The 72089-nt window shown below is 39.3% G+C and overlaps 1 protein-coding gene and 1 long non-coding RNA gene across 2 annotated transcripts; both read left to right on the top strand.

The window, feature by feature from the left end:
- The first annotated feature begins 30571 nt into the window (after window positions 1-30571).
- LOC149024342 (pentatricopeptide repeat-containing protein At2g13600-like) lies at window positions 30572-40336 on the top strand. Its single transcript, XM_089144635.1, has 2 exons — window positions 30572-35759; window positions 40166-40336. Exon 1 carries the CDS (start codon window positions 31467-31469, stop codon window positions 33882-33884), a length of 2418 nt encoding a protein of 805 aa, XP_089000761.1. The 5' UTR covers window positions 30572-31466; the 3' UTR covers window positions 33885-35759; window positions 40166-40336.
- A 6547-nt stretch (window positions 40337-46883) lies between these two features.
- Window positions 46884-48004, top strand: LOC149024341 (uncharacterized). The gene is made up of 3 exons (XR_016171431.1): window positions 46884-46960; window positions 47056-47164; window positions 47254-48004. It is a non-coding gene; the product is annotated as an uncharacterized LOC149024341 (long non-coding RNA).
- The last annotated feature ends 24085 nt before the right edge of the window (window positions 48005-72089 follow it).

Raw genomic sequence — 72089 nt, 5'->3', positions numbered from 1 at the left:
AATAATTCTCACAAAAATAACCCAAGATAGATAAAGGAACATCTCATTAGTATTTCAAAATAAAGAAAGGCATTAGGAAGGGTCTACCAATGAGAGAAGAATAAGGTTCTCAATTAAAGTGAAAGGAAAGAAATTCAAATCATACAATTAGGGATTTACTAACAAGGATCTGTGTATCCCACGGAAAGACTAGGGAGAATAAAGATTCACCCTTAGGGCAAAGAATTTACAATCAAGAAAGGTTTTGGGGAGGGTCCAATGAATTAACAGAAATAAAAGGGTTCCCAATTGGTTACCCTCTCATGAGGGTTACCCAAGAATTTCCCCTCAAAATCTCTCCCTTTTGGTTTCCAATGGTCCAAGGAATATTAGGGATCAACTCCTCAATCATGAGGACACAAGGGAAGGTCATGGTAAAAGTATGAGACCTTCCCCACAATCATAAAGATAGGTAGAAAATTCAGGGAAAGTGTCATCAAGATCATTGGTGGAGTCAAATTCAAGGATCATCGCCATATGGCTTCAAGAACATAGAGTGAATTTGGGGAATTCACTCTAGGGCTAATAGAATTAGAGAAGAGGTCATTACAGCAGTGTAATACCCCTCTCATCATCAGAAAATCAGAAGTAGAGAAGAAAGAATGAATTAAAGAAGAAACGAATTGAATACCAACCTCATAGAAGAGAAACCGATGAAGAAATTTGAACAGATGCTTGAGGATCTTCCTTGGCTTCGAATGAGAGGTTCTAGGGCTTTTCCCGCGTTCTCCCAAGGCTTAGAACAGATTGAGAGTGAAAAACATGGAGTTTCCCCTTTTAAATAGCACAAAGAGTTCATGAATTACTAGGATTTCACCAAACTGACCAAACTGACCCTGTTGGTTGATTGGTCGCCAAAGAGGAAGTTCAAAGGTCTTTCCCACGCCATCAAGAGGTTTAGAAACATGGTAGGATAGCTTACCACGAAATTAAAAGAAATAAAACTTTTAAAAACCTTCAAAACAGAAAATTACCAAAATGCCACTGCCTGAACAGCTTGTTCAAAAATAGGGATTTAATGGGCCTAACTTCAATATTTTTGGATGGGCTTCTTTCAACACATCATTCTACTTACCTAGTATGGAGGGATGTCTTCAAACCAGGTCCAACTAAGCTTTAGGCCCATCAACCAAGTTCTTCTTCGCAAATAAATAGTTCAACTCCAAATCAAATAAGGTTTCCATAAGGAAACACCATCATCAGTATCCATGGGTTTTGGGTCAAACACCATATCTTCTACTGAGATGGCCCACAAAGACATCTTCCTCATTTTGGGACATTGGATCAACTCTAAGGGAAAGGTCTGACATGGCTTCCTAAGATTTTCAAAGACAGTAAAACTGAAATCACGGTCCAACTTCAAAGTCAACATTAAACAAACCTTACTTCACCCAAAATAGATCGGGTTTTCGGGCTAGATTTGGGCTGGGTGTCACAAGGAAGGTTCACCAAACCTAGTAACAATGAATTTTTCTCTCAAAAAAGCACTTATGGAGTTACAAGCATTTAACTCTTATACTGCAATCTCATTTTCACTAGGATTGTTGCTATTTTCTTACTACTACCAAGCCCTACATCGAAAGAAGGGGAATAGTGTCACACCCCACCCAACCGGATCCGATCATATACTCGAATACCCATGGGGGTGATACACCGCAAGATCTAGGTTCAATGACAAATCCATACAAAACATGATATAGCATAATTAAATGGACAAGAATAAATCAAGTTCAAGTAATAAATAATCAAATCTAAAATAATGATTACAATCATCCATGACTTCAAATCAAAACTAAACATCAAAGTCATAGAAGAGAAAGAATATATGTAGCAGAAAAACTCAAGAGTCAATATAGAAAATACCCTCGCCTTCCCCAAAAGAAATCAACGTATATATGTAGAAAGAAACATGAAAGAAACTAAAGATTTCCTAAGGACAGTAAGGTCTCTATCTCTAAAAGTCAGCTTCATAAGAGCAGTCCTAGCATGAACATGAAGCGTCATGTGCTTCCACTTCTTCTCCGACTACGCCTTCCTGGTAAGCCATTCATCAAAGGATCCTCAACGTAGGAGGGGTTCTCATAACCTGTAGAGCATTCTAAAGAACAAACAAAAATAAAGGAATGAGTTTATAGAACTTAGTGAGGTTAACTAACATCCATGTCAATACATTCACCCAATTTCCATGTTATAATTCATAAGACAATCATGTAATTAATAATATAAACACATAGATGCATAGTGATGATATGAGGTTCTTAGCTCTATAATGTAATCTCTAAAGTACACACGTGTTAAGTCATACACCAATCTCCTCTGGGCGGTCTCTGTCACTCTTCCCTCACGGCACCAAAGCACGTTTGTTGGGTTCTTCGCGGTTGTTGGGTCAAGTCACATCAATCCGTGGCTGGGGTATAAATCACCACTCTCTTACATCACTCTTTGGCATGAGAATTGGCGCGTGTCAAGGATTACTCTAAGCCCAATGCAAAGTCATACGGTCTTGTACTACATATGGTCCGGATACTTCTCCTATGGCACCAACCAACTCGGTTTAGTATCTTTTCCCACCTAGAGTCAATGTATCCTATGGCACCAACCAACTCGGACTACGTTGACCCCTAACCCTATGGTCATCCACATATAATGGATAGGATGCTCTCCATGTCCTCTCACGGGTTGGTTACCGGTCTTGAGCGCCCATGAGCCCTTATCTATTATATGCAACCCTACCATCTCATGATAACAATAAGCTTGCTTGATGCTCATAGGTCCCAGCCACTGACATCAAGGGTTAACTGGTTTCAATACCCCTATCGGAAGGGTAGTAGTACTCATGAGGTCACCTAACCAAACATTTCTAGACATGCCCTAAGTAGTCAACCAATAATCTAGGAAAGCGTCAAGGGCACCATAGGAATGCGTCTCATACCGCCTCCTCTGATATCCTATGATAGAAATGCCAAAAGGGCACTCCCTATTCGCCAATCACAACCTAAGCAATCACATAAGGTCACTAGGGCAATGAGCGAACCCACAACCCTAGTATAAAATACAAGGTAAGGATAATAATATTGGTCTTCCTCTTTCATCTCATACATTGTCATATCATATTCATATCAATAATATAAGATTCAACGGCAAAGAGAAATACTCAAGCAATAAATCTTACATTCCATTCGTGCAAAGTCACACACATGCATATCATGGTAGATAGAAATTTATAGCAATTTATATCAACAATAGAAATTAAAATAGCAACAGTTAATTATGTATAACATAGTTAGTTATTCCTCACCTTTTACTTTGCTCCTTTCTCCAAAGTTTAGTAATTCATTCCCACAAGTTGGTGACTAAAGATATATAAACCTATTTATGCAAGAGAAATAATTATCACAAATTAGAGTCAATTTGGGTTTCAAAGGATATCCCAAAATCTTCACACGAAAACCCAAATCTAAAAACTAGGTTAAAAAGGGTAGTTCTCAACTTCACTAGTGAATGGTCTCTAATTCACCAGCGATTCGAAGTTGAAACAAAACAAAACTTTGGGGGAAGCTAATTGGCAGTAAAGGTGTTCTCAATTTGGTCCAATTTAATCTAGATTAAAAAGCCCCAAATTGGCTCTCCTAAATCACCCATGGATGACCCGGAGAGTCAAAATGAATCAACCTTAGCAAGGGATTGCACCAATAATTTTTATACTAGAAAGGGACATTAAAATAAGGATTAAGGAGTAAGCAATGAACCTCACATCCTTCCCTTTCAAGATCCCTCAAAAGGAAAGGAGAAAATACTCACAAAATTGTGACTAAGAGATGGATTAAAGAAAACTAACCTTTCTTAGTGATTGTGTGAAGATTCGGATACCAAAACACCTTCGGAAGGATGGGAACCACTCTTCCTCTTGGTTTATCCTCTTCCCGCAGCCTCAAACTTGTTCTTGCTTAAAGAAATGCTGTTACGGATGAGTTAAAACATAAAATAGGACTTAAAAACCCAAAATTCCATTTTTGCCCCTAAACAGAAAATGGGGTGGGGGTTGATTCACCCAACTGGCCCAACCGACCGGTCTATGTTTGGACCCCCATCTGAACTTAGATTTCGGTGACTTTTGGCTTGTTCAAAAGGTCCTTCGACGATCTTCGATTTGATACCTTATTCATGTCAATCGGATTCTCTATCACCAATCTACAGACGTTCCAAAATCACCCTTTTTACACCGTCGTGATTAATCTTCTCTCTTCACTTAAACTCTGGGAGAGTTGTTGAGTCACCACTAGGGTCATCCACAAACATTGGTTCCATTTCTAATCCTTCGAGCTCGACTTGAATGGCCTGCAGTTGTCGCCAACTCAAGGCCCGGGTTCTCGGTCTTGAAACCACGGGTTAAAGGGGTAGAAATCCGGGGGATTTCACAAATAGTATTTGGTATTTTAGAGTATACAAAAACTTAAAGGATGTATATATGAATGCAAAAGGAAAATAAATCTAATTGGGTTATATGCCAACATTTAGAAGAAATACCACTATACTTAGCCCAATAAAATCCATTCTCAATATTCTATTTCTCACTTAACTTATTTGGGTGTGCACTTTATATGTCTCAACCCATACTAGTTATTGTATGATCTAATGTCAAGACTACAACAAGGCAAGGATAGACATTTTTAATTAAAGATGGAGCCTACATTTACCAAATACCATCAAACCAAGTGGATCCCTTGGTGTGATGAGAACAATGCCCTTGACGTCATTGGACAAGGACATGCCAATGACTAGAAGGAAGACTCATAGAACTTGGTACAAAAAAATTTCTCCCACAACGCCACTTTGCAATCACAAATATTTAACTCTTTATCTCTTAATCTCATTTCCACTCGGATTGTTAAAACTTTTCTATTGCTACTAAATCTTACATAAAAAAAAAAGGGAATAGTAAATGGTATTTTAAAGAACATAAAAACCTAAATGGTGGAATTGAACCCAAAAGGAGAATAAACTAAGTTGGGTTATATGGCTACATCTGAGAAGAATACCACTATCCCTAACTCAATGGAATATGCTTTTCAAGATTGTTTTTCTTACTTAGCTTATTTAGATTAACATTCCATCTCGCACCCCACATTAATTGTTGTAGGAACTGGAGTATACCAAGGCAATGATGAGTATTCTATTTGATTGAAGATAAAGCCTGTGTTTACCATATACTATAATTCTAGAAAATAATCCAAGTAAAAAGACACCTAACACCACATTTCTAAAACCTAGTTCATTGTAAACATAACTTAAAGCCCCCAAGGCCCAACCTAGATACCATCAACACAAACACTTAGGGAGGTGTTTGTGAACCCAAAATCTAAAAGAAAAAAATTATTACATTTCGTTGTTTGTACTCCAAATAGTGTCTATTATATCAAGATCTCATATGTTTTAATTTAAATATAGTATGAATAAAGTACATCCAATCCTACAATGTTGTCCTAGTAAAATTGAAGGTTTTCAATCTCAAAGGTGAGACTCCAACATTCCTTTGTATGTGGACAAGTAAAAAGGGCATGACACATTGATTCAGGTTCAAATGCTTAGAGGAGACAAAGGGTTGTGAGAGAGACTTAATGCTCCAATCGTGCATGGTTCATGGGAGAAGTTGAGGCTCAAGGGGAGATACATGACAAGCTTGGGATTTCAATGTCAACTTCAAGGAGGGCTATATGAGAAATTGAGGCTCCATTTCCTTAATTTCAATTTTAAGGCACTTAAATTGGTTGAGAAACTGTTCTAGGGTAGTTCCTCGCCATTTATACAATCTAGGGTTGGTTTGAACAAAGGAAGTAGCTTGGAGAATTTCTACAATTGTATTGAAAGATGATAGATTAATGGGTGGAGTACTGGCTAAAGTGAGGATGTTCTTTTGTGATCGGGTTAGAGGGTACCGAGTTGGGGGTACTTCGTTAGAGTTGGACTCGGGGTTGTGTTCAATGGTGGAATGAAGATGTGGTTATTATCAATTTTTGGGCTTGGGTTTGAATTAGAATTGGTTATGGGCCATGGTAGAGTTAGGGATGAGTTGGATTGATTTTTTGGGGTTGATGATATTTAGGTTGGGGCTTGTGTTAAGGATGGAGTTATTTTATAATGAATTGAGTTTTAAAGGTGTTGTGTCAGGTGCTTTTTTATTTGGATTATTTTATGGGTTGATGGTATCGGTAAATGTAGGCTCTATCTTCAATCAAGCAGAATGCCCAACCTTGCCTTAGATTACTCTTACTATGTATCTGGTAAATCTAGGCTAAGTAAGAAACATATCCAAATTAGCTAAAGTAAGAAATATAATCTTGAGATGCAGATTCCATTGCGTTAGAGATAGTGGTATTTCTTCTCAAATGTAGGCACATAACCCAACTCAATTTATTCTCCTTTTGAGTTTAGATATACATCATTTAGGTTTTTACATTGTTTAAAATACCAGTAACTATTCCCCCTTTTTCAATGTAAGACCTAGTAGCAATAGTAAAATTTCAACAATCCGAGTAAGAATGAAATTGAAAGATAAAGAGTTAAATGTTTGTGACTGCGAAAGTGTCTTAAAGGGAGAAAAACTTTTTGTTACTAGATTCTATGAGTCTTCCCCAAGTCCTTGTCATGTTCTTGTCCGATGATGTCAAGCGCACTATCCTAATCACACCAAGGGATCGGGATCCGTTGTATTGTGGGTCTCATAGTAGATTTCAAGTTTTCTTCTTCTACACAATAGATTCCACTATTTTTTTTTTTTTATTTATTTTTTAGCTTTTGTGTTCACAATTGCCCCCTTAAGTTGTTGGGTTGATGTTAGTTAGTAAATGTAGGCTCTATCTTCAATCAAGAATGTTCATCCTTGCCTTGGTGTACTCTTAACATTTGATCATATGATAATTAATATGAATAATTATTGTTGCCTCTTGTACTTTGATTTTATTACTATTTTATCCTTTGCACTATTTAAAACTACTAATCCAACCTTTGACTTTCTCTACAATTACTAGTGCCCCCTACCATTAAGAATCACAAGTTTATTGAGGATGTGGCATCTTATATTTTCTTGAAAACCTCAAAATAACCTTGGAGTTTTTTCTTATTCACTTTTTTGTCAAGTTATAGTAATACCCTTAATAGCTATGTCAAAAAATTAACTATAAATCCATTTTTTTTCTGTCAAAAGATACGATTGAATAAAGGAAATAAATGATTGAATAAAACTCAAAATAGAAATTGAAGATGAGGGAAGCAAAATTATTTTCTTCTCTAAAAAGAAACGATCGAATAAAGGAAAGAAGTGATTGAATAAAACTCAAAACATAAATGAAAGATGAGGGAAATAAAATTGGTTACTTCTCATAGAGAAAGGTCGAACAAAACAATTAAGTGATTGAAGAAAACTCAAAATAAAAACCAAAGAGGAAATAAATCCGTTTTCTTATGTTGCTTATACAGATAATTGCACAATTTAATTTGGGTTTCAAAATCATAGACCATAGAATTACGAAAATTGACATTGAAGAAGTTCAAAGACTACTTTTGAAAAACATAATAGGTAAGGGGAACAAAGAACATGATCCAATTCTTTAAATAATGATGAACCTTAATATTTTTTTTGGGTAAAAGTACTTAATTATGTTAACTGATTTCTTTCTTCTATGAGAAAGTTCTATAGAGAAATTTACAGAATATGATGGCAAGGAAAGAAAATATTTTAAACATTGAAACTAGCTAACAGAACTGATACGGAAGATTTCCACCCGACCGGGTCTGACCCGGATGGGGCTCCACATGCTAGTTAATCGGGAAAGATGTCGATCATCCATGACCAAAAGCGTAACATACGCCACATATATAGCAATCATCCTTGATATAGAAGGTCAACTCAGCAGCTGATTGAATCGGACCAACGACAAGGAAGCATGATCCTAGGAGAAACAATAGCCCTTATCGGGATAACTTACCAAATACGTATAAGGTAAGTTAATCATTATAAGATAGGGGACGCATCTCCTTGGTAAGCAAACCAATACACTTTGAGCATAATCTTGTGTAGCTTCTGCACGAGACCTCATTCGGTTCATCATCTAACTTTGCCATCGGAGGTGGCTGCCCGGCACACAAGCCGGCCCGCATCTAACCTTTCTTACAGGACTCATCGTCCCGGATACGAGAGGAGGCTCAGTCAGATCCAGAAGCATAATTGATCCGCACCAGTTTAAGATACTAATTTGAATCGGGTCAATCCCATTCATCTTGCGCCTTCCATAAGGACTTGCACCTTTTTTAAGGTACTAATTTGAATCGGGTCAATCCCATTCAACTTGCGCCTTCCATAAGGACTTACACCTTTTTTAAGGTAACACCTTCTTTAAGGTAATAATTTGAATCGGGTCAATCCCATTCATCTTGCGCCTTCCATAAGGATTTACACCTTTTTTAAGGTAATTATTTGAATCGGGTCAATCCCATTCATCTTGCACCTTCCATAAAGACTTGCATCTTTTTTAATCTTCCTTGCTATCCCGCACGATGTAAACAACGTCCGAAATAGGGGGCTTAAAACTGATGTGGATCAATTATGCTTCTGGATCCGACTGAGCCTCCTCTCGTATCCGGGACGATGAGTCCTGCAAGAAAGGTTAGATGCGGGCCGGCTTGTGTGCCGGGCAGCCACCTCCGATGGAAAAGTTAGATGATGAACCGAATGAGGTCTCGTGCAGAAGCTACACAAGATTATGCTCAAAGTGTATTGGTTTGCTTACCAAGGAGATGTGTCCCCTATCTTATAATGATTAACTTACCTTATACGTATTTGGTAAGTTAGCCCGATAAGGGCTATTGTTTCTTCTAGGATCATGCTTCCTTGTCGTTGGTCCGATTCAATCAGCCGCTGAGTTGACCTTCTATATCAAGGATGATTGCTATATATGTGGCGTATGTTACGCTTTTGGTCATGGATGATCAGCATCTTTCCCGATTAACTAGCATGTGGAGCCCCATCCGGGTCAGACCCGGTCGGGTGGAAATCTTCCGTATCATAAGCCCCCTATTTCGGACGTTGTTTACATCGTGCGGGATAGCAAGGAAGATTAAAAAAGATGTAAGTCTTTATGGAAGGTGCAAGATGAATGGGATTGACCCGATTCAAATAATTACCTTAAAAAAGGTGTAAATCCTTATGGAAGGCGCAAGATGAATGGGATTGACCCGATTCAAATTATTACCTTAAAGAAGGTGTTACCTTAAAAAAGGTGTAAGTCTTTATGGAAGGCACAAGATGAATGGGATTGACCCGATTCAAACAATTACCTTAAAAAAGGTGCAAGTCCTTATGGAAGGCGCAAGATGAATGGGATTGGCCCGATTCAAATAATTACCTTAAAAAAGGTGTAAGTCCTTATGGAAGGCGCAAGTTGAATGGGATTGACCCGATTCAAATTAGTACCTTAAAAAAGGTATCACCTTAAAAAAGGTGTAAGTCCTTATGGAAGGCGCAAGATGAATGGGATTGACCCGATTCAAATTAGTACCTTAAAAAAGGTGTTACCTTAAAAAAGGTGTAAGTCCTTATGGAAGGCGCAAGATGAATGGGATTGACCCGATTCAAATTAGTACCTTAAAAAAGGTGTAAGTCCTTATGGAAGGCACAAGATGAATGGGATTGACCCGATTCAAATTAGTACCTTAAAAAAGGTGTTACCTTAAAAAAGGTGTAAGTCCTTATGGAAGGCGCAAGTTGAATGGGATTGACCCAATTCAAATTAGTACCTTAAAAAAGGTGCAAGTCCTTATGGAAGGCGCAAGATGAATGGGATTGACCCGATTCAAATTAGTACCTTAAAAAAGGTGTTACCTTAAAAAAGGTGTAAGTCCTTATGGAAGGCGTAAGTTGAATGGGATTGACCCAATTCAAATTAGTACCTTAAAAAAGGTGCAAGTCCTTATGGAAGGCGCAAGTTGAATGGGATTGACCCGATTCAAATTAGTACCTTAAAAAAGGTGTAAGATGACCGGGATTGTAGAAGGATCCACATGGGTTTCAAACCGATGTCTTTGATCATTGTAAATTCTCGATCCTCTCGATCATTGTAAATTCTCGATCATCTCCGTCATTGTAAATTCTCGATCATCTCGATCATTATCACGAGCAACACGATCGTTATCACGAGCAACACGATCGTTATCACGAGCAACACGATCGTTATCATGAGCAACACGATCATTATCACAAGCAACACGATCATTATCACGATCTTAGTCTTTTTTCCGCTTCCGATGATGATCTTGATCACGAACATCGCGATCTCTATTGTATTCTTTCTTAATTTTTTAAGTTGTACAAATTCGCCACGGGGGATGCATCACCATCATTGTAGAATATCTTCTGAAGCTTTGAGGTCTCTTAACCTCACTTGCTACTAGTTTGCTCGCGTTCGAACTTTCAAACTTGGCTTTGATTGCTCTGATTTTTCTTGTCCTCTTCTTATGTTTGAGAGAACATGATATAGACGGGCTCATCAGAGGCCATTAGATTCAATTCCAGCAAACTAGTTGCAGAAATATTGAATGCATTGTAATTGTAGAGAAGCTCTTGCAGCAGAAACTTCTTGTTTGAGGTGTTGAACATCCTCCAGAATTATCTCCTCAATCTAGGCAAGATTTTGCCGTTTGTGCTATGCACGCCCACCTGGTATTAGCGTGGCTCCCAGCAATGGTGAAGATGCATTGATCAATTTCGATCTTACCTATGATGCTGCTACCCACCTTGAATGTAATTAGTTGGTCGAGATGAACATGGACCAAACACTAGTTTAAGGCCAAGTGTTTAGATGCCATCTTGACCCTAGATCCTGTTCAACTCGGGTTGAGTGGACTCCATCGTCTTGATGTGTTTGATCTTCGGGAATCTGATTCCCGCCAACATTTTCTATTCGGGAACGTCCATTATTTCCTCCTCGTCTTGGCATGACTTGAAGATTTGTCGTTCCCACAGACGGCACCAAACTGATGCGGATCAATTATGCTTCTGGATCCGACTGAGCCTCCTCTCGTATCCGGGACGATGAGTCCCGCAAGAAAGGTTAGATGCGGGCCGGCTTGTGTGCCGGGCAGCCACCTCCGATGGCAAAGTTAGATGATGAACCGAATGAGGTCTCGTGCAGAAGCTACACAAGATTATGCTCAATGTGTATTGGTTTTCTTACCAAGGAGATGCGTCCCCTATCTTATAATGATTAACTTACCTTATACGTATTTGGTAAGTTAGCCCGATAAGGGCTATTGTTTCTTCTAGGATCATGCTTCCTTGTCGTTGGTCCGATTCAATCAGCTGCTGAGTTGACCTTCTATATCAAGGATGATTGCTATATATGTGGCGTATGTTACGCTTTTGGTCATGGATGATCGGCATCTTTCCCGATTAACTAGCATGTGGAGCCCCATCCGGGTCAGACCCGGTCGGGTGGAAATCTTCCGTATCAAGAACCGAATAATAGAAGTGTTATTAGGAAAAAAAAAAGTGAAAGAAGGCAGAAAGAAGGAAATAAACCCCTTGCTTCAAGGATTAGGTCATACTCTAGGTTTTTGTAGAACTAATCTTTGATATTACAAACCCTTTGTTTGTCTTCCTCTATGAAAAAAACACTCATTACTGCAAAAGTAGGCCATGCAAGTGTAATTAGGGACAAAGTTAGGGTTTAACATTAGAGGGTCATAATGACCTTCTACCTATTGTTTTTAACCTGAAAATTTTTCTTCAATGAGTGAGGAGGGGTGGGGGTCAGTATACGATATTTTACATTGAAAAGAAGACAAGTGATCTAAAAAAATTTTAAAAATGCCCCAAATGGGGGCTTTTCATAAAAAAATAAACTCAAAAAAATCAAGTGAGGTTATGGTCCCCCTACTATAAGAGAGCTCCCCCCATGAGTGTAATCCCAATGCAGACACTGAGACAGAAGCAGGGATGAGGAAGAACGACCATATTCTTGACAACTCTACTGCAAAGCTTCTCTAAGTCTGGATCACTTTCTTCTCAGGTGAGAGGCATGTGCGCACCTCCCCCCCCAACAAATTAGAGAGGCGACCCAAATGGTCTCACCTAAGGTACACTCTTATTTTAATGTAAAAAAATGTAAGAAGAATACAAATCTTTTAGAGCAAATTGCACTGGCACCCCAAAATGGAGGCCTTAAAGCACTAACACCCCACTTTATGTTTAAAAAGCACATAGACCCTAAAATTGAATTTTCATTTGATATATTTGTAAAATTTATCACTGAAAACCTTTCAGACACTATTTATCATAGGGATATATATATAGATTTAGGGGGGGGGTTCCAGAAAGTTTTTCATGCTTAAAGAAACAGAATATAGAGTATAGGTCATATTTGCATATAGTTTGGAAACAGAATGTCGTTAACGAATTCTTTAAAGAAACTCGTAATTGGACGGCAGAAGAGATGTACAGATATTTGGAAACCTTTTTAGGGGAATCCATGAAAGCTAATTGGGAAAGGTATAAAACAGAATACCCACAGTCATATACCGGACTTGTAAGTCTAGGAGTAAATCCCTATAATTTTACAAGTTTTATCCATATGTTATGTACTGGACAAGATCCCAATAGTGCACAAACAAAGGTTCAAGCTATGGCTTTAACTAATCTTGAACAGTTAAGCCTTCAGAGTTACAGATACATAAAACCATTCCTTAAGTTGTATTACTATTATACTAGTATAAGTGGTAATATTTTTACTAAGGAGATAATGGACAAGTTATTTAAGAAGTTACCAGGACCCCTTGGAACAAAGATTAAAGATAGCTGGATCCCAAGAGAAGGTGACCCTGCAAAAGATAATGTGTGTATACGAATCACACATATAATTACAAAATTAGTGGAAGAATGTACTTTTATACAGATAGCAAAAGAGCAATGGTGGTACAAAATACCAATGAATGCTTGATTGCAGTAGATCAGGAGATGTCAGATCAAGAATCAGTATATAGTGTTATATCAGTAGAAATACCAGATATCAGTATATAGTGTTATATCAGTAGAAATCCTAAGAATTATTCAGAAGTTCAGACGACTGTTTATAACCCCGTGAAATAGTCGGTGAGGTGCCTGACGGTTTGAAAGTCTATTTAAGTCTTAAAGAATGAGTAAAGTTAAAGGACCCTATCGATAAAGTCAAGAGGTAAAGGCTTTTTTGGTTTGGGGGGGGGGTGGGGGGTGGGGGGGGGGGGGGGGGGGGGGGGGGTGGGTGGGGGGGGGGGGGGGGGGGGGGGGGGGGGGGGGGGGTTTGGGTGGTGTTTTGGGGTGTGTGTTGGGGGTGGGGGTTGTGTTGTTTTTGTTTTGTTTTTTTTTTTTTTTTTTTTTTTTTTTTTTTTTTTTAGATAGATTAGCCATTTATGGTGAATTTGGCTTAGTAGACAACTTTTATGAAAGATTATTATAAGTCTTTTCTTAGATTTATAGTTTACAACAAAGAATCAGATTTACATCAACTTCCTGATGAAGTAAAAGATATCATTTTTGAGAAATGTCTAGATAATTATCAAAATATCCATTTTGATTTAGATCCTTATGTAAAAAGATATGATCTGCAGGATGGAAGTATAACTTACCAACTCTGAAAGATGTCTAGGACATTTATTTGGAAGAAATGATTGATTATATTTCTTTCATAATTATTGTTATGATTAAGCAATTCTTTTCTTAAGAATAGTTGAAGAAATTGTTAATGAGATATGCTTCAAGATACCGTAGATCATGAAGATTTCAGTTTTTCGAAGAAGGTTCGATTATTATCCCTTGGAATATGGAGAAGATAATGAGATTACAGATACCAAAATTGGTACAATGATGATTGATTTAAAAAGATTAGATTATCTTGGTCTCAAGTTTCGGATAAGATAGGACAGATCACCACTACTATAGATAGATATAAGATCAAATGTTATTTTCATCTGTTCACTTAGCATAGGCGCATGTGGAAGATTTAGATGATACCCATGAAATAATTAATTCCCTCATGGATTTAGTTATAAGCATGAGTATAAGTCTAGAAGATAATTGGAGTAAAATCCAAAACACTATAGATAGGATAGCCGATATCATAGGAGATAAAAATAAGATATTAAAGCAGATAAATCAAACTCTTGATTTAGGAAAAGATAACACCAGATTCTTAAAAATCTAGATTACATAAATCATAAGATTGAAGATTATAGAAAAATAATCCTCAACATTGATTTATCTAAGATTCCCCCAAAGATGAAATACGAGAGTTAATCCACCAATTAAGGTTAAGAGAACCTAAAGATATAGAAAGACAGACTCTAGCAAATCTAGAAAATTTAGAAGTTGAAGCCCAAAAGATGAGCCTCCAAAGGCAACAAGATTCGAAGAGTTTAGAAAGAGAATGTCCTTAATAGATACAAAGATAGATAACCTTGAAAGTTTAACCAAAAAATTATTTGGAATATGAGTTTATCTTGCAAGATAGACTATATGAGAACCAAAGAAAGATTGAAAGAATTATATTGGGGAGACCTACCGAAGAAAATGTAGGAATAACCAAATACAAAGCTCCAGGAGTTCCGGATCGTTATCATAGTTCAGAATAATATTGAACTAGAGATGCTCAAGACTATCATGGAAAAGCTTGATAGGATAGAATCCAAGATTAGCCAACCAAGTCTTGTTTCAAGTGCTGAAATTGACAACTTGAATTCGTCCTTGGATAGGTTAAAGGTTCCCGAGAATATTATAAAACCTAAAGGAGATTTTATTAAGTATTCTCAAGATAAGACCTTTAGATTTGGTCCATATTTCTCAAAATGAGTATTAGACCATTTATGGGAAGATCCAATTCTGTAAAAAGATCAGGATATGAGTCAAGTGGCTCAAACAGTTCTGAGACTACCATAGGAAGAATATTCAGAAGATTTAGATCTTCTAGCAGTCAAAGTCTTGCACTAGAAGAAGTCATAGATATTGACCAGAATATAGAAAGTTTTAGAAACAATAGATTGAGTTTATTAAAACCAGAAAAGTTGTATGCTCGGAATGGTTTTCTTAAAGATTCTGGCTTAGTAAGAGCTTACCAAGAACAACCCATGAATGTCACTGGTAGCCAAACTGGAGTAATCCAGGTTCTATCCGATGAAACATTGGGGAAGTTAAGATTGAACAAGAAGATGAACTTGTTACATCTTGGTGTCATAGTTATTGGCATCAAAGGACTAACAAGAAAGAATTTAGGTACCAAAGTTTTGGTAGCCCTGACAGATGACGGATGGCAAAATCCCGCAGAATCCATTATAGCTGTTATAGAAGTAGATATGAATAACAATATAGGATTATTCTATATTGCTCCAGATTTTATGAAAGATATTAAAGATGCTCGTCAGATACGATTAAAGATTATGACAAAAGGCTATGAGAGTTACGTTGGACATAACCTTTTGGCATGCGTAGGATTTATGGGGAAAACCTCCAATAATTCTACAATTAAGTTTAACGTGCAGATAGATGATGTTATCCAAGGAATAGCATCAAAACATATAGCTTTACAAAAACCAGCCATGATTGACCCGATAAGATTGGCAGGATTAGAATGGGATGTCACACAACTCATCCACCAAAAGGATAATAAGGTAATTACTCCAACAGAGAATACCTTATACCAAGATTCGCAAGGTAATACTTTGCTTAGATTCCATAATTATTTAGAAACTCAACAAAGAGTATCTACAGATAGGAGAGATGAAGATAGTAGTAGCATAAGATCAGAATTTGAGTAGACTTTGATGGACAGAGAAACCAGAAAACTCTGTGAAATTAGAGAAAGAGCTATAAAAAGAAGAGATGAAAGAATGAGGTTGATGGCAGAAGATGTTCTCAGAAGACGAGGAATCATATTTGAAGATAATACCTATATAGAAGCTGCTGAGATTGAATCCAAATTTTTGGCAAAAATAGATGATGAGCCTACCGAAAAAGATGAGATAAGGTCAATCCCTGAATCGACCAATGACAGCATAAGAATTAGAATGGATAAGCAGGATGAAGATTTGAATCAGATTCCTTCTGATTTGGAAGATGTTGGTGAAGAATTAGACAAAGAAAATTTTGTAGGAATGAATATGCAAGGAGCTCCATATGACCCTAGTAAGCCATATGGACCAAGTAATTCAGATATGAGGTTTGGAGACAGACCTAGATTAAAGATAGAAAAATTAGATTATGATGTTGAACAAATTGGACCAGGAGATATAATCGGGCCTCGAGGAAGAGAGATGCCTGTAGAGCCTCCGGTTAGATTAGGATTAGATACTATCACGGAGCAGGGAAGATTATTGAACCTAGGACACCATGATCCTCAAAGGTGGGACAGTGTCATAGATGTTTGGAAACGAGAATGTCGTTAACAAATTCTTTAAAGAAACTCGTAATTGGACGGCAGAAGAGATGGACAGATACTTGGAAACCTTTTTGGGGGAATCCATGAAAGCTAATTGGGAAAGGTATAAAACAGAATACCCACAGTCATATACCGGACTTGTAAGTCTAGGAGTAAATCCCTATAATTTTACAAGTTTTATCCATATGTTATGTACTGGACAAGATCCCAATAGTGCACAAACAAAGGTTCAAGCTATGGCTTTAACTAATCTTGAACAGTTAAGCCTTCGAGTTACGGATACATAAAACCATTCCTTAAGTTGTATTACTATTATACTAGTATAAGTGGTAATATTTTTACTAAGGAGATAATGGACAAGTTATTTAAGAAGTTACCAGGACCCCTTGGAACAAAGATTAAAGATAGCTGGATCCCGTAGAAGGTGACCTCGCAAAAGATAATGTGTGTATACGAATCACACATATAATTACAAAATTAGTTGAAGAATGTACTTTTATACAGATACAAAGACAGTTTCAAAGTACAGATTTTGGATTTTGTAAAGATATTTTCACCACACAAGCATTTGGTGAAAGAAATCAAGATCACAAACCAAGGAGAAAACCTAGATACATCCAAGCACCTAGGAAACCTCAGATAGGTTATTATGAAAGACCTAGAAAAAGATCCTACCAGGAAAGGAGAAATTGGTATTTAAGAAGATCCACTAGGAGAAAGCCCTTCTTAGATCCCCAGAAACATGCTAGGAGATATAACCCAAATAGGAATTATAAGACTAGATTGGCATGTTATAATTGTGGAGATACCAGTCATCTGGTAAAAGAATGTCCCAAATTAGTCAATACAGATAGCAAAAGAGCAATGGTGGTACAAAATACCAATGAATGCTTGATTGCGGTAGATCAGAGATGTCGGATCAAGAATCGGTATATAGTGTTATATCAGTAGAAATACCAGATATCCAAGAAGAAGATACTGAACCATACCCAGATTTGATTAACCAGTTGGTTAACCCTACAGATTTGTATATCAGGATGGTTAAGAACCAATGTGAAAAAGATAAACATCTGTGGAAACACAAAGGTGGAAGATACCATATTGCTTGTTCAGGCTGTAGAAAATACCCTGGATTAGATCTAAGATACCAATGCGAAAGCCTTGACGAAATATGTGTTTTTTGCCTAGATAATTCAGTAATACTTGTTGAAGAAAGGGAAAGTAAAATTACTATCCCGGAATTACAAGAAAAAAGAGATTCCACTAAGTTAGAACTTTTACAAGATGAGTTAGCAATTATCAATGCTAAAATAGATGAAGATCCAGACCCTGATATCAGATGGTTTTCTGAGGTAGCTTTGCATCCTCGAAAATCCACAAAATATAGCTTAGGATATGACATATTTATCCCATATGATTGTATCCTAGAACCCCAGAAGTTAACTATCATTGATACGTTAGTTACTTATACAATCAGTAATAAGTTCGAATGATAGTCAAAGATAGATCTTATTACGCATCACAAGGTTTGCAAATCCTTGGAGGTGTGTTAGATGCAGATTATCTGATTCCATAAAGATTTGTATGATGAACCACAATAACAAAGAGATAGTTATCTCCAAGGAGAAAAGATTGCAGATCATAATTTACCAAATTATGGTATTGGCCTGAAATTAAGAGGAAAGGAGGTTTTGGTTCTACCAATCAACCAAGTACCTCAGCTCAGATTTCCGAAGAAGTACAGATACCCCTTTGCCAAACAAAAGATGATTTGAAATCTATTGAGGTAGAATGTCAAGTCAAAGTTGGTACTAAGATAGTTTCTTTAACCGGAATAATAGATACGGGTTGTACCATTAGTACATTGAATCCTAAATGGTTCAATGATCCTAAGTTTTTAGTAGATATACCACCCACTATCAGTAGAGGAATAGATGGTATACCCCATACAATAGATAAGATGCTGAAAAATCCATTAATTAGTTTCAAAACTAATTGTGGCCAAAGTCGGTGGTTCCGGATGGGTAAAGTTTGTCCAAGACCAACTCCGTGGGATAACCTCCTAATAGGACTAAACTTTATTTTAAGCTTTAATGGTGCCTTACAAATTAACAAGCACTATGTTCGGATTAATAGACAGAGTATTATGATTCCCACTCTTCCCTACTCCACCCTCGAGTAGCGAGCGAAACGTGGTGGATAAGATAAGAAAAATTCATCCGATTGCAAATGCAAAATACCAGGTTCTTGTAAGATTGCCTTAGATATTGAAGAAGATGAAAATTTTGAGTTGAGAATAGAACAAGAATTATTAGAAGAAGAATATGAGTTTAATTCTTGTTATGAGGTTGAAACAGATTATTTAGATTTTAGAAGATTTGAATCTAATTTTCATGAACTGACAATTCAAAAGGTTCTAGAAAAACTAGAAACATCAAAGATTATACGGGATAAAAATCCCTTAGAATTCCGGCATATAGATAAGGGTGTCAATTTGTTAAAGGGGGAAAGAACCAAAGGCACGCAAGAGGAGAAGGAGAGGGGAGAAGGAAAAAGGAGGAAGAACAAAAGAAGACAAAAAAACACGGAGGGAGGGGGCAGGAAGAGAAAGATGAGAAGGGAGAAGAACCCGGAACGAAAAGGGAAAGATGCCTAGGGGAGATCAGAAAGAGGAAGAGCAAAGCAAGGGCCCCCACACAAGAGCAAAACCAACAAGGACAAAACGAAGAAGAGCAGACAAACCCGCGGGGCACCGCAATATAGATAAGCCAATGATTGAGCTAAAGATAAAAAATCAGGATATGAGGATTATTACAGGAGACCCTAAGTATAATCCCAAAGATGATGAAGAGTTCGATATGCACCTTAAAGAGCTCAAAGAACTTAGATTAGTACAAGATTCAAATAGCCCCATGGAGCTTCATTGTAATGAAAGAATCAAAAGAAAAGAGGTAAAGTAGAATGGTGATAAACTACAAAAGATTGAATGACAAAAAGATGATGCATACAATATCAAGTAGAGTTTCCTGTCTCACTAATAGACAAAGAAAGATATTAGCAAGTTTGATCTTAAACGGTTTCCACAGATAAAGGTCCAAAGATTCAATCCATGGCTGCTTTACAACAAGAGAGGACATTACGAATGGACGAATGCCTTTTGGACTAAAGAATGCCTGTGTTCAACGGAATGGATCAGATATTCTTAGATTACGAGAGAATTTATTGCAGTCTATATAGATGATATTTTAGTATTTAGCGAAATGAAAAGGAACATTTGAGATTTACTTTAGACTATTTCTAAACATGGTCTAGTCATTTCTAAGAAAAATTAGAGATAGCCAAAGAACAGTAACTCGGGCTTAGTCTTAGGAAAGGACCGATATCTTTACAAGATCATATTTAGAAAAATCTTGAATGATGTCCTTGAAGGAACAAGGATTAAATCTTTTGTTGGTTTAGTCAACCAAGCCAAAATTTTATAAAAATTTGGGAAAAATCTAGGCCCCCTATATGAAGACTTCCACAAGGTGAGAAAAGATTTAACCAACAAGACATTAAGTTGGTCCAAAGAATAAAACAACTGATTTCAAAAGTTAAACCCATGAGATATCCCAAAGATAATTTTTACCATATTGTTGAAACAGATGGTTCACAAGAAGGATGGGGAGCAATACTCAAAATTAGACCAAATGAGTATTCACCTAAATCCAGTGAAGAAATCTGAGATATGCCTCGGTTTGCACAGAACAAAAATTTGGCAAGCAATAGATTTTGAAGTTGAGTCTGTTATTAAAGGATTAGAAGCCTTTGAACTTTTTCTTCAAAATAAAAAGATTCTTGTTAGAACTGATTGCCAAGCCATAGTCAGATTTTATAAAAACTTAAATGAGAAAAAGATCTCACAAAGAAGATGGTTGATTTTTAGAGATACTATTATTAACAAAGGTTTTGATATAACCTTTGAACATATTAATGGAAAAGATAATTTTCTTGCAGATGGATTATCCGGATCCTTATTTGGAAAATAATTTGCGGGAACTAGATTTATGTTTCCCAGCCCAAAGATATGGGATTCTCAGCCAAAGATTTGAAGATACGATGGTTCCCGGTCAAAAGATACTTCTATTGAAGAGATTATAGCCGTGGTTAATACCGGAGCAGCAAAGATAAAGTTCCTCAGATGGGAAGTGCTATCTTGAAAAGGAAGCATGTACCAAAGAAGATTATGTATGGGCAGAGATATCTCTACACCATAGATGAAAGATTTCAATTCAAGGTTTTACTTGAAGTTGAAGAAGAAGATAGAACAATTTTAGATAATCTTTGGATTTCTCACCATCGAGTGTCCAAGAACCAGCAGATAAGAGCAAACGTGACTACTTGATTCAGTCATGAATTGCTTGAATTATCGGATGAACATGGCTTATTCCAAGTCAAAATCCAGTTATAGATATTACGTTGTGTTTAAAGGAAAGCTGCCTGGAATTTATACACAATGGTCAGATGTCTCTGTTTGCATCAGAAATTTTGACAAGCCTCTTTACAAAGGCTATGTTGATTTATCTGAAGCATTGAAGGATGCCAGGAAGACTCTTGGTATTAACTTCTACAAAGACCCGAAGATTGAAAAGGTTGATCAAAAAGATTTCAAAGGAGCACTTATGGCGTGCGATGAGTGTTCTATCACAAAGATGGAGATAAAAGATCTCACTGAGCAATGTGAGATAAACAGGGTGTCTGCACTGCGCCTTGTTGAAGAAGTAAACAGCTTAAGGCTTGCTAATCGTAAGCTTGAAAGCGAGAAAGTAGAGTTAACAGCACATCTACTTCGTGCCAAAGATCTCTTAGGCATGAATGAGTCAGAGATTATGGCATCATTTGTCAGAAAGCATAAGAAAAGATCAAATGAAGATTCCAAAGATAAACCTTCTACAGATAAACAGATTGTAGAAGCTTTAGAATCTCCTATCCAGCAATATGTAAAATCAATTGATGAAATGCTGGTACAGGTCAAGAAGCTATTATCAGCGGAAGATGGTGGACCCAGTTCATCCAGTCCTACAGGATCAGATGGCTCGTAGAAGGCCCTCCAGAAGAGATGAGTATAATAGAAGATCCAGAAGAATAGTCCTTGCCCAACTTGGAGACATTTCTATTCTAAGATGGGTAAACAGATATGGCCAGATACTTGGACGAAGGTTCAAGAAAAATAAGAAAGCAACCTGTTTCCTGAAAAGATATGAAAAGCAGCATGATGAGAAGGTGACCAAGAAAGCTAATAGAAGGAGCAGATCCCAAATCATGGAAATGATGGATGATCAGCCCTTGATATACAACGAGACTATTGCAGAAATCATTAGCCTCGCAGCTGAAGATTTTGAAGTGGGAACAGTAATTGCCTAAAAGATTCCACTCACAACAAAGATGCCGCTGACGTCATGCTGATGTCATAAAGATTCCACTCACAACAAAGATGCCGCTGATGTCATGCTGATGTCATGTAACCACTAAATAAGAGTCCTTTTTATCTTTTATTAAACTATTTTTTATAGTTTTTTTGGATTCCACTTTATCTTTTGTTAAATTATGTTGTATAAACTTTGAAGTCCATAGTCTATAAATAGGACTTCTTGTTTTATGAATGGAGAGAAGGAAGAGAGCTTGAGAGAGGAGTGAAGCTCTGTAATAGTAGCTCTGTAACTATTGTAAGGATTGTAATAGATGTTTATGAAGTATCACTTTCAAATATTGCATTTGTCTTGAGAAGATCAAAGCGAAGAAAGACTGCGTCTTCTTCCGTAAGTTTCTTTTTTCAATTTCTTTAAGATATGGGCTTGTAGTAGTGTGATAATTATGTATTTCATGTCATTTGCATGCATATTCGAGGTGGATAACCGTGGAACATGCCTACAGTAGTGCCTCTGTTCTTGGTGACGACCACCACCGCATTCATGTAGGATCATCTCGCATCAATAATCCCGGATGAGTAGTTTCGTGGATAACCGAAACTAGATGTATGCTCGATGAGTACGAGTTGAAAGAGACCCAACTCCAGTGCCTAGAATTGGTGAAAAAGAAAACGATGTTAAAAATAATCCTAAGAATTATTCGAAGTTGGCACGATGTTTATAACCCCGTGAAATAGTCGGTGAGGTGCCCGACGGTCGAAAGAAGTCTGTTTAAGTCTTAAAGAATGAGTAAAGTTAAAGGACCCTATCCGATAAAGTCAAGAGGTAAAGGCTATAACGATCAAGGATGGGTAAAGGCCTCGAGAGCCGTGAAGGGCGGTAAGTGTAAGTCCCGTTGTGCCGGCGAGGTTGCAGAGGTGCCAGATGAGTCAGTTTATGGAAGCCTCTCTTGACCTAAGGAGACAAGTACCAGTAATTTGGTTGGGTTACTCCACCCCTATATTAATGTTTTTCATGCTGATAGATAGATTAGCCATTTATGGTGAATTTGGCTTACAGACAACTTTTATGAAAGATTATTATAAGTCTTTTCTTAGATTTATAATTTACAACAAAGAATCGATTTACATCAACTTCGATGAAGTAAAAGATATCATTTTTGAGAAATGTCTAGATAATTATCAAAATATCCATTTTGATTTAGATCCTTATGTAAAAAGATATGTATCTGCAGGATGGAAGTATAACTTACCAACTCCTGAAAGATGTCTAGGACATTTATTTGGAAGAAATGATTGATTATATTTCTTTCATAATTATTGTTATGATTAAGCAATTTCTTTTCTTAAGAATAGTTGAAGAAATTGTTAATGAGATATGCTTCAGATCGTAGATCATGAAGATTTCAGTTTCGAAGAAGGTTGATTATTATCCCTTGGAATATGGAGAAGATAATGAGATTAAAACGAAAATTGGTACAATGATGACTGATTTAAAAATATTAGATTATCTTGGTTCAGATTTGGATAAGATAGGAAAGATCACCACTACTATAGATAGATATAAGATCAAATGTTATTTTTAGCGTACAGGCATAGGCTGCATGTGGAAGATTTAGATGATACCCATGAAATAATTAATTCTCTCATGGATTTAGTTATAAGCATGAGTATAAGTCTAGAAAAGATGATGGTAAAATCCAAAACACTATAGATAGGATACGTATATCATAAGAGATAAAAATAAGATATTAAAACAGATAAATCGACTCTTGATTTAGGAAAAGATAACACCAGATTCTTAAAAATCTAGATTACATAAATCATAAGATTGAAGATTATAGAAAAATAATCCTCAACATTGATTTATCTAAGATTCCCCCCAAAGATGAAATACGAGAGTTAATCCACCAATTAAGGTTAAGAGAACCTAAAGATATAGAAAGACAGACTCTAGCAAATCTAGAAAATTTAGAAGTTGAAGCCCAAAAGATGAGCCTCCAAAGGCAACAAGATTCAGAAGAGTTTAGAATCTTACTATGGCTTGGCAGTCAGTTCTAACAAGAATCTTTTTATTTTGAAGAAAAGTTTCAAAGGCTTCTAATCCTTTAATAAAGGACTCAACTTCAAAATCTATTGTTGCTAAATTTTTGTTTGGTGCAAACCAGAGGCATATCTGCAGACTTCTTCACTGGATTTAGGTGAATACTCATTTGGTCTAATTTTGAGTATTGCTCCCCATCCTTCTTGTGAACCATCTGTTTCAACAATATGGTAATAATTATCTTTGGGATATCTCATGGGTTTAACTTTTGAAATCAGCTGTTTTATTCTTTGGACCAACTTAATGTCTTGTTGGTTAAATCTTTTCTCAGCTTTTGTGGAAGTCTTGGCATATAGGGGGCCTAAGATTTTTCCCAAATCTTTTATAAAATTTCTGGCTTGGTTGACTAAACCAACAAAAGATTTAATCTGGGTTGTTCCTTCAAGGACATCTAGGAATTCCAAGATTTTTCTCGAAATATGATCTTGTAAAGATATCAGGTCCTTTCCTAAGACTAAGCCCAGAAAGTTAATCTGTTCTTTGGCTATCTCTAATTTTTTCTTAGAAATGACTAGACCATGTTTAGCAAATAGTCTAAAGGCAGTGAGCAAATGCTCAACATGTTCCTTTTCATTTCTGCTAAATACTAAAATATCATCTATATAGACTGCAATAAATTCTCTGTAATCTAAGAATATCTGATCCATTCGCGTTGGAACACTTAAGGGGCATTCTTTAGTCCAAAAGGCATTATGTTCCATTCGTAATGTCCTCTGCTTGTTGTAAAAGCAGTCCATGGAATTGAATCTTTGTGGACCTTTATCTGGTGGAAACCAGATTTAAGATCAAACTTGCTGAATATCTTTGCTTTGTCTATTAGTGAGACAAGGAAATCTCTACTTGGGATATTGTATGCATCATCTTCAGTATTGTCATTCAATCTTTTGTAGTTTATCACCATTCTACTTTTACCTCTTTTCTTTTCTGATTCTTTCATTACAATGAAAGCAGCTGACCTATGGGGGCTATTTGAATCTTGTACTAATCTTAGTTCTTTGAGCTCTTTAAGGTGCATATCGAACTCTTCATCATCTTTGGGATTATACTTAGGGTTTCCTGTAATAATCCTCATATCCTGATTTTTTATCTTTAGCTCAATCATTGGCTTATCTATATGCCAGAATTCTAAGGGATTTTTATCTTGTATAATCTTTGATGTTTCTAGTTTTTCTAGAACCTTTTGAATTGTCAGTTCATGAAAATTAGATTCAAATCTTCTAAAATCTAAATAATCTGTTTCAACCTCATAACAAGAATTAAACTCATATTCTTCTAATAATAATTCTTGTTCTATTCTGAACTCAAAATTTTCATCTTCTTCAATATCTAAGGCAATCTTACAAGAACCTGGTATTTTGCATTTGCAATCGGATAGAATTTTTCTTATCTTATCCACCACGTTTAGCTCGCTACTCTGAGGGGTGGAGTAGGGAAGAGTGGGAATCATAATACTCTGTCTATTAATCTGAACATAGTGCTTGTTAATTTGTAAGGCACCATTAAAGCTTAATATAAAGTTTAGTCCTATTAGGAGGTTATCCCACGGAGTTGGTCTTGGACAAACTTTACCCATCTGGAACCATCGACTTTGGCCACAATTAGTTTTGAAACTAATTAATGGATTTTTCAGCATCTTATCTATTGTATGGGGTATACCATCTATTCCTCTACTGATAGTGGGTGGTATATCTACTAAAAACTTAGGATCATTGAACCATTTAGGATTCAATGTACTAATGGTACAACCCGTATCTATTATTCCGGTTAAAGAAACTATCTTAGTACCAATTTTGACTTGACATTCTACCTCAATAGATTTCAAATCATCTTTTGTTTGGCAAAGGGGTATCTCGTACTTCTTCGAAAATCTGAGCTGAGGTACTTGGTTGATTGGTAGAACCAAAACCTCCTTTCCTCTTAATTTCAGGGCCAATACCATAATTTGGTATAATTATGATCTGGGCAATCTTTTCTCCTTCGGAGATAACTATCTCTTTGTTATTGTGGTTCATCATACAAATCTTTATGGAATCTGTATAATCTGCATCTAACACACCTCCAAGGATTTGCAAACCTTGTGATGCGTAATAAGATCTATCTTTGACTATCATTCCGAACTTATTACTGATTGTATAAGTAACGAACGTATCAATGATAGTTAACTTCTGGGGTTCTAGGATACAATCATATGGGATAAATATGTCATATCCTAAGCTATATTTTGTGGATTTTCGAGGATGCAAAGCTACCTCAGAAAACCATCTGATATCAGGGTCTGGATCTTCATCTATTTTAGCATTGATAATTGCTAACTCATCTTGTAAAAGTTCTAACTTAGTGGAATCTCTTTTTTCTTGTAATTCCGGGATAGTAATTTTACTTTCCCTTTCTTCAACAAGTATTACTGAATTATCTAGGCAAAAAACACATCTTTCGTCAAGGCAATTTCTGCATTGGTATCTTAGGTCTAATCCAGGGTATTTTCTACAGCCTGAACAAGCAATATGGTATCTTCCACCTTTGTGTTTCCACAGATGTTTATCTTTTTCACATTGGTTCTTAACCATCCTGATATACAAATCTGTAGGGTTAACCAACTGGTTAATCAAATTCGGGTATGGTTCAAAGTATCTTCTTCTTGGATATCGGTATTTCTACCGATATAACACTATATACCGATTCTTGATCCGACATCTCTGATCTACCGCAATCAAGCATTCATTGGTATTTTGTACCACCATTGCTCTTTTGCTATCTGTATTGACTAATTTGGGACATTCTTTTACCAGATGACTGGTATCTCCACAATTATAACATGCCAATCTAGTATTATAATTCCGATTTGGGTTATATCTCCTAGCATGTTTCTGGGGATCTAAGAAGGGCTTTCTCCTAGTGGATCTTCTTAAATACCAATTTCTCCTTTCCTGGTAGGATCTTTTTCTAGGTCTTTCATAATAACCTATCTGAGGTTTCCTAGGTGCTTGGATGTATCTAGGTTTTCTCCTTGGTTTGTGATCTTGATTTCTTTCACCGAATGCTTGTGTGGTGAAAATATCTTTACAAAATCCAAAATCAGACTTTGAAACTGTCTTTGTATCTGTATAAAAGTACATTCTTCAACTAATTTTGTAATTATATGTGTGATTCGTATACACACATTATCTTTTGCAGGGTCACCTTCTACTGGGATCCAGCTATCTTTAATCTTTGTTCCAAGGGGTCCTGGTAACTTCTTAAATAACTTGTCCATTATCTCCTTAGTAAAAATATTACCACTTATACTAGTATAATAGTAATACAACTTAAGGAATGGTTTTAATGTATCTGTAACTCTGAAGGCTTAACTGTTCAAGATTAGTTAAAGCCATAGCTTGAACCTTTGTTTGTGCACTATTGGGATCTTGTCCAGTACATAACATATGGATAAAACTTGTAAAATTATAGGGATTTACTCCTAGACTTACAAGTCCAGTATATGACTGTGGGTATTCTGTTTTATACCTTTCCCAATTAGCTTTCATGGATTCCCCCAAAAAGGTTTCCAAGTATCTGTCCATCTCTTCTGCCGTCCAATTACGAGTTTCTTTGAAGAATTCGTTAACGACATTCTGTTTCCAAACATCTATGACACTATCCCACCTTTGAGGATCATGGTGTCCTAGGTTCGTAATCTTCCCTGTTCTGTGATAGTATCTAATCCTAATCTAACTGGAGGCTCTACAGGCATCTCTCTTCCTCGAGGCCTGATTATATCTCCTGGTCCAATTTGTTCAACATCATAATCTAATTTTTCTATCTTTAATCTAGGTCTGTCTCCAAACCTCATATCTGAATTACCCGGTCCATATGGCTTACTAGGGTCATATGGAGCTCCTTGCATATTCATTCCTACAAAATTTTCTTTGTCTAATTCTTCACCAACATCTTCCAAATCGAAGGAATCGATTCAAATCTTCATCCTGCTTATCCATTCTAATTCTTATGCTGTCATTGGTCGATTCAGGGATTGACCTTATCTCATCTTTTTCGGTAGGCTCATCATCTATTTTTGCCAAAAATTTGGATTCAATCTCAGCAGCTTCTGTATAGGTATTATCTTCAAATATGATTCCTCGTCTTCGAGAACATCTTCTCGCCATCAACCTCATTCTTTCATCTCTTCTTTTTATAGCTCTTTCTCTAATTTCACAGAGTTTTCGGTTTCTCGTCCATCAAAGTCTACTCAAATTCTGATCTTATGCTACTACTATCTTCATCTCTCCTATCTGTAGATACTCTTTGTTGAGTTTCTAAATAATTATGGAATCTAAGCAAAGTATTACCTTGCGAATCTTGGTATAAGGTATTCTCTGTTGGAGTAATTACCTTATTATCCTTTTGGTGGATGAGTTGTGTGACATCCCATTCTAATCCTGCCAATCTTATCGGGTCAATCATGGCTGGTTTTTGTAAAGCTATATGTTTTGATGCTATTCCTTGGATAACATCATCTATCTGCACGTTAAACTTAATTGTAGAATTATTGGAGGTTTTCCCCATAAATCCTACGCATGCCAAAAGGTTATGTCCAACGTAACTCTCATAGCCTTTTGTCATAATCTTTAATCGTATCTGACGAGCATCTTTAATATCTTTCATAAAATCTGGAGCAATATAGAATAATCCTATATTGTTATTCATATCTACTTCTATAACAGCTATAATGGATTCTGCGGGATTTTGCCATCCGTCATCTGTCAGGGCTACCAAAACTTTGGTACCTAAATTTTTTCTTGTTAGTCCTTTGATGCCAATAACTATGAGACCAAGATGTAACAAGTTCATCTTCTTGTTCAATCTTAACTTCCCTAATGTTTCATCAGATAGAACCTGGATTACTCCAGTTTGGCTACCAGTGACATTCATGGGTTGTTCTTGGTAAGCTCTTACTAAGCCAGAATCTTTAAGAAAACCATTCCGAGCATACAACTCTTCTGGTTTTAATAAACTCAATCTATTGTTTCTAAAACTTTCTATATTCTAGTCAATATCTATGACTTCTTCTAGTGCAAGACTTTGACTGCTAGAAGATCTAAATCTTCTGAATATTCTTCCTATGGTAGTCTCAGAACTGTTTGAGCCACTTGACTCATATCCCGATCTTTTTACGAATTGGATCTTCCCATAAATGGTCTAATACTCATTTTGAGAAATATGGACCAAATCTAAAGGTCTTATCTTGAGAATACTTAATAAAATCTCCTTTAGGTTTTATAATATTCTCGGTAACCTTTAACCTATCCAAGGACGAATTCAAGTTTTCAATTTCAGCACTTGAAACAGTACTTGGTTGGCTAATCTTGGATTCTATCCTATCAAGCTTTTCTATGATAGTCTTGAGCATCTCTAGTTCAATATTATTCTGAACTATGATAACTGTATCTGGAACTCCTGGAGCTTTGTATTTGGTTATTCCTACATTTTCTTCTGGTAGGTCTCCCCAATATAATTCTTTCAATCTTTCTTTGGTTCTCATATAGTCTATACTGCAAGATAAACTCATATTCCAAATAATTTTTTGGTTAAACTTTCAAGGTTATCTATCTTTGTATCTATTAAGGACATTCTCTTTCTAAACTCTTCTGAATCTTGTTGCCTTTGGAGGCTCATCTTTTGGGCTTTAACTTCTAAATTTTCTAGATTTGCTAGAGTCTGTCTTTCTATATCTTTAGGTTCTCTTAACCTTAATTGGTGGATTAACTCTCGTATTTCATCTTTGGAGGGAATCTTAGATAAATCAATGTTGAGGATTATTTTTCTATAATCTTCAATCTTATGATTTATGTAATCTAGATTTTTAAGAATCTGGGTATTATCTTTTCCTAAATCAAAAGTCTGATTTATCTGTTTTAATATCTTATTTTTATCTCCTATGATATCGGCTATCCTATCTATAGTGTTTTGGATTTTACTCCAATTATCTTCTACACTTATACTCATGCTTATAACTAAATCCATGAGAGAATTAATTATTTCATAGGTATCATCTAAATCTTCCACATGCAGCCTATGCCTGAAGTGAACAGACTGAAAATAACATTTGATCTTATATCTATCTATAGTAGTGGTGATCTGTCCTATCTTATCCGAAACTTCGAGACCAAGATAATCTAATCTTTTTAAATCAGTCATCATTGTACCAATTTTCGGTATCTGTAATCTCATTATCTTCTCCATATTCCAAGGGATAATAATCTGAACCTTCTTCAAAAAAACTGAAATCTTCATGATATACGGTATGTTGGAAGCATATCTCATTAACAATTTCTTCAACTATTCTTAAGAAAAGAAATTGCTTAATCCTCTTATATATATATATATATATATATATATATATATATATATATATATATATATATATATATATATATATATATAAAATGGTGGGCCCCATAACTGAAAAATATTAAAAATAAACACTTCCATCACCACCGACGGTGACAAAAATAGTGGGCCCCATAACTGAAAAATAATAAAAATAAACACTTCCATCACCACCGACGGTCACTGATCCGGACTCCTTATGCAACGTCAGTCTCCGCAAATGGGGGCAATGCTAGCTTCAATACGTCAATTTTTGAGTTCCGTTCCCGCGTTCGTGTACATTTTCCAATCATCCCAATCTTGAAAGCTCGGACCAAAGGCTCCGAATACCCTCGAGACAGCTGCTGATAACTGATTAGAATGAGGACTTACGCCAGTGGTTCAGGAAGGAGGAGATATATTCGAGACAATCTCCACTCAACCATTGTGCTCTCGAATTCTCTTCAGGTATCCTTATTATTGAAAATACGAAGGGTAGTCGCCGTTATTGGCTGGTGGTCATTCATTGGAGACATAATATGAACTTGCTCAGTTACCTGAAGTTTACGGACAAGAGAACACGAGTTTAGTAGATTTGTGGAATTGAACAAATGCCAACCGTCTAGTAAGAGATGTTGGTTTCAGTTTTCTGATTGTTGGATACAGTTAAGTCTCGGGTAAGTTTTAAGCTAGATTTGTACTTGTTTCGGCAGAGATGAGGCTTCGTCCCCAATTGATCCTTGCACAACGACTGCAAATTTTCAAAGCAAATCAGGTCCTCAGCTTCTATAAATGCATGTGGGGTATTTGATCAGGCTGTAATGTCTGTTTATTTCTCTCTCTGCACGAATGATTCTTTCTTTGAATTTCTCACGTTACATGTTCTATGTATTTCCTCAAAGAGATCATATTTTAAATGGGCACTGAAGACAGATGTATTTTGTTACCATCCTTTTCTCGCATCTTCTTTGTTCCATTCAAACTAGTACCTGCAAAATTTTCACTTATATTTTTAACCCACGTTTTGCCTAAATATTTTGACTTTTGTTTGACCATTCCAATTTACCACTCTAATCATTGACTCGGCAATATTTCATTGTGGGTGATTTTTGGACCAATGTCAACGAGGCTGTACAGGAAAATGAGTGGGTGTCTAGCTTTATGTGGGAAAGCAAAGGATAAGTTTGAATTGCGTGTCAGCACTTCTCCCATGGTAGCTGGTTGCAGAGGATCAATTTCTGTATCAGAACCAGGTTCAATTCATTTTTCTACATTAAGGATATCCGAGAGGCGTGCTCTTCATTTGCATGCAGAAGGTGATAAATTTGGCTACAAAATTCTTGAGAATGATGTGGTATCTTGGACCTCAATGATATCGATGAAGGCACAGCAGGGGCTCACTGACGTGGCATTATCTTACTTCTCACGGATGAGGATGCTTGGGGTTGAGCCCAATCAGACAACGTATTCTACAACAATTGGGGTATGTCGCCAGTCGAAGAAGGTTGATATTGGAATGAGCCTGCACTGTTTGATCTTGAAGAAAGGATTTTTGATGCAGCTCTTTGTTGCCAGTGGCTTGGTCACTATGTATTCTAAATTTGGTTATGTTGAAGAAGCACGTCAGATCTTTGACAAGATGCTGTACAAAGATGCAGTCACATGGAACTCTATGATTGCGGCATATTCACAGAATTTCTTAAATTGGGAAGCCATTTGTTTGTTTTGCTCCATGCTGAAAGGTGGAAAGGATGGGAAACTATTGGTTAATAATTTCACAGTTGCTAGTGTTTTCAGAGCTTGTGCTGGTCTGGAATGCAATAGAATGAGCAATTTAGTGCATGGTTATGCAATTAAGTTGGGGTATAGCTCAGATGTTTTTGTTTCTTCATCCATAATTGATATGTATTCAAAGTGTGGTAGTTTAGATGTTAGTCAGTGTGTCTTTAATCAGATGGGTAAAAGAGATCTTGTGGCTTGGAACACCATGCTTACTGCGTTCTCTCAAAATTATAATGGGGAAAAGGCTATTGCATTATTTTATCAGTTGCAATTGGAAGGCTTTCTTGCTAATGAGACTACATTTTCTTGTGCTGTCAAAGCTTCATCTATGGTGTCAGACATTGCCATTGGCAGATACTTCCATGCTAAAACATTGAAGTGTGGTTATTCGTCAGATGTGTTTGTGGGGACTGCACTTGTTGATATGTATTCAAAATACCTTACCATGGAAGATGCTGAGAAAGTATTTGGTGACATGTTGAGGAGTGTTGTATCCTTTAATGCACTAATCACAGGTTACAGTCTGTCTGGGAGGTACAAGGAAGCCTTAAGAGCTTATCTGTACATGTTTACTGAAAACATGAAACCTGACTTGTTTACTTTCACAGGTCTATTTTCCTCATGTTCTGTGTTAGGTGCTTTGCACGAAGGAGCACAAGTTCATGCCCACTCAGTCAAGTACGGACTGGATTCAAATATCACGGTTGGGAATTCTATGATGAACTTTTATGCTAAATGTGGCCTTATGGACAGTGCAATAAAGGCTTTCAAATTTATAACTACACCAAATTCTATATCCTGGGCGGGAATGATCTCGGGCTTTGCACAAAATGGTGAGGGAGATAAGGCATTGGAGTATTTCTGCAAAATGCACAGGTTGTCAGAAGAGCCAGATGAATTTGCCTTCTCAAGTGTGCTTGCAACACTTGCCAATTGGGCTTCCATTGAACAAGGAAGGCACTTGCATGGCTACGTGATAAAGACAGGGCTTGAGTCGACTGTGTTAGTAGGAACTGCACTGGTTGACATGTACTCTAAATGTGGGATTGCCAAAGATTCATTTAAGGTCTTCTCTGAGATGCCTGAGAAGAATGTAGTTTCTTGGAATTCAATGATTATTGGATATGCTCAAAATGGGTTCAGTGACAAGGCTCTTCGTCTGTTCCAAGAAATGATGGATGCCAGAGCGATCCCAACAAGCATTACCTTTGTTGGGGTTCTCTCTGCTTGTAGTCATGCAGGTTTAGTTGAAGAAGGAAGAAACTATTACAACCTAATGGTATATGACTATGGAATCCTGCCGTCAGTAGAACACTGCACGTGTATAGTTGACCTACTTGGGCGTGCAGGATATCTCTCTGAGGCAGAAACATTTCTTCACAAATCTCCATTCCCTAAAGAACCTGGGATGTGGAGGACCCTCCTTGCAGCCTGTGGATTCCACAGAAACTCAGATATTGGTATTAGAGCTTTTGAGCAGTGCTTATGGTTAGAGCCTCAAGATTCTTATGCATATGTTATCTTATCTAATATTTATGCGTCCAAACAATTATGGTGTGAGGTCACTAGAATAAGAGATATCATGAAGGATATGGGTGTGGAGAAGGAGCAGGGCTGCAGCTGGATCGAGCTCAGGAACATAGTGCATGTATTTGTTGCAAATGATGTGTCATGCTTTCGGGATGAGGTTTTTGGGACACTAAAAAGTTTGTTCATGCAGTTGAAAATGGAGGGTTATGATCTTGGCCTCTGATGATACTATATTCTTTGTGAATCTTTCAGCCTTTCACATGATCAGTTATGTTCATTTGAATGCTTGAATCGATAAGTAAGAGGTAATAGTATGTATATTATGATCTTCCTTCAGCTTGAAAGTTGAAACTGAATTAAAAAATATTTTTCGGGATGAGAAACACATTCTTATCTAACCTAGCAGTAAACCACTGTGAGCCTCCAAATCCTATAAGTTAAGTATTCATTCTTCCAATAGATTTGGTTTAGTAATTCTGATGGGTCGACTTAATTTCATGTGTTTTATTTGTTATTTTGATTATAGTCTTCTTTTGTATGTAATAGGTAGTTAAGAGTCATTTCGACTAGACTACCATTTTCATAGGTGGTCATTAGTTGTTGGGGACAACTGCCTTGACGTGTAGTAAAATTATTTTAATTTGACATCCATGTTGATTGGTTTGACATAAAATGTTGTCCAAAATACCATATTTAGTGAGATTGGATAACATAACCACGATTCAAGTTAAATATTATATGCTTGTTATAATTTTTCTTTTGTAAGAGGGGCCTTGGTGCACTGTTAAGGTTGCTCCACTGAAACCTACTAGTCATGGGTTTGAGTCTGGAAACAGTGTCTCTGGAAAATAGAGGTAAGTCTAGTACATAATTACTGTTCTCAGACCCCACAGTGACTGGAGCTTCATGCACTGAGTATCCCTCCCCCCTTTTAATTTTATTTTTATAGTTCTTTTATGTATAACTAACTGCCCATCAATGCCGCTTACTTTTTTGCTACTACGGATCAATTTGGGCGATCTTCTAGGGTTGCTCCGTTATATATTTCTCGAATAGGTATTGAAAGGGAATAGAGATGTCTGTTTGTTGAACATTGATCTACAGAGATTCTCAAATGATTCACCGCCTGTGTATGACAGTGAGAATCTGCTGTAATTGTTTTTCTTTCTGTTAATTGAGACACTTATGTTTTTATTTTGCCTTTTTTGTGCCAGTAGTTGATGCCTACTGACAAGGTTGGTTAGATACTGGTCGCTTGATGTACAGGGTATGTATGTGAAGGAAGGTGATGCTTAATAAGATCTCCTTTTCTTTTCAAGGAGAAATATCTTGTTCTTGGTGAAGTCCGATTTCACCTAGTCCAGGAAGTTCAATGAGCTCTTTCTGAGTCCAAAACACATTTAAATGGCCAGAAAAGTGCATATGTCAGCACCAGCGTCTTGAATGGTTTGTGCTGCATTGAGATATCTGAGGTTTTGGGTTTTTCATTATCTAATATAGACAGTGAACATCTCTTTGGAGATGGAGAGAACAAAATTAGGGCTGTATTGTTCTTCTTCATGGTGGATCTGGGATGTTGCTTAGCCATAGACATAGTGTTCCTTCTTGAGGCTAAACCGTGTAAGCCTTGTAGTCTGTGTCCATTTCTCTTCCTCTTTACTTCTGGAAATCACATTTCTGCCGTGTCTTTTTTTAAACTGAACTGTGTTAGCCCCAGGTTTCTAATCCTTTCCCAAATGGGTCATGGTATCGTGGCAGTTATAGGGTCACCTGTTGCCTCAGAATTTACTTCCAGTGTTGGAGATAGATCTTTTGCTGAGTATCAGCTGTTGTTACTTCCAGAGGTTATGGAAGCTTTAATTTTCTCAAGGGAGTGAATACCATCATATATATCTGTTAAAGTATTTACGAAGGTGTCTTTTTTCTTTACTTTGTTTTTAAATATCTATAACATTTACAGTTCTTGCTTTTTATTTCATATATAATGTTCAGCTACCACCATGGATGCCTGACTGTCCAGTGCTTGTTATAGGTGTTACTCCAGGTGGCCTTCGATCTCCATCTCTCATTCTCTTGAATGCTGCAGCAACATCGTAAGGTTATTTTCCCTTCCTTTAAGCTATTAATAGTAGCTATTCCTATGTTGAATTGTTAATAGTTTTAAGAATTTCTTACATAAGCCCCCTCCAATTCCATTGGAAACAAGGCACACCCCCTCCAAGCTGAATCCATACAACCCCCCCCCCCACAGTTCACACTGTTAGTGACTGTAAACCGTTAATCATTTAAATTAAAATTAAAATATTAATATGACCATATTACCCCTAGAGGGGTAGAATGACCATAATTTTCACTAATTTAAATGAAATACTAATTTTCCCTAAACCCTCAAATTACCATTTTGCCTCAAATTAATCTTCTTTCTCCCCTCAACCTTCTTCTCTGGTTATCCTTGTCATCTCCAGTCAGCCAAGGATCTGAGATTCTGCAGCATTAATCTAGAACTACTAGAGTTTTGGTTACTTAAATCACTGCTAGAATTATGGTTCCCCCCCCCCCCCCCCTGTTAAATAATTCCGTACAGGTGGGGAAGATCGCTGCTGTGGTGCAAGTCGTGAATATGACAGTTTAGATAGAAAATCAAACCCACTATATACAAGTTTTTATCTATGGGGTAGCTGTCACACACCAGTTGGCGATACCGGGCCAACTTGACCCCCCGTGGTGTGATCCATAGACATAGGATCACGAGTCATGAACCCACAACCATAATATTGATTGCAACACAATAATTAAGAGCAAAAGAATAAAGACATTAATTCATGAATACTGAAAGGTCATAAAGAATATGCAAAGGCAAATAGTTAATGTGACTACGTCCTTTCCAAAGTTAAATGTTCAAACTCTTTGTCCCCAAATAAGTGTCTCAATTCTCAAAAGGTACTAACAATCCTATAAACATCATTAAGCTCCATAAGCAGAGTCAAGGCACACACAAGATCTGTTATGTGGCTGCTTATGGGACTCTGTGGTCCCCACGTCATACGTTTCAGCTTGAGAACGTGCCTTCAGATCAACAGGTCCATCATAACCTACATAATCATATGAAAGATGTCCTCAAATAGGGGTGAGTTCCAATCCACTCAACTCGTGAGGGAACAAAATGAATATAAATATACAGGATGCAATAAGGTCCCAAAGTGTATATTAGTATGCTAGCCCTACTGGTCTCTATCTAGGTAAGCACGCTTTAAGACTCACCAATCTCCTTTGGTAGGTCCACTCTCTCAACCATATCCATATCATCATCATCCTCGTCATGACCGGGGGTCTGGGGTAGGTCACTGCTCTCTTACCATGACCAAGGTTAGGGGTGTTCGGTCCATCTCAACAAAACAAAAATGCATGACCATCGGTCCAAGGTTGACGCATGTTTGGGAAATACCTAGTCATGCAGAGGTCCTCTACTTGTCATATTACTCATGGAAACAATAACTTTCCTCAAGTCCGCCTTTCATGTTGGTTTGGTATCCTTCCCATTCTAGGAATGTTGATCATCATGGCTCCCAACCATTTGTTGGATGAACATCCTGCAACCCTATGGTCTATCCACACATAATACATCGATGGAACTTCGTGTCCCCTCACGGCCCTCGACCATTTGTTGGGCACCCCACAAGCCCAATACTATACCACATACAACTTGGACATGAGTGATACGCTGGTAGTACTCTGTGTCTCCTCATGGCTCTCAACCTTTTGTTGGACGCCCACAAGTCACCTACCGCTACCACATGTCGTTCGACTTCAATACCCTTGTTGGAAGGGTGGTAACATGTCAGGGTGTTTTAGCCATGTATCTAATGACACACACACACATATGCATAATTATGACAAGATGCATAAGGAGTCAGGAGCAATGGCCTAAGCCACAACCCTTAATGTATGTTAATATGGATGCAATATGTCATAACCCAGCCTAACATGCTTTCATACAAGTATAAAGAGATACAGATAGTAAAGCAATGAAATAAACATCCACCCATCATGACCCAATGCATGCATGTCCTAAATAGCATTCTAGAACATACCAGCATATCATAATCATAAATTTGAAAGCAATTGAAAAGTGAGAACAGTAAACCCTAAATCTAGCAAACAGTCCCCTCACATAAATAGCATTCCAAAACCTTAATTTGAAATCTGAATGTCATGAAAAAGATGTCCACAATCTTCCAAGAACTCCTATTAATGTGTTGGTTAAGTTAGATTTTAGTTTGGCAACAAAACTGGCCCAAAGCAGAACCTAGTTCCTTGACAGCAAGCAAGGTGGTTGGTTGCCTGCTGGGCAGTTTCTTGGCTATCGACCGCCCTAATTGCTGAGCAGTAACCCATTTGAAATTGACACCTTCCTCAAACCTCAGGGGGTTTTGGGCTGCTCTTCGCCATGAATTCCAAGTCTTTTGCATGGTCCAACACCCACAAATCAAACTAATCAACAATCACAACCTAGATCTACAGATCCAACGCAATCTTGAAGAAAAGCAACTTAATCTGGAAAATTCAGCAATTGGGGAGATTGGTTTCTCATCCCTCTTGCTGGATCTGATCAGAGGTGATTAGGAAGCAGGGTTCCTCCAATCAGATTTGAATTGCCCAAATCAAGCCTTCAATAGTAGCATAAACCCTCGTAAAAATTAAATAGAATTGAATAGGATTGAAGGGAAAGAAGAACTTCTTCAAGATTGATGATCTGATAGAGATCTGGTAGAATCTAGCTTTTTACTGCTACTACAGTTTTTGCCTTCTCCCAAAACTTGCCTCTAACTCTCTCTGGAACACTTGGCAGCCTAATGAGGGAATAACCACGAAAATTAGGGTTTAAACCATTAAATTTGGGTTTAGGGGTCATTAAACCTTGGTTTTGTCAAAATGGCCCAACCAACCAGGTCCCCCAGGTGGCTGGTTGCCAACCGACTGCCTGGTACCAATCGCTCCCGTACTGTTAGAGAATGGAAGGGCTGGATGGTTCGGGGTGGTTCCTAACAGGAGAGGGAACTTTCGAAAATCCCCAATGGTCATACTTGGACTCGGGAATCATCCAACCTTAGCTTCCGGAAATTGGTAATCCCCTTCCAATTCCATCTGGGTATGAGTCCTTGTATCAAACTCCGATAGTGGTAGAACCTTGATCTCCGCCATTCAATTCCGCGGATTTAGTTTCCAATCCAATGGTCTTAGCTAAATGGACAACAACTACTGGCACTAGGATCTATGGGTCCTTGGGCATGCAATTAGGGTTTTGGGTTAGGATCCTAGGGGATATCACAGTAGCCTTCTCCATTATAGCGAACAATCTGCATTTACAGAAGGCGCATGGTTCCAGCTGAAATATATTTAGTTGGTTTCGTTTCATTTTGAAGACAGATACTTCCTCTTTTAAATTCAAGATGAGAAAATTGTAAAATCCTGATTTTTGCGGCATCCCTTTTCTTTTCTTTCAGCTCCAGCAGCGTTTCCTTTCTTCTATTTTGGCTCCGGCAAAGATAAGGGCTAGGACTCAAGCTTAGGAGGAAAATACAACTCTCAATTTGTGGAGATTCATGGATTATTTCCAACCGTTTGAGCTTTCTTTCTAATCTTTCTTCTACAGCTTCAAGTAATTCATTGTCAAATACTTCTGGAAATTCCTGTTCCTGAAATCTCTTCCACATTGATACTGTTCAAATGCTCAAACTAAATATTGAAAGAGAACAGATTAGCTAATTATTAGAGGATTTTGATCAGTTTTCTAATTTTAAAATGAGTAGAAAGTATACCAAATAAAGAATATGCCAAATTATTACTTTGAATAGGAAAACAGAGGCTCTGTCCCATGTTATTTTCTTAAAAAATTTCAGAACAAAAAACAGACACCCTCAGGTTGAGTAGTACCTATCCTCATTCTCCAGTGAAAACAACTTTTTCTTGTTGTGCATGCTAAAGTGTGCAATTCAGTGTTGCAGTTTTCCTCCAATTTGTTCAGTACCTAATCTGTGTCAAAGAAATCTTAAGGTGGAGGGAGATCTCATGTCGGCTGGAGGTGGAGGTTCAGGGCTGGTGGTTGCTGGTGATGGAGGTGGAGGTGGAGGGAGAGGGGTTGTCATGTTAACGAAAGAAGTAGGGAAAGGGAAGGATGATCAGGGTTTAGGTTAGAGTAGTAATTTTATATTAGATTTTAAAATGGATTTATTAAATGAGGGGTAAAAACGAATGATCAGATCTAAGTTAAGAGAAAGTTGACGGTGTGAACGTGTTGGGGGGTGGTTTGTAAGGATTCGGTTTGGAGTGTGCCTTGTTTGTAGTGGAAACAGAGGGAGCTGAAGTAAAAAATTGTAGTTTTGATATTTAACATCCTTCCATTTTTTTTAATCCAGTTCAACACTCTTGTCTGGTTTCCAAGAAATCTGTCTCAGCGCACCCTTGTTGATTATGAAAAATATGATTCCTGCTTGTCCATTTCAGCTTTTGATAGTAAAGTAGCTGTTAGATACAATGAGATATTTCTCTGTAAACTTATAAAGGACAGCTGCTGCACCAAATGTTCATATTTGTAAACTCAAATCTTTGTCGCAAGGAGGACCATATCCCATAGGATCATTGATCTTGGGCAGATTGAAAGGTCAGTCAATTATATGCTGTGTACCTGGTTCCATTACTGCATTAAAATTTTCTAAACGATGATATGCTTTGGATATATTTATGAGGATTCTGGGTGGAATATTATAGTTTTCTAATTAAATAGAAATTCTGTCAAATGGTCTTGCTTCATAATCATAAGTTTACGCATGACGACTGCTTTCATTGCCATCCATTTATTATCTTATCCTGGTCTTCTTTTCTCAAAAAATTTGAATAATGACCATTGACATTATAAATTTGATGCTTAGCCTATCAAGGTTGTGTCAAACAAGGATCCTATCCAATTATCATGGGCAGAAATTTCTTTTCTTTCTCTTTACTCCTAGAAAACTTCTTTCATTAGTTTCTGTCCCATTTAAACTTAACCTTTTTTTCTCTTAAATAATTAGTTAGACGTTTTAAACGTAGGGGGAGATAAATCTATCCTTTCCTTTGTTGCATAATGAAAGTTCTTATTGCGAACTACAGCGAACAGGTAAATCTATCCTTTCCTTTGTTGCATAATGAAAGTTCTTATTGCGAACTACAGAGAACAGGAGTATTTGTAGATGGCCCAGGTGCTGGAAAGCACATACTAGCTGTTGCTAAGAAGGTTATAAACAGCTCCAGCCAAAGAAATGTTGAATTAGTCATTGTTATGATCCTTGAGTAAAATATTTGATTTTATCACTTGTGGGTGAGGAGATATTGTACTTTTTTTGTTTTTGGGTTGGGGGGGGGGGGGGTTGGTTGTGGGGGTGGTCATGGGGGATGATCAGGTGCACTTGCTTTTTGCTGCACTTGAGAACTGGATCCATAATGCTCCATTTCAGTCGTGTATGGTAGTGAATTTGGGGCTGTTTGTTGTAGGAGTCTAGGATACATCCTAAGAAACTGCCATATTATACAGAGGTTTTGGTTATTTTGGGCCAGTGGGTAAACAGAACTTTGTTTTTGCTGAGCTTAGGTCCTTCTATCTTTGGACTTGGGCTCATTAGCACTGAAAAATAATTTAGGTGGCTTTTTATGTAGTGTGAGACTGCTATGTTATTGGATGCATGAAAGGAGATAAGAGGATAATTGAACATCAGCAGGTCATGCTCCTGCTTCATCTTCAAACAGCTTGTTCCAAATGAAACCAAGATTATCTATGTATTTTTCGATGTTACAGGACTATCTGTTCCAAATACCTTATGTCTTATTTGAGTTGAATTTAATTTAATTTTTTTAATTTTTTTAATTTTTTTATCTTTGTTACACCTTTTCATCCTTTTCCATAGAAACAGTTCATTCAGAAGAAGGTTCATTCTTGTCCTGCATCTCAAACTAGTCCTTTCAAATTGTGAAAGGATGCATGAAAAATTATGAAATGCTGAAATTTGGAGTTGAGCCTCATCTTGTATTCTGTTTGGCCTCATATCAAAAAGAGATTATACTTCGAAGCAATTAAGCATGATAGAGAATAGACATAATATGCAGGCTTTTCAATCCCATTTTGCATAGCCCGCAGCCCATTGCTGCACCAACTGGTGCTGTTTGCTAAATGGAGGTAAATGAACATTATAATGTGGGTGGTATGATAGCAGTTTTTTTTCTTTTTTTTTTTGGTAAACGTATGATAGCAGTTGGTTCACCAAATAATCATCTTGTTTGTTAATATGATTCCTAGATATTATTGGCTTTGACATATCTTGTGAAACGCCAAATGGGCTGAAGTGAGGATGTTCTGTTAGGATATAGAGTCAGGATGGCTATTTCAGCCATTTTTCTCTTCTTTCCTTTCTTTTTTTTCGTTTTCTTTGTATTAAAAATGGAGATGGTAAAGTATTAGTCTGTGAGGAGGACATTAAGAAAAGATGGAAAACCTATTTCTCTAGTTTACTAAATGAGCATTCTTCAAGCACTTATGATTCGGACGATTACACATTTCACCAAGGCACCAATGTCCGAACTTATATACGTAGAATTTCAATGTCTGAAGTAAAAGAAGCTTTAAAGAGGATGAAACTCGGCAAGACACAAGGTCCTGATGAAATCCCAATTGAAGTATGGAAGAGCTTAGGAACCCATGGACTAGTTTGGTTGACTAAGTTGTTTAATAAGATTATGAGCACAGGGAAAATGCCAGATGAATGGAGGAAAAGCGTCGTGGTTCCAATTTACAAAAATAAAGGAGATATTCAAAGTTGTAATAACTGTAGGGGCATCAAATTGATGAGCCATATGATGAAATTATGGGAGAGAATAATTGAAACCCGTTTGAGACACTTAACTACAATTATAGAGAACCAATTTGGATTTATGCCGGGAAGATCTACAACGGAGGCTATTTACCTAATTAGGAGACTTATGGAAAGGTATAGAGAATGTAGGAAAGACCTTCATATGGTATTTATTGACCTAGAAAAAGCTTATGATAGAGTCCTTAGAGCGTTAATTTGGTAAGTACTAGAGAAAAGAAATGTTGCAAGTAAATATGTAGATATAGTTAAGAATATGTATGATGGTTCGGTGACTAGTGTTAGAACAGTGGGGGGACAAAGTAATGAATTCCCGATAACAGTTGGACTTCATCAAGGGTCAACTTTAATCCCATATCTATTTGCACTGGTAATGGATGAATTAACCAAAGACATTCAATATGAGGTCCCCTGGTGTATGCTTTTTGCGGATGATATTGTGTTGATTGATGAGACCCAATTGGGGATTAATACCAAATTAGAATCATGGAGAGTAGCTTTGGAATCAAAAGGCTTTAAACTTAGTAGATCGAAGACAGAATATCTAGTTTGTAACTTTAGTCATGATCGGGCAGATGATGAGGTGGTGATACTTGACGATAAAGAGATTCCTCAGAGTGATTGTTTTAGGTACCTAGGTTCAATCATAAGTAAAAGAGGTGATTTAGAGGATGAAGTTTCCCAAAGAATTAAAATAGGGTGGATGAAGTGGAGAGGTGTGTCCGGGGTCTTATGTGATCGCCGTATTCCATCAAAGCTTAAAGGAAAATTTTATAGGACCGTTGTTCGACCAGCTATAATGTACCGTGCAGAGTGTTGGGCTGTTAAAAAGAACCATATAGATAAACTCAGTGTAGCAGAAATGAACATGCTAAGATGGATGAGTGGCAAAACTAGGATGGATAAGATAAGAAATTATCATATTAGAGTTAGTCTGGGAGTTGCTCCCATAAGTGATAAGCTTCGAGAAAGTCGTTTGAGGTAGCACGGCCACGTTCAACGGAGACCTATAAATGCCCCTGTACGGAGAAGTGATATAATCCATATTGAAGGAACTAGAAGAGCTAGGGGTAGACCTAAGATAACCTTAGGAGAAGTGGTGAGAAAGGAAATGTATAGCTTAGGCCTTGTATCTAGCATAACCTCGAACATAACTGATTAGAGGGCAAGAATCCATTGTAGCTGACCCCATTTAGTTGGGACAAGGCTTATTGTTGTTGTTATTATTATTATTATTATTTATTTTTTGGGGGACGGATTGGGAGAGAAAAAAAAAAAAGAAGAGAGGGAGGTAATGATTTGATTTGAGGACCTGACAACAACAAGCCATGGTCTTCACTCTTCATTTTGAGGTCCTCTGCGAGAAAAACTTCAATAGATAAGTAGTCCAGTTGCTGAGGGACTGCTGTTAAGTTGCCCAAAATTCCTATGAGGGTTCTCTGCTTTTAAGTGTGTTGGATCAACCCGTCTTCTCTGTAGACTATATTTCTCTAATAGCATGAACGGATGAAATGGCCAAATAAAAATGATAGTCATTACATGGAAAGGAGTTTTGCATCATGTAAGTATATCACAAGGGATACTTTAGCTATTATTGGTGGCCGTCTCTTTCAGATGTTCATGACCTAAATATCTGTAACAGATTTAATGGAGGACAAAATAGAGAAGAAAGAAGGATGAATAAGATAGGTTAGTCTTAAAGAAGGGGAAGAGGGAGAAGAACACCCATAAGAAGAAGAAAAGAGGAGAAGAGAAAAAGGGGGGAAAGGGGGGGAAAGGAGGGGAAAGGAGGGGGGGGGTTGTTTGCAAATGCACAAAGCTAAAGCTTCAATTCATATTTCCTATTCCATCCTAAATAAGTTGATTACAATGTTTTAATAATAAAAGAGACATATTTCAATACTGTTAATAATAGTGGGTGGGTCCCACTACAATTTGCATCATAGGTGGCGGCAAGATATCTAAGATGACTACTCCTCTATTTAATTGAGTCTAAACAGGACTCTAATATTCCCCCCCTAAGATGAGTCTAAGGAAAACCCTAATTAAGGAATTAGGGTTGAGGGAAAACATTGTAAATGGAGGGATGGAAAACCAAACAAAAACACACATGATTTAGAATACTCTCCCATGTTTTACGAATTCTCCAAGCTAATCCTGAACCTCCATCACTGTAGTTCGCTGATTTGGAAGCGTGGAAATAACGTATAGAGTTCACAAGCTGAAATTAGGGAAAGGGAATGCAAAGAGGCACCTCCAGCGTCTAGATCCATTGCAGAACATCACTAAGGTAAAGGATCTAGAACTCTTCCTTTAATTGATTTCATTTTACATAAAAAACAACTATAGTAGGACTCATGGTAATTTAAAACTAACAAAAAACTATTCATACTAAACACTCTAACCGAAACTAATCTTAGATATCCACCTGAATTAAAAATCTAATTATATAATTATCCTAATAAATAAATAACAAAATCCTAAATCATCTCTAAATCTCACACGAAAACAGTTCCTATTTTATCTCCTTGCAAGCTGGAGTTTGGTCCCACCAAATTTGAATCTAACTCCACGCAAGCTGGACTAGGGGCTCTTCAAATATGAAAATTATCATCTAGGTTACTGTTCACGTTACTGGAGCTTGAACAGTAACTTCTGGGTGTGCTGCATGAAGATTACTTCTATTCAGTAAAAAGTGATTTGTTAATAATGAAATGGCACTTCATCATAAAAGACTTCCAGATTAACTATTTACAGCTATTGCCATTTGCCCAGATAATCCGCATGATATCGAAATTAGAAACATTCACTGGAGATTAACTAAATGGCTCTCCCTGTTTTCCTTCCTCCTGGAGACACGATTTTAATCCTAAAATTAACTAACTAAAAAGATGGTAACATGGACCACATTGTATTTTGTAGAGCTGTTTCATACTTCATTTGATACTCATCCAATGGCCCAACTTTGTCATGACAAGGCCAAGATACATTTTGTGTAGGTTTACTGGTTGACTTATTAATAATTTCTGAATTCTGTCTATTCAAAATTACATATGTTGAATTTAATTAACTGCTAGAAAGCTATAGTTTTAATTAATTTATTCACTAAATTATGTTCATATGTTATCACAGATGATCAAAAGAACTGAACATTTACTTGCTCTTGATGGAGCCAAGGGAAGACTTCAATTATTCAACACAAACTTATTGGAAGAAGGATCATTTGATTTTGCAATTGAAGGATGTGAAGGTGTTTTCCATTCAGCATCTCCATTTTATCATACTGTCATGGACCCAGACTCATTCCTATGACATCCCTTGAGATTTGTTTCATTTGCTATTATTGATTTCATAATTTTGTTTTAGTGTAATGTGTATGCTTGCCTTTTGGTCTCCATACGAGTGGGAATCAATGAATCTATTAACCTATGCATTTTGCCATTCTCTGATCCAAGTAAGACTGAAAAAGAAAGAAAAGCAAGAGGAACATGGAATCATGTGTGAACAAGTGAACTTTATTTCCTCACATGTTGTAACAAATAAAGCAGTATAATCTGATTACTTAACCTAGGAAGCAAAACAAATCATCTGAGGCAATTCATTTGAGGCCTCAGAATTTTGATTGTGTGGTATGTCTGCTCCCCTACGGATTAACCTTTTGGTTCTGGCTTATATTCATTCTCTGTTTCACTCTGCATTTCAGGCTGAATTACTTGACCCTGAATTCAAGGAATATTCTAGAGTCTTGTGCAAAAACTCCCATATGTTAAAAGAGTTGTCACAACATTCTCTGAAGCTGCAGTTGCATACAACAGAAAACCCCAAACATAGGATGTGGTAGTTGATGAGACTTTGTTTTAAGATGTAGAGTTTTGCAGAGAGAATAAGGTGCGTGTGGTTGTGCTGTGTAGTTTAAGGGGATTGACATGGTTATAAAAAAATTCAGCAACGGTGATTGGTCCTCTTTCGCAACCAACACTGAATACAAGTGCTGAAGCAATTTTGAACTTAGTAAATGGTATGTCCAAAAGAATAAAAGACTTTCTCTTCTCTCACTCCCCTCTCTCCAATCACAGCAAGTGCTTCTTATTTGCCTAATTTGCTTTCTTTGAATGTGTTAGGATGTGATTCACTGTTTCTTATGTATTGTCATCTTCCATATCTTGAATGCTTGCATGAGTTTTCGTTCCTTGTTTCATCTTCCTCATCTGATCTGAGTTCCTTATGTCAGTCAAAATGACGTTTGTTTACAAGAATTTCATCTTCTACTTTCTCTTCTTCCAATTGGGAGCTCTGTTTTTACTGAATTCTATGAATTAGTTTGAAAAGATGTTAAGAGATGGCTCTCGGATTTATGACGAAAAGATATGCCAGTTTCATTTGCGTGGTCTTGCAACAGGTTAGTTCTGATAATCTTGTAAATGAACAGTCCCCCTCATGCTTTATAGAAAATATTATAAATCACTATAGAAGATCATTTTCTTTTTTGCACAGGACGTATAATTGGTGGATGCTGATCTCCTCACTCCAATTGCTAATAACAAATTCCTTCTCAAAGGATCAGAGATCTCTCCAGTGGATAAAAAACTTTTATTTGACTCTGGTAATAACATATTTGATCTTTCAGACCTTTTAAGTTTGATTTCGGGTAAAAATTGTTGGATTTTAACATACAGATCCTTGTTCATGCAGAAAAAAGTAAAGTTCCACAGAAAAGTCAGACCCTGTTGAAGATCCGAGTTGCAGAAACCATTCAGCGAAAATGTAACAAAAATCACAGACATGAAGATCAGAGGTGTATCTAAAAACTACAATGCTTTGGTGGTTGTTACAAGTCGTGGGAAATGTCACAATTACATCTAATTGTGTATATGGCCTTGGCAATGTTGCAATTACCTCTCCAACACAGAGCAGAGTGAAGCTTCCCCTATGTCTTCCTGCAACTGATGGCCAAGTCTACCTTGATGGATGCTTCTTATGACATGGAAATTGCAACTTCTCTCAAGAAGTTATTGGAGATTCTGATAGTCGTGTTTGTAGGTTGTCCATGAATGCATCAGATGAGACGGGTTCCAGTGATTTAACAAATGAATTGGTTCAGAATTTGACACCCGAGGCTTATCAACAGATGGATTACCATAAAGAGGGCAACGTTTCTGTTTCTTCAAGTGTTTCAGTTTAAGGGATTGCGCAGTGTTGGATGTAAGCAAATAAGACTTGGTGCAAAGATGGCTTGGATATCGCTAGGAAGAATATTGTTAGCTGTCTTCCTGGCTCTCAGATGGAAAGGCTTTAAATGCTGGCTGTAGGTATTCAATTTAGCCGTTTTACCCTAAGGCTGCGTTTGTTTGCAAAGGTGGGGTGGAAAAAAATGGGTGAAAAAAAAAAACATGTGGGTCCCATGTGTAGTGGGGGTGAGGGAGAAGGAAAGGAAAGGAAATGAAAGGAAAGGGTTTTGTAAAAAAGTGATAGTGATGGGTCCCACTTTTTATTTTTCCAAACTTTTCTACAAAATCCCATCAAATTTGTGGGGTTTTAAAATGGATCAGGTGGGAAATTTGGGTTGCCACATCACCAGGCAAGTTTCCTTAATTTAAGGAAGCTTGTCTCTCACTTTCCCACCCCAAGCAACCAAACAATCTATAATTTTGGGATTTAAGGGAAAAGTAAGAAGTCTACACTTTTTCAAGAATTTTCCCACCCAACTTTTATTCCAGCAAACAAAAAAGGTTCTATTTTTTGAACCACACCAACTGAAAGGAAAAAAGCAAAATGTGAATCTTGACCACCAGTAGAGATACAATTTGTAGAAGAGAAGACCAGACATCCTATATACATCCACCCACCAAAAGAGAAGACCAGACATCCTACATCCTATTAGGTTTTAGTAAACAAGATTTTTCCTCCTTTTTTCCCGTTAGGATAAGGATGAGAATAAAAACTCAGTTTTCTCACGGAACAGTGTTGTTCGTTTCTTCCTCCGCCTTGTATCTCTTCTTCTGGGCTGCTTGCGCGACTGTTGGCTTCCATGAGTAAATCACTTGCCTGAGGGGCAAAGATCTGGAGATGTCAACTTGAGTGAGCGGAGGGCCTACCTTGCAGATCTCCTGAGCAATAAACATTTAAGTCTGATGGAGCCAAAAGCCCCTGAACCTCTCTCTTTGAAGCCGATTTTCCTGATCGTCCTTGTATCCATATAGCCTGCTTGAACATCTGATTTAAATTCCTTTAATATGGGCATTTATGGATTGTACGATGGAGCTCTGCTTCCACCAATCTCACCTAAGTGTTTAATGGCACTTTACTCTACATTCTCAACAGTCCTTTTGCTTAAATCCTCACTTTCTGTTCGGTTTTGTTCTGCCTTTCTCTGAGTCTTTCCTTTTATAGATCTGTACTAACATTTCTGCCGTCCGAGTTGTGTGCTTGTTTTGGTGTGTCTTGCAGAGACCATAGGACGATACTTGGATCGTTACTCCTCACATCATACCAGTAGCCAACAAGGTCATTCTCCCTTGAACCAACGTGATCAGCATCGCTCGTCTTCGCGACAGGGGACCGGAACTTCAAAACCGAACACTTGGAAGGCATTGCATCCTTCAAGTGTTCAAGCTGCTGCTGGAGAATCTTCTCAGAGGAATCGGACTCTGGTTCATTCACTTTACGGGTATGCCATAGGGTATCCAATAGAGCATATTACTTGTCAAAAAATTGCAGAGGCATGGAATCCTCTAGGTTCTGTTGAAGTCTCAAGCGTGGGAAGAGACACCTTTAGAGCTCTGTTTCTATCTGAAGACATGAGAAACGGGGTTGTCTCCCTCTCTCCTTGGTGGTTGGAGCACTACCTTCTCCACCTTACCTTGGAGGCCATGCCTGAAGGAAGAAGAAACATTCGCCTACCTCCCATTGCTTTGTGGATTCAGCTGAAGGGTATTAGCTTTGACTATTACAACTGCGAAAAAATTAGGAAGGCTACTGTGACCATTGGCAAGGTAATAGATATCCAAATGCAACCTTACGTAGCAAGGCTATCGATTGATGCAGCTAGAGTAAAGGTGATGTTCAACATCAATGAAAAAGTTATCCCAACAATCTAAATAAGAAATGCTCAAGATGATATTTTGGAACTACAAGTGCTGTATGAAGTAAGAGTGTTGTGCTCTAAGTGTGGGATGATCACACATCAAACTAGATATTGCAGGTCAAGTGAGGAGTTACTTGATGATGGAAATGTAAGAGGAGCTAAAGAGGCAAACCAACATTCGGTTGAAGCAGGACCGTATGCAGGGTTGAAAACCGAACCACTCCTAGTTGGGGTTGCAAGACTTCATTCTACAAGAAGTCTGGGGGAGCTGTACAACATCCCTATCAATGGTAATGAGCAGGGGTAGACCCAGATGTGCAACAACCAAGGCCAAACAAAGGATTCAACATCCTTTTCTACTCTTCGCAATAATTCAGATTTGATCAAGAAGGCAAACGATGTTGCTAAGCTACAAGGAGACAAAGGAGACAAAGGGAAAGAAATTCTGAAACAACAGGGAACGAACCCCATTGATGTACCACATGGTGAAGTCATGGCTGCAGATATCCCTAAAGAAAAAGTGCAGATCTAATACCCGATCTCAACCTTCTTGTCGATGGATCTAAGGAAAAAATTGATGAATCATCCCAGGTTGAACTGCTGAATTTGCCTAAAGTACAGGAAATGGTGAAAAAGACAAAGATGGAAGGGAAAGAAGTGATTCAATCCATTAGGGCAAACACTGTCATCTTCAAATCCATCACTTATTGTAATCACATAGGTATGAAGGCTCGCAAGGGAGGTAAGAGTGTGGCTGTTTAGGAAACTAGTATGAATGAGGGAGTTAACGAACAAGTCAAGCTCCCTAATCTCAAGTGTCGAAGAGTCTTTGATCCATCCATTTCTCAACCCGATGTCCTTCCTGTTCTGGATCCAGTTGACATACTTTTGTGCAATCTGGAAACAACCCTTATGAACTGCTCAAAACCTATCACTGTCCTTAATAGGTTTGTGAGTGGGCTGCATCTCAAATATGGAAACATTATTGCTCAGGAGATCTCTATGCCTATTACTCAAGGTCACAATGCTCACGATGGAATGACAGCTCCAGATCCACAGGCCCCTCAGGTTTTTCCCTATCATAAATACACTTTTTTCTTTGACTTTTGTCTTATGTTTTTTATTTCAATACTTGCTATACTTCATTGTTGGAGTAGGAATATTCGGTTCATGTCTCGGAATCGCTTCTATGCCTAGTTCGGTTGTCTGATTTAGCATCTCTAAGCTAGCTTTGAGTTGTTTCCTGTTATGTGTGTGATTAGTTTAATTTTCTGTATGTTGAATTTATTCTTTTTTGTGCCTTGTACCTCTTTTCTTGCACCTCGCTTGGGAGACTAGTTCTATATTTGGGTTTATCTCTTTGTGGCTCGTACCTTTTAGTTGATTTTCGTGGCAAAAAGGGTGAAGGCTACTATAATGAATATTTTTTCTTGAAATGTGAGGGGATTGAGTGGGAAATTCACCTAGCAGTGTATTGCTAAAAATCTCAAGAAATACAAGCCCGATATTGTGTTTCTGAGTGAAACCAAATGTCAAAACCATCTTATCTTCGTGGAGACCCATAAAAAGATCTTCAACAATTATGACCTCCTTTGTTACAATAATAGTGAGGCGATTAAGGGGCTTAAGGGGGGGAACTTGCGTTCTCATTTTCAAATTGCAATCAGTCTCACTTTTTATGGCCGATAAGGGGTGTTTTATTCTTTTATGCTCCTCTCAATCCTAAACTTGGTTTTTGGTATGCTTCCATGCTCCCCCCTACTATGCCAATAGAATAGAATTCTGGCGGATGGTCTAAGCTCAGATCGAGAATCTGGATAAACTGATTATGATCATTGGTGACTTTAATGAAGTTATCCATCCAGCTTACAAACTTGGGAATTTGTTTAAGCCATCCCCTACCATACCTGTAATACCCCCCGTATTTCTAACCCGAGATCCGTATTCCAGGTCCGAGAACCCGAAAGTCTAGTCGGGTGAACTTGTGGAGTATCCGGATTGAAGCCCATGATCCATACCCAGGACCCATGGATCTAGATCCTATGTCTGAAAAGCCTGCCTTGGCTGGAGTGGGAAATTCTGGAAGTCAAGTGTCGTTCAGAGATGTCCGGAATGAAGGTAAGATCTCCCCCATCTCTTATTTAGGGCTAGGTTGACCTTGGGTATCAACCCCCTAGTAAAAGCACCCTTGTATGGCAAATTACATGGGGGCGGTTACTAGTGGCGGTCGCTTAACCTAAGCGACCGGCCCAAGCGACCGCCCGGTATGTTTTCGGGGATTTTGCCCTATTTTGCCCCGGACTTCTATAAAAGGCAACCTCCGTCTCATTAACGATTACTTTATTCGTTATTTCTTATTTGGGAGTTAAGCGGCGTGCGGGAAGATCCGAAAGAGTCTCAGATGCGACGGTGGTTTGGAAGATCGGTTCTCTTCTTCTGCGGCTTCGGTGTGAGGTATTGAACTAACCCTTCGTTCTCTACTCTCTTATCTCCGTTAGTTTGGTTTTACCCTTTTTCCCTCGTCCTGTGATTACCCCTTGGTTATTCTTTACCCTTTTTTTAATCTCGTGAGATGGAATAACCATAAACGGAACCCGCCGTGAGATGGTAAATCCAATCGGGGAGAGGGTTAGGGGTAATCCACGATGATAGGGGATTGTTTTCTCTTACCCTTTTGGCTTAGGGAGTGTTTTATTCGAGACTTAGGATGAGATTACTCGAAAACGGATTGAAATCGAGTAATCGAAGCCCGAGTTTCGGATTGAAACTCACGTTTTTGGGGCGGCACTAGTGGCGGTCGCTAACCTAAGCGACCGGCACAAGCGACTGGCTGGTAAACTGATGACCAAATAGATTTCGGTTTTGATTCAATTTGGTTTATGCGACTTATATATTCTAATAACCCTGTGTTTAGGTGATTCTTGTTTAAAAGAAAAGTCTACTAATAATTCTTGGATTCCATTTTAAGGCGTTTCGGTATATGCAAGTAAGGACAGTCTATCTTATCTATTTATGTATACTTCAGCATGTTGATTTAGTAATTGTTATTCTTAATCTGTACCAATATAAACTGCTGTAGTTTCATATATAATGTTGTTATACTACTGCTGTTTACTTTGATTTCATATTTACTTTATGGTTTGTGATTGTTATGAGATGGTGGTAGTTGGTATATGATTATGATAGTTGGGGTATTCCTTTTGGGATATCTTGGCTGATGTTATCAGGAGGCTGTGGAATGGGACACATGCCTGCTGATGCCTTCAGCACTATCATGATTAATTGATGACATTGTTAGGATGAGTCTAGATTGCATGGCTAGGTACCCCACATGCTACTACCCTTTCGGTAGGGGAATTGAAACCGAGTGACCCGTGATGACAGTGATGTGACTTGGTGGTCCCTTGTTGGTCATGAAATGGTAGGGTTGCATATGTTAGGGTTGGGCTCATGGATGTCCAAGGACCGGACCGGGTGTCGGGAGGAATCATGAGAGCATCCGCCCCAATGATATGTGGATGACCATAGGGTTATGGAGTAGAGTCCAACAGAGGTAGCCGATCCGTGAGGATTCTTACTCCTAGGTTGCGAAGGATCTGAACCGAGTTGGTCGGTGCCATAGGGGATGTATCTAGACTTCATGTAGACATGTAACCATTATGACCTTGCATTGGATTAGAAACCCGGACATGCGCCGTACTCATTACCAATGGTCGTGGTGAGAGAGTGTGGACTTAACCCCTAACCATGGTTTGTGAGCAGTGTGGACTTTCCCTTTTTCCCCGGATCCCCTACGAGGTAACCGGTCCTTGCCGGATCGAGTGATGAGACTTACCCGGAGGAGGGCTGGTGTTTATCTTAAAGCATGTCGGCTATTAGAGACTTGCATAGTTAGAAATCATAGCATCATTCATGTTTTGCATTCATTCATATTCTTGTTGTATCATGGCATTTTTGGATGATGGATGAGATATATGATTGTTTCTTGCGAGTTCTTTAGAACTCATTCCTTTATTCTTTGTATGTTTTTAGCCTATACGGAAGAAGGATTTGTATCCGAAGATGGGCTGGTTCCCTATGAAGGAACCATCCCGTTTGAAGAAGATGTGCACCGATGGGAGATGGAAATAGCATGTGCGGGAGTTCCTGCGGGTGCATGGAGTGCGCTTATCGCACCGGTTGATGGTCAGAGGCGAAAGGTGGTCAGGCAGTTCGCACTGAGACTGGAGAAGAATTGGAGAACCCCTCACCTCATTAAACTGGAATCTAAGTTCATTGACTTAGAGAAACAAACTGGAAAGAAACTAATTTAAACACTTTTATTCCGCTGCCCTCATTTTTGACTTATTCATTATTCTTTATTTTCTTTCCTTTGTTATTGGAGCATTTTGGGCTTCTGTAATTCATTTAATTTAGTTATTGAATATTCTTGCTCATGATTATCTGTATTTGTCTTAAATATTGTTGATAGACTAAAACCTTGGATCTTGTGACGGATCGCACCCACGGGTTGTCGGGCGGGTAACCGAGACCGACGGGTGGGGTGTGACAATACCCCTTCTCTTGGAGATTATTTCCACTCTTTCCCTTAAGGAACTGAGTGGACCTGATGAATACTTCACTTGGACCAACAAACAGAAACCTCCTAATCTAATCAAAGAAAGATTGGATTTGTGCTTCACAAGTCCAATTTGGAATGCTTCATTTCCTAATGCCCAGCTTCGTAAACTGCCAAGTTTAGGTTCTGATCACAACCCAATCATGCTCTGGGGGAACAAATAATATCCAGAGAGGGGGGAAACTGTTTCATTTTCAAAATGCTTGGAATTTCCATCCGGAATTCGGGGAAAGGGGGGGGGGGGGGGGGGGGGGGGGGGGGGGTTTGGCTAACCTGGAAACCAAATTGGCCAATCTCTCAAGAATTCTCCAAGGTTGGAATTGGGAAGTATTCGGAAACATTGATAACATCTTCCACAATATTGCTGCCAAAATTGAGGTCCTCCAGGCTCTTGATAACCCGCAGGTAGAGAAGATCCGGGAAAAAACAAAAAATATCATGTGGGCTCTCAATGCTGAAGAACACTTCTGGCACCAGAAATCTAGATGCAGCTATATCTTGGATGGGGATAGAAATACCAGATTTTACCACCTTTTGTCTAAAATCAACATCCACAGAAACAAAATTGATTTTCTTCACATTGATGGGATCCCTGTAACCCAACCGTTTGAAATTGCAAAAGGGTTCGCTGACTTTATGCAAAATCTGTTCACCTCCACAAATCCTCTTGAACCTAAATTCATTGAAAGTCTGTTTCCATCTATCACTGATTCAAACAATCTTGCTGATATGTCTTCGATACCACAACCCGATGAAATCAAACACATTGTGTTCTTGCTGGGACCCCATAAAGCACCTGGAATGGATGGATTCAATGCTTACTTTTCCCAACAACATTAGGGATTAGTTAAAGATGAGGTCATTAAGTTTGTGACTAATTTCTTCACGAATCCCAATCTACCCCTGGAACAAACCATACTCTACCATGCTTCATTCCCAAGAAAGACCAGTCATTGGCAGTTTCAAATTTTCGCCCCATCAGCCTCTGTAATGTGTCTTACAAGATTATTGCAAAACTCTTGGCGAGAAGGCTTAGACCGATATTGCCCAATATTATTTCTCCGTGCCAAGCTGCTTTTGTCCCGAACCGTCAGATTTTGGATAATATCATGATAGTACAAGAAAATTTTCATTTTAATGGGAAAAACAAAAGCAAAGAATGGGTATGTGGCTCTCAAATTGGATATGTCCAAGGCATATGACAGAGCGGAATGGGGGGATGATAACAAGAATCCTATCTTTTTGGGGTTTTGATTCCACTTGGATACAAATGATCCAATCTCTCATTAGCTCCGCATCCTTTTCGATCAAGCTCAATGGAATTCCATACCACCATTTCACTGAATCCCGAGGATTGCGACAAGGATGCCCTCTCAGCCCTTACCTATTAGTTCTATCAAGATTACTAACAGAATACAGGAGCCTGAACTTATTCCAAGGAATTAAAGTGGCAAGAAGGGCCCCATAAATTTCTCATCTCTTTTTGGCAGATGATACTTTTCTTTTCTATAGGGCGGAAAAGGAAGATCTACTTGCACTCTAAGCAGCAATGGAACTCTTCTCTGACATTACAGGACAAGAGATCAATTTACAAAAAAGTGGAGCCTACTTCAGTAGAAATGTGCCGATGGAGAAAAAAAGAGCACTACTAATCATCATGGGAATAGGTGAAATGAAAAAAGACGCAGTGTATCTTGGCACAAACCTATTCCATGGAAGATCAAAGGTTAAAAATCTACATTTCATTCTTGATAGAATGACAAGGAAACTCTCCTTGTGGAAAGCATCCAATCTCTCTCTCGCAGGCAGAGAAGTCCGAATCAAATCGGTTCTCCAACCACAGTCCATCTACCACATGTAGTGCTTCAAATTCCCCAACAATCTATGCTCACAAATTGATTCTCTTTGCCAAAAATTCTGGTTAGGAAACCCAACAAAGAAAATGGTCCTGACACTAATATCATGGGATAGATGTTGCAGACCAAAGGAAGGAGGGCTTGGTTTCAAAAGAATAGCCAACATCAATGAAGCACTTCTACTCAAACAAGGGTGGAGGCTTCTAGTTGAAAAAGATTCCATGTGGGCCCAACTCTTAAAGGCAAGATATTTTCCAAATGCATCTCTCTTTCATCCAAAAAAAAAAAGGGGATCATGGACATGGAATAGCATATGTGCTATTCTACCAACTCTCCAATACCTGGTGAGGAGACAGGTGCGAAATGGAAAAGATACCTCATTCTGGTTTGATCCTTGGATACCATCCACCACAAATCATTTGGTAGGTGATCCATCCTTAGGACCCTGGCAGCCCAACTTGACAGTTGAAGATGTGGTTGATTCCATACAATTCAGAAACAGGGAGTATTCTAACACTCTTGCTTTACCTTCTAATATAATGCTAACAACAGAACAAGATTTGTGGATCTTGTTGGTATCTCCAAATAGAACATTCAGAACAAAAATGGCAGGAGATGTTGTCAGAAAAACAAATCCAACCACAAATCCTGTGGGGAGTGCAAGGTGGTGGAAATTCCTTTGGAAACTACCCATACACCCCAAGTTCAAGTATTTTTTTCTGGAGGCTACTGAATAAAGGATTACCCCTAGCTACATCATTATACCCTGTGATAAGTTCATCACCGCTATGCAAATTCTTCTCTCAAGTCAATGAAACATATTGGCATTTGTTTATTTCCTGTGAATGGACCAAAAGATTATGGGCGGCAAGAATTTTGGGCCTCAGAACGAAAAATCTCATTGCTCATTCTGACTGGGGGATGGATAACACAACAAAAAGATGGACTCTGTCAATATTCAGCATTACTTGTTATTTTTTTTGGAAGGAACGGAATATTGCTTTCTTTGAGGGAAAGAAACCAAATTTAGATATGGTACTCAATACCCTAAATAGATGGGTGAGGGAACTCCAAATTAACTCATCTTGGCCAACTCAATTGGAAGACACGGAACTAAGCTCGGAGTGGTCTACTGAAAATATCAACATTTGTTTATGTGAAAACATTAAGGAAATCCACTTACCCATATTAATGTGTGCAAGGGTTCATAAACCAGGGATAAACACAGTGGCATGGAGCGTTGGGGTCATATGGAATGGGACAATACATTGTCTAAATAAATGTATCATCAGCAAGGGAACAAGGGCACAAGCAATAATTGGTGGAACACTTGATGGCATCAGATTTGCAGAGCAAATGGAAATCACACTACATGAAATCTGGTGCAATGATGAGGAACTCAACAACTTAACCCTTAGATGAAAGAACTTTAAATGACCCTTAAATATTATTCCCGTGTTGATTGATCTAAATAATTGTATTAAGACCCAGCTTATGATGTTTAAATCCCCAACCCTTATGGAAACATTTTCTATGATAGCTAGATTAGCAGATATGGACTGCCACATGAATGTATGCTGTAAGTGCTTTGCTTAATTTTTATAAAAAATTGTTTCTACTATATAAAAAAAAACAAAAAAAAAACAAAAAAAAACAAAAAAAAACAAAAAAAAACAAAAAAAAACAAAAAAAAACAAAAAAAAACAAAAAGGTTTCTCACAAAGTGGATCCTTGTCTGATATTTCATCTCAACTGGCCAAAGGGTGGCGGAGAGTTGCAATATAGATTTTTGAATTTATGGATTTAATTTAGTGAGTATTCAAGAATTCATGTTGAAACACTAATATCAGTTCTAGTTTTTGTTGATTACTAAATTCTAGGATTCGTTAGAAGGCTATTTTGGGATCCGTTTTAGCCGTGGCTGCTGTGATATTGGTAGGAACTATAATTATTCACTGGGCAATAAGAAGATCTGCTGTTCGTTACAGTGGTAATACTGCCCGATGGATTACATAAATTTATGCTTGTACCACAAAAAAAGAAAAAAGAAAGAAAGAAATATTCCAGAAGTTTATGTTAATAACCTTTAAATCGTTTTCTGACAAGTAACTTGCTTTTTTTTTGTTGATGCAGATGGATCCTCAGAAATAATCCAACAAATTTTTGAATGTCATTTGAGTTTAAAATATGATGTTCTGAGGAAGGCTACCAAGGAATTCGAATTGGGAAATAAAATTGACCAAGGAAGTGATGGAACAGTTCTAAATTTTATGTCTGAGGAAGGCCACCAAGGAATAAGATTGGCCAAAGACGTGATGGAACAGTTCTAAATAATATGGAGAGTTTATGATCAGACCGGGTTCATACCTGGTCCGACCCTCGACCCCGGTCAAGACGGAGAAAACCGAATCGCTCCCGAGCGAACCGGATCCAGAAGATGGCTTGCCGAAGAAGATAGATTATTCGGCTGCAAGCGTGCCCTAATCTTACTTATGGATTAGGGTAATCACCCTGATGACAATGGAGACTCAAAGCGACGGCTGCGGATAATCATCATCAAAGGGATAACTATCGCATAACCTAACGGTTATCTCAGGAGTCCTCTACTAGCCCAAACTAGTAGAAGTCTATTGTTCAACGGATCTTACTAATGAGATCCAGCGACTACCCGAAGAAGGCTCGAGTGCATCCAACGAAGGAGATTCGAAGGTACACTCTATATAAACCTCACTACCATACAAGGTGAGGGACGGATCAATCGATCAAGGAGAATACTATACGAGACTCGGGTTCGAGATACATGCGATAGACCTAAACTATCGGCGTCACGCTATCTAGATCACCTTTCCCGTTTCCTCATTCATTAGCTCGTGCTTCTAGCGAGCCGTTTGTGATTAAGTTCATCAATCGACTTAGCCTTCGGAGGTGGACTCCCGACCCCGGCGGTCGGGCCACATCCGACGCTTCCGCTTTGCGAGGACATCACGTGGAGATCCAAGGGCTGAGCGATTTTGGACGCATCATTTGGCGCCGTCTCGTGGGAACGACTTGAAAAAGCCATGGTGACTAGATCCAGCCGCAGCAGCCGCTGCACAACGCAATTCCGGTGTTCGGATACCTGGGGTAAATAATCCAGATATTCCCCAGGAAAGCCAAAATCCTATTGAAGTGGATAAAGGCCAGGGAGGACGTAATCTTCCTCCTGATACAATCCAAGATCAATTGGATCAGGTAAAGATTCAACTCTTGGAGGTGAGCCAAGCACTCCGCTTGCTCACCGGGCGAGTGGTTTTACCACAAGAACCGATCAACACGACTCGGGGAGACGTGCATTGCCACGTGACCAAAGAATGGCTGAAGACCGGAATGTCGATCAGAATTTCCGTGAAGGAGACCGAGGACTTCGGAGGATTGATGATCAACCAAGGCGAGGCGATCGGTTCGATAGACCGCAAGAGAGTACAACCGATTCAAATACAAGGTTGGAGTCTGGGGTAAGAACCCACTCACCCACTGTCAGAAAAATCGTTCGTGATGATCGAGCAGTTCGTGATGAGAGAAACGTTCGTGAAGGACGGGCTGTTCGTGATGATCGAGTAGCACGTGATGATTGTGTTAATCGAGGTCGTGATCGTATTGCTTGAGGATCACCCGACCCAGTTGGTCAAGAATTGGCCAATATCAATGAGAAGTTAGGGCAATTGGCTAAGGGAAGAATAAGCGAGGATATTTACTCGGTCATTCGGAAGACTCCTTTGCTTTGAGCCAATCGCGGGATATCGGTTTCCCCATAACTTCCGTTTGCCTACCTTCTCAACATTCGATGGCTCCGGAGATCCAACAGCTCACATTGGCTATTACCAACGAGACCATGGCGGTTTCGGGTAATTCGATGAAATTTTATGTAGGGTTTTTGGATCATCTCTAGCTGGGAGCGGCACAAAAGTGGTTTTCTAACCTCCCCTCGGGAAGGATCGTAAACTTTGACTGAATTGGCACGCCAATTCATAGGGCGATTCCGGAGTGGGATACGGGTCAAGAAAACGGAAGAAACCTTGTTTCTTGTCAAACGGGGAAAGAGCGAATCGATCGGAGAGTTTCTAAAAAGATTCAACAAAGTGACGATGGAGATAGAAAACTTGGATGAACAGGTAGCAGAACCGCTCTATTCACGGGACTCACAAATCGGAAGCTCCTGGAGTTATTACTACGGGATATACCCACGACTTATCTTTGAGTTGGTACGAGAGATGCGAAGCGAGGCTGAAGTCATGGAGATTCTAGATGCGCGCCAAGGAGATAATAAAGTCTCCAATAAGGAACAAAAGGCTCCTGACGAGCGAAGCCAAAGAAGAATGTTCGTGATTGGGTTGGAAGATCCCAACCTTGGCGCCAAAGATCCCCGGCAGAAGTGAGTACACTCCATTGAATGCTCCTCGGGCTGATATTTTGAATATCCTCAACAGAAAAAATATTTTGAAGTGGCCGCCTAAAATTCTTTTGAAACCCGGAGAGCAGCAGGATCGGGAAAAGTATTGCCGATTCCACAAGGACTATGGTCATTACACTAATGATTGTCGTCATACGAAGGCGAGATATTGAGAGAGGCGATATCTCGGGGACATCTGTCCGAGTTTGTTAGCGGGGAGAAGGGAGGAGCCACGCGGGCCGCGTGCGGCTCCCCCTAAAAGGAATCGTTCGGTTAGTTCGGAACGATCAAGGGAGGCCCGAAGTCCAAAAAAGGCAAGGAGGTGATTGAAGCTGCTACTCGGTCACCGATCCTTACCATCTTCGGGGGTCCGAGCCCGGATCACTCCGGAGTTTAAAAACCAAATCCAAATTTGTTGGAGCCGGAGAGGCGCAAAAGCGGAAGAAGCTGAATGGTGAAGATTTTATCACCTTTAGCGAAGAAGACGAGAGAGATGTTTGTTTTACCTCATGATGATGCTATAGTCATCAAGGTAGAGATTGCACGGCGGGAAGTGCATAGAGTATTGATTGATACAAGTCTGCGGCTAACCTAATTTCTTACGAAGTGTATCAAAAATTGAAGGTGGATCAAGATTTGATGAAACCTTCATCAACACACCTATATGGCTTTGCGGGGGTCATCTGCGGTAGCGGAAGGATCGGTTCGAGTTGGATCTTTCCATTGGAAGTTTTCCCAAAGAAACAACTGTCCGAATCAATTTCTACGGTGGTTCGAGAACTACCAGCCTATAATATGATTCTTGGGCGACCATCTTTATCCAAAATAGGTGCTATTGTTTCGACAAAGCACACGAAGATCAAATTCCCGACTGATATGGGAATCGGTCAAGTCTCCTCGACCAAAAGATCTCTCGGCGGTGTTATGTTGCCTATTTAAAAGACAAGGAGGGTCCGAAGAAGGTTCTGCCCTCCCCATAGAAGTTCGAGATGATCGGGAAGAGACGGAGATGCAAAGGCCCGAACCGGTGGAGAAAGCTGGAGCAAATCCAGTTGTGTACCGAGGATGCGAAAAAGATTACTTATGTCGGCTCGAGCATTTGGAAGAGTTTAAAGATGAATTGAAGTTATTTCTTCAATAGAATAAAGATGTATTCGCATGGTCTGCTGAGGACATGCCAGGATCGATCGGGCCATTGCGGAGCACAAACTCTGGATAGACCCTAAGGCGAAACCGGTGATACGAGTAAAAGAAGAAATTTCTCTATTGAAAAGTATGAAGCCGTTCGGGAACGAAGTTGAAAAACTTAAAAATTCTGGTTTCATAGAACCAATCGAGTGCCCAACTTGGTTGGCCAACGTGGTGATGGTGAAAAAGGCGAATGGGAAGTGGAGGATGTGTACAGACTACACGGATCTAAACAAAGCTTGCCCAAAAGATTGCTACCCGTTGCCTCGGATTGACCTCTTGATAGATGCTCTGCAGGATATGAAACTTTAAGTTTCATGGATGCCTACTCAGAGGTATAATCAGATCCTTATGAATAAGGAAGATGAGAAGTATACGGCTTTTATGAGTGATCGTGAAAGCTATTATTACAAGGTCATGCCTTTTGGCCCGAAGAATGCGGGAGCAACATATCGAGAGGGCCGTCAATAAGATTTTCAAAGAGCTGATAGGAAAGAACGTTGAAGCATATGTTGACGACATCTTTGGTGAATAGCTTTACAAAAGCAAATCACATTGCAGATTTAAGCGAGGTTTTCTCGATCGAGGAAACATCAAATGAAGTTGAACCCCGAAAAATGTGCCTTTGGAGTCTCCTCGGGCAAATTCTTGGGTTTCATGGTATCACGAGAGGGAATTGAGGCAAATCCTGCCAAAATACAAGCTCCGATTGATATGGAGGCTCCCAAAACCGTTCGGGAAGTACAATGTTTGACGGGGAGAGTTGCTACCTTAAATCGATTTATCTCCAAGTGCGGAGAAAAATGTTTGCCTTTCTTCAAGGCACTTAAAGACCTGAAGGGCAGCAAGGAAGCAAAGTGGGTGAAGAGGTGCGAGAAAGCTTTTGAGGAATTAAAAGAAGCACTTGGACAACCACCAATCCTGTCCGAGGCCAGGAGAAGGGGAAATATTACAGCTATATCTAGCGACATCCCTTTCCGCGGTCGGTGCGGTACTTGTTCGGGAGAAAGATAAGAAACGGTGGCTGATTTACTATGTAAGCCACATGTTCTTTGGATGCGGAGACGAGATATTCGCAGATTGAGAAGCGAGCTCGGCTCTCACGATGGCCGCCGGGAAGCTAAGGCCATATTTTCGGGCTCATCCAATTGAGGTATTTACAACTTTTCCTCTTAGTAAAGTTCTTAACAAACCTGATTTGTGCGGAAGGATGGTATCCTGGTCGGTTGAGCTAAGTGAGTTCCAAGTGAGCTTTAAGCCCGGGGACTGCAATCAAGGCTCGGGCATTAGCCAACTTTGTAGTAGAAACTACTGCACCGGAGGAACCCACCATTGAGGATCCTATTATACCAACCGCTTGGGAGGTATATGTCGATGGTTCGAGTAATAAGGATGGAGCGGTATTTGGAATTCTATTAAAAAGTCCGGCGGGATTCATTATTCGATATGCTTTGAGATTCGCATTTGATGCAAGTAATAACGAAGCGGAGTACGAGGCCACGATAGCTGGACTTCGGTTGTCAAAGGCATTAGCTATTGCAAATGTTACTATTTATAGTGACTCTCGGCTTATAGTCAACCAAGTCCGGGGGAGTATGGCATTAAAGAACCACGCTTGCAAAAATATCGGGGAGATAGTACGGGCATTTCAGAACCAATTCCGGAATTTGAAGATATCTCGGATTTCGAGGAATGAATATTCGTGGCGAGATGAGCTATCCCGACTAGCCAATGCCAAGGAAAAGAATCTAGACCCTTCGGTCTACATTGAAGAGGTAACTTTTCCAAGTTATCATGAGAAAGAAATTTCTTATATTGAAGCGAACGTTCTTTGGATGGATCCAATAATTGAATATCTAAGAGATGACAAGTTACACGAGGATCCAGTAGAAGCAAGGTTGATCAAGAATCGATCAACTAGATTTGTCATTCAGATTGGGAGACTATAACAAAGATCTTATCTTGGACCTCTTATGAGATGTATAGGGGCCGAAGGAGCAAACTCGGCTTTGGCTGAGGTTCATGAAGGAATTTGTGGCGCTCACATGGGTGGCGAGCCACGGCCCACAAAATTCTCAGACTTGGGGTTATATTGGACTAAGATCCAAGAAGCTGCTATGGACTACGTTCGTCGATGTAGTAGCTTGTCAAATTCATGCTACGATATCGAGGCGCCGGCGGAGACAATGACTTCAATTCTAAATCCCATTCCCTTTGCAATGTGGGGAATTGATATCATGGGCAAATTCACCAAGGCATCGGGCGGACGGGAATATCGATAGTAGCAATTGATTACTTCACAAAATGGGTAGAAGCCGGTGCTGCGGCGACAATTATTGAGAAAAAAGTGGAGAAATTTGTGCTTGAATCAATCATATATCGCTTTGGGATTCCAAAGATAATTGTCACTGACCATGGTACTCGGTTCAATTGTCCATAATTTGAGCAATTCTGTGGAACATATATGATCGAGCATCGTATGTCCTCGGTGGCATACCCCCAAAGTAATGGCCAGGTAGAGGTTACTAACCGAACACTCTTTGGAAGGAATAAAGAGAAGACTCGAAGCTAACAAAGCTTCTTGGGTCGAAGAACTATATAATGTCTTGTGGGCTTATAGAACTACGGTTCGAACACCTATAGGAGAAACTCCATTCAGGTTGGCATATGGATCCGAAGCATTGGCACCGGTGGAGATAATGGCGAGGGACGTTAAGGGATCGTGAGTTCGAGGAAAAAGCAAATGAACAAGGACTGCTTGATAGTCTTGATTTGTTGGATGAAGTTCGGGCAAAGGCAATAGCACGAACTCAACATTATCAAAGAAGGATAGCGTCTCATTATAATACTCGAGTGAAGAATCGTCGGTACTTAGCCGGAGATTTGGTGTTGAGAAACACCCTAGCTTCCGACCAGCGTCACCAAAGAAAGTTGGACCCTTCTGGGAAGGACCTTATATGGTTGTGAAACCGGTCGGTTCGGGAGCTTACAAGCTGAAGAGCATTGATTCCCGAGAAAAGAATTGGATCGTTCGTGGAATGCTAGGCATCTCAAAAAGTTTTATCCTTGAAGATGATTTCAATTTTGTTCGTGATGTAATCATTTTCAACTCAATCAATGCAATTTTTGGTTTTCAACGAGACTATCTTTTGATTGGGGGGGCATCATACACCACATTCAAGAACACATTCAAGAACAAGATCCAACTATAAGGCATCGGATGAAAATTCGTGTGGGTCCTTCAACACTTCAACACTTATGGAAAATCTTTCGAACTTTCTTAAGTCGGGGCATCGGATGAAAATCCGAGTGAGTTCCTTTTGCAAGGCGTCGGTTTAATACCCGAGTGAGTTCCTTCGAGACTTATTGAATTTTTGAATTATCCTTAAGTATAAGGCATCGGTTTAAAACCCGAGTGAGTTCCTTCTCAGACTTATTGTATTTCTCCGGAAATCCTTAAGTATAAGGCATCGGTTTAAAACCCGAGTGAGTTCCTTCTCGGACTTATTGTATTTCTCCGGGAAATCCTTAAGTATAAGGCATCGGTTTAAAACCCGAGTGAGTTCCTTCTCAGACTTATTGCATTTCTCCGGAAATCCTTAAGTATAAGGCATCGGTTTAAAACCCGAGTGAGTTCCTTCTCAGACTTATTGTATTTCTCCGGAAATCCTTAAGTGTAGGCATTGTTTCGGGACAACTAAGACCTAATGCAACGACGATTCAAGTGGCTAGCAAAGTTCAAGATAAAGTAATTTCTTATTTCTTGGGAAGACCCAAAGAGGCCAGATATCAAAAAAATTACAAGAGCTGGATACAATCCTCCGATCAAAGAAGAAAGTCATTACGGGGTATTGTTAATAGGATACAATCTCTGCAATTTCATACTCTTTGCCCGACTTGTCCGGGGAGAATAATGGTCCTCGACCAAACTCGCATTCGGCACAAGCTCGTCATAATTGACTTCTTCCAGCGGAGAATAAACGAGGAGAATCTTCCGAGATATTGCATAATATCCGGATCGGAAGGTGGAGGATCAATCTTATCCTTGGTCCGGTCGGGAGGAGGAACACCCGGGTTGGTAAATACTTCGGGATGGCAAACAACACTTTGTAGGGAGTCGTATCAAAATGAGAATCTTTCCTTAATATTGATTCCCATACTTCGTTCTCACCATCCCGGTACGCTTTGCAAGTTATAAGCATTCAGCATATCAACAAAAGGCTTACTTGTGTAAATACTTGAAGACGCGAGCTCTGCGAACATCGGTTGGAAGGGATTCGGCCAAAGGAACGCTGACTTGCCTTTCGGGTAATGTTTCAGATCCTTTAGCTCCCGACTTTCCAACTGTCCGTTCTAGTCGCCGGATCTTCTCCCCTGGCATCATCCAAATCTCGACCGAAGACGACCAATCATCGAATTCTTTTCTCCTGCCACCTCCCAAGCTAGATTCCGAAGGCGAGCAATCTCAACATCTTTAGCTTCGAGAGATTCCCTGAAGCCTAGAAACTTCATTGCTCAACCCTGCGAGTCTAAGTAACTGCTTCCACTTGGTTATGGAAGTTACCGGCAAGACTCTGCAAACAACTTTCGAGTTAGCGAGGAGCGAGAAAAGTAATTTTTCAAAATCGGAGGAAAATGAAGAAAGACTTACATCACCGGTGACTTCGTAAAGACTTCATTTGGAAGTTTGGAAAGAAGCTGCGCTCTCGAAGTCATTCGAGCAGCGGTACACCATTCCAACGCTTTGTCAAAATCGTTTGACACTAATTCGGGCGAAGGATGAGAAGGATGAGCTACATCAAGAGAAGGACGAACTACACCAAGAGAAGGATGAGCTTCATCACTTGTCATCCGACGGCGCTTCCTGGTAGCAAAATCCTCCAACTCAGAAGGAGAGGAGGAGGATGCCAAACAAGCACTGGAGTTAGAAATAGGAGCAGCACTGCTGGGCCACACCTTCATCGGACGCCAACATAGTTGCCTCGGATGCCCGAAGAGTCTCCTTCGGGGTGCACCGACGGGCTCACCTGCTGAGCTCACCAGCGGGATTGCCGCCGGGACCATCGGCAGCGGAGTGATCAAGATCTTCCTGGGAAAGACGAGCGGTCACTTCGGGCAAAGGAGGTGCAGGGACGGCATCAACGAAGCTGCGGGAATCGACTTGAAGATTCACCGCCGGCGGTCGCCTTACGCTTGGAGGATTCACTAGCTGAAACCACCGCACTTGGCCCCAATCACCACCGACGGAACGCTATTCTTGCGAGATTTTGCTGCGATAAAGTCCGGGTTGATCTTGGGAGCCACTATAAAAAAAAAAAAAAAAAAGAGCAGCCGTATCGGTACGAAATAAAAGCAAGACAACAATGGGGAAACCCTAGTTTTCTAAAGCATCGACAGAGACCAACAAACTAAACCCCAAGTATAACTACTGTGCGGTTTACTTTGGGGGGAAAAGGGGAAGGAGATGAGAAATCTAAAACTCACTTGTTCGAGAAATGGATAGAGCTGTCGTCGAAGTACGAGGAATACGGAGGCGGGCCGAAGGACGAAAGGTTGCTTTGGCACTTTAGCAAATCAATCTTGCGAAGTCGGGTTAGATGGAGAGTACCCACGAAGGCTTTAAATAGCCTCGGGTATAAGACGACGGTTGAAGGCTAAGGACAACCGACGACCCGGATCGAAACGACGCTTCGAAATCCGCAAAAAGCAAGATCAACGGTCGAAGGGATGCCACATGGGAACATGTGGAAGCGAGCCACAGTGCGAGAGAAACCTCCAATCGTCGCACTTGCCATTAAAATAATGGAGGTATTTCCGATTCATTGGAAACGAGTGAATGGTACACAAAAGCGGAAAACGTTTGAACTTAGCGAAGGGAAACGTGCGGACTTTGCAATAAATGAAGTGGTGGGGAAGATTAACGCATCTTCCCGAAACGCATCTTCACAATATTTCTACAAGATCATTATTCGGCGAGGAATGAAGAGTTAAGTGATAAGTTTTATCATTAATACTTTGATATTCAAGGCAATACTTCGACAAGAGATGGGGAAATTTTGAGGCCAAAATGAATAAAGAAATGTCTATTCATTAAAATGAGGGTACATCTTTACAAAGGAACAACACCCTAAGCCTTTTCTTCATTGTTGCCCGAGGGACCACGGTCGGGATGACTTTTCTCGGGATCTGAGAAGAGCCTTCCTCAAGAACGTCATCGGCTGAATCCTCTACGAGCAACAACTTGAGACTCGGCTTGTGATTTCTCCTCTGGAAGTGCCGGCTCGTCATCTAGATATGCCTCATATTGAGGGTCAGCTGGAAAAGGATCATCTACTCCCAGGCCCCGTTCGGGAGATCCATAACAACTTTCCCGAAGACCTCCGGGTGGCATACCTCACGAAAAGGAGCGAGTGTCGAAGTCGGGGATCGTTCCAAGGATCTGCTCCCAAACGTCATTACGCCCCATGCGGTAAGCTTTGAATGTTGTAGAAACCTAGCAATTCGGAGAAAGGTACGCTGTCCGGGTATTTCCGGATGCACTCCTTCCGAAGGTTTGACTTGATATGCTCAGGCTTGCTAGGGATTGCCAACTTCAGATGTTCTTCGAGATCCCTACTCTTAATTTCAAGGCGGCCACCAAACAACGTGGCAGCTACCTTTTGCTTCTGGCCTCGCGCTCGGCAGCAGAGACACGAATTCTTGAAGCTTCAAGGGCTTCCTTGAGGGAGGTCACTTCTTCCTCATGCTTTTCTGCAGCTCTACAAGAGCTGCGGTCAGTCAGTCTATTTCGAGAATTGGCCTTGGCCAATTTCTCTTCACAAGTTTGCGGCAAGGAGCTGGTGCGACCAACACGGCTCAATGCTTCCATGTGTTGATAAAAGCTCAACACGGCATTCCTGGGAAGATGGAAGACATCAGAAGAAGTCATAAGAAATTATGAAAACATAAATAAGCAAGAAGACCGTTACCTTGTAGATTGACTCACAAGGGAGGTGTCATCCGGGGCTTCAAACTCCTGGCTATCAAAAGGAGCAAGAGCGAGAGAGCTCCACTCTGCGGCTTTCTCGGGATCCCGAGTGACCCCTGTCGGTCATCTTCGGGGTCCCTGGGGGAGGAAGACTTCCTCACCATCCGTCGAAGCTTTGGATTTTTTGTTGGAGGGAGCATCAATTGTGTCATGCCTCCTCTTGGTTCGGACGGAGGAGGAGACGGTGGCCCTCTCCACCGGTGGTTTCTTCCCTTTACCCGAAGCATCAGCTACGGGCCCGATATTCACGATACCCTTGTAAGAGGGGTCGGGAGAGGGAAGAGAAGCCTCTTGATCTGCGAGTCAAGACCCCGGGCGATCGTTGCTCGGCTGTCACAACGGCTTTAGCGGCCTTTACCCGAGGCTTTAGGGTTCGTTCGGGGAGGCACTGCAAAGAAGAAGGACAAGAATCGGAATTCAAGACATTTCACTTGAGTCAAATCAAAGGATGATGGTTAGAAGCTCACAATGAGCCAAGCCCCAGTACTGTAGGATGGAGTTATACTCCATTTCATATCCATGTATCTCTTGATACCACGGAATGGATTTGATCTTCCTGATGGCCGCCTCGTCTTCTTTGGATAAGGGAAGGCCCCAGTTACTTTCGGACGAAGAAGTAAACCTCCTCTAGGTGGTCGGGAAGTTAAGATCTGATGGAGGCGCTCGACAGAAAAAATATCGTTCGCGCCATCTTTTGTGGTTAGAAGGGCAAGTTCCTTTGGCAAGGATGCTGCCCCTCCAATCAAGTTCAGCCCTATTGCGCTTGGAAAGAAAAACCCATCCGGGAGGATGGGAGATAGAAAGAACATGAAAATGTACAAAAAGAGAAAGAGATGGCGTGATGCCAAGCTCAAAACACAAACCCAAGAAGCCGACGATGAGACGCCAGCTATTGGGAAGGAGCATTCCGGGACAAATGTTCCAATGATTCAAAACTGCGGAAAATAAAGGATTAAAAAAGGGAAAGCGAACCCCGCTTTCCAGTGTATCTATGTACAGAGAAAATTCACCCGGAAGGGATGAATCAACCCTCTCATCAGGGTGGGGAGCCCTAACCTGATATGAGGAAGGAAGGTCAAAATCTTGGATAGCGGAAAGAAGAGTTTCTCCATTATAAATGGAGGGAACAGAGCCAGGCCCACTATTGGACCCGGAGGTTTGAGGTTGCCTAGAGGAATCAACGATCTTGGAAGATCCAGACTCGACAAGGACAGGGGAAGTTTCGGTTTTTCTTTCAAAACCTTTTTGAGAAACTTCAGCGAACTCCTGCCGGAGGACGGTTAGGGTTTTGTTATCACTATCCGACTGTTCGGGGGCGGGGAGAAGCAAAAGCATCACTCGCTATCACCAACATGGGGTACTAAAGAAGCCCTATCGTCCGCCATTACTCGTTTCAGTAAACTACAAAAAGAAAAGACCAGTAAACTTATTGATTCAGTGAGACGGAAGCTTGAGAGCAGGAAGGCGCGAAGCAGACGACAAAGGTTCAAATTCCAGACGGGAAGAATGAAACCTACGAAGACAACGAACCGCTTTTAAAACTCCCGCACGAGTGTTCGGGAATCGAACGATCGAGATTGATGCAAAATTGACGATCAAGATTCAAAGACGTTTTGAAAGTTTGAACTCACGAATCCAAAGTAGGCGTTCGGAAACCGTCGCTTGGATGACGTGAGCCACGACAGATCAACTGCAACAAAGACATGTGGCCTTACACTCACAACGCTCGAGGAAAAGTGACCACCGCATTAAATGTGATATGACATTTAATGAAGCACGCAGAGATCATCACCCGACGAGCGAACCCAGTTAAAAACCAAGCCCTCGGGATCGACCGAATGCTTGGTGCGGGGGCTCATGATATGGAGAGTTTATGATCGGACCGGGTTCATACCTGGTCCGACCCTCGACCCCGGTCGAGACGGAGAAAACCGAATCGCTCCCGAGCGAACCGGATCCAGAAGATGGCTTGCCGAAGAAGATAGATTATTCGGCTGCAAGCGTGCCCTAATCTTACTTATGGATTAGGGTAATCACCTTGATGACAGCAGACTCAAACTGACGGCTGCGGATAATCATCATCAAAGGGATAACTATCGCATAACCTAACGGTTATCTCAGGAGTCCTCTACTAGCCCAAACTAGTAGAAGTCTATCGTTCAACGGATCTTACTAATGAGATCCAACGACTACCCGAAGAAGGCTCGAGTGCATCCAACGAAGGAGATTCGAAGGTACACTCTATATAAACCTCACTACCATACAAGGTGAGGGACGGATCAATCGATCAAGGAGAATACTATCTGAGACTCAGGTTCAGATACATACTGATAGACCTAAACTATCAGCGTCCTGCTATCTAGATCACCTTTCCCGTTTCTTCATTCATTAGCTCTGTGCTTCTAGCAGAGCCGTTTGTGATTAAGTTCATCAACTGACTTAGCCTTCGGAGGTGGACTCCCGACCCCAGCGGTCGGGCCACATCTGACGCTTTCGTTTTGCAGGACATCACGTGGAGATCCAAGGGCTGAGCAGATTTTGGACGCATCAATAAGACAAGCTAAAATCCGGAACTTCTAACAGTTGAAGAAGTTATTTCGTGGACTTATTTCAGAAATTCAATTATGGACTACAAGACGATGGATCGATCATTTCTTCAGTGGCAAAGATTAATGTTGAAAATGAAAGCGTAAGGTATATTAAAATAATGATAGTAGAGACCATCGCAGGGTTTCTAAGTTGGTTCGATAACACTTTTTGGTGAAAAGATCGTGGGTCGATTGTGCCTAATGATACATTATGTAATACTCTCAACCGCAATATGTAAAAGATTTTTTGTTCCAAAAAATAAATAAATAATGACACCAAAGCATTCTCTATGAGTGAGGGTGGCCCCTTTGCGTAAGGATAAAAGCAACATCCATAGAAGGTATATAGCAAAGTCTTTCACTAATAGTTAATTAATTATATCGGAGCATAACTGATACATTGACAAACTTTGCATGAAAAAACTTTGAAAAAAAAAAATGCAAGATTAGACAAAATTTCAAATACTTATACAAAATTAATCGCAAAATTTCTAATACTCATACAAAATTAATCGCTCATTGTTAGTTAAACCCAAATATATTATTTTAAGATCAGGTTTATAAAATTAACTAAATGAGCGATAGCTCTATACCTGAATGTGCTGAAAAACTTTCTAGATCTGTAAATGTGTGATGGTTTACAAATTCAAGAAATGTGTATGTAATTTACTCTCATTTGTTTCAAAGAATGTAAAATTGACATGGAACCTAGCTACTCCACACATAGTGAAATTGCCT

This window comes from Hakea prostrata, chromosome 2 (assembly GCF_041222555.1).
Source record: "Hakea prostrata isolate BN-2017 chromosome 2, UWA_Hpros_2, whole genome shotgun sequence".
In the NCBI taxonomy this organism is placed as follows: domain Eukaryota; kingdom Viridiplantae; phylum Streptophyta; class Magnoliopsida; order Proteales; family Proteaceae; genus Hakea; species Hakea prostrata.
Note: the sequence above shows the minus strand (reverse complement) of the source record. Positions and strands in the feature narration are given on the sequence as shown.

Excerpts from the sequence above, each read along its gene's own strand:
- LOC149024342 (XM_089144635.1), top strand. The coding sequence starts at position 31,467 with ATGTCAACGAGGCTGTACAGGAAAATGAGTGGGTGTCTAGCTTTATGT.